General features: G+C 41.4%; 3 protein-coding genes across 5 annotated transcripts in view; 2 read left to right on the top strand and 1 right to left on the bottom strand.

Moving 5' to 3' along the window:
• Window positions 1-15,821: 15,821 nt before the first annotated feature.
• LOC121005300 (cornifin alpha-like) lies at window positions 15,822-19,640 on the top strand. The gene is made up of 3 exons (XM_040437952.1): window positions 15,822-16,076; window positions 17,041-17,079; window positions 19,453-19,640. The coding sequence occupies exons 1-3, from the start codon at window positions 15,899-15,901 to the stop codon at window positions 19,503-19,505; spliced, it is 270 nt and encodes an 89-aa protein (XP_040293886.1). The 5' UTR covers window positions 15,822-15,898; the 3' UTR covers window positions 19,506-19,640.
• Window positions 19,641-33,109: 13,469 nt separating this feature from the next.
• Window positions 33,110-61,640, top strand: LOC121005299 (cornifin alpha-like). 3 transcript variants are annotated; one of them, XM_040437950.1, is made up of 3 exons: window positions 33,110-33,368; window positions 60,198-60,236; window positions 61,456-61,640. In XM_040437950.1, exons 1-3 carry the CDS (start codon window positions 33,191-33,193, stop codon window positions 61,509-61,511), a joined length of 273 nt encoding a protein of 90 aa, XP_040293884.1. In that variant the 5' UTR covers window positions 33,110-33,190; the 3' UTR covers window positions 61,512-61,640. The 3 variants fall into 3 exon arrangements, with proteins under 3 accessions (XP_040293884.1, XP_040293885.1, XP_040293883.1); XM_040437951.1 differs by lacking the exons at window positions 60,198-60,236; window positions 61,456-61,640 and adding exons at window positions 35,695-35,733; window positions 37,376-37,563 and having other exon boundaries at window positions 33,113-33,368; XM_040437949.1 differs by lacking the exon at window positions 33,110-33,368 and adding an exon at window positions 55,370-55,665.
• A 7,733-nt stretch (window positions 61,641-69,373) lies between these two features.
• LOC121005963 (alpha carbonic anhydrase 8-like) overlaps window positions 69,374-72,089 on the bottom strand; it is a 5,019-nt gene continuing 2,303 nt past the window's right edge. The window contains exon 2 of the mRNA XM_040438830.1: window positions 69,374-69,727. Within this exon, the coding sequence (XP_040294764.1) occupies window positions 69,495-69,727 (233 nt within the window). The 3' untranslated portion in view covers window positions 69,374-69,494. The remainder of the gene's footprint in view (window positions 69,728-72,089) is intronic.

Genomic DNA, 72,089 nt, shown 5'->3' with positions numbered 1-72,089 from the left:
CTTTGCAGCCTTTCAAAAAGCGCCAAGAATGCGCCGAACACCGAACTCGAACCCGGACTTTTACGAAAATGTTCGGGTTCGGGTCCGTGTCACCCCAAAATTCGGTACGAACCCGAACTATACAGTTCGGGTTCGCTCATCCCTATTACTGACTATTTTCCCTATATTTTTTTTTTTTTTTTCTTTATTATTTTTTTTTATTTTTTTTATTTATGGGTACAGGCATATTTATATTTACGTACCCTCCCGCATAAGTTCTTCCACTCTTCGATATTTGGTGGTGTGTCCGCCCCCCACTCTCTAGCCACTACAACCCGCGCCAGCATTAATCCTTTGGCCCATTTCATTTCTATTTCTCTGTCGAGACCTATTTTCCTGATATATCCAAGCACCGCTATAGAGAGCTCCAGTGGAGCGGAACACCCAGTCGATCTGGTCAGCTCCCGAAAAACCTGAGTCCAATAATCCTGAATTAAGGGGCAGTACCAGATCAAGTGGGTGAAATCCGCGTTATCCGTCCTGCATTTCCAGCATCTAGCGTCCCTTGTTTTATACATCCTACTCAACACCCATGGGGTGATGTAGGTACGATGGACGATAAAGAACTGTATCAGTCGAAAATTACTCTATACTGTACTTCTTTTTATACTTTTATAGATACATCTCCAGTCTAGAGCGTTAGGTTCCACTTCTAGTGCCCATTTTTGTTCACTATTAAACTTTATCACTCCCCCTAAACCCCTTTTAATTTTTTTTATATATCTGTGATATTGATATTTTGGTCCCCTTATTGAGACAACAAAATTCTACAAATTCTGATTGTTTGGTGATAAAATACTCTTTATTCTCGGTGGTGTCAAATGCGTGTTTTAACCGAAAGTATCTAAAACGTGTGAGGGTGTCTAGTTTTATGCTAAGCACAAATTCTTCTAATGTCCTGAGCTTTCCTTTTATCTCAATCTGTGAAATAAACTTAATACCATTTTTTTCCCAAAATACGTAATCATCAAACCTCTGAAACTCGCCTAAGTTTATGTTCCCCCATAAAGGGGTAATCTTTAATGAATAATTTATCCCCAATAATTTTTTAACATTCACCCATATCAAGTGCATCATATTACTAATAGGGCACTTCTTACCCTTTAATTTTAATATCCCGGCTTCCAAGACACTAAAAATATTGTATTGGAGACCTACAAACTCACCCACTAGATAATGCCGTAATCTGTCATCCTCTGTCATTAACCACTGTAGCTGGGATGCGTAATAGAAGCCTCTGAAGCAGGGCACAGACAAACCACCATCTTCTTCATCAAGCCATAAATATTTTTGTTTGAGCCTGACCCTTTTTTTTCCCCATATGAGATCATTTATCAATCCTTCCAATACGTTAAAAAGGTGGTCACCTATCCAGACAGGACATGAGGATATAACATAAAGGATCTGCGGCAGCAAAATCATCTTAATGATAGCGATGCAATCTGCCTGTCTTATCAGAATTTTTTGCCAGATACTTATTTTATTTTTAACCCTTTTGAGCAAAGGGGCAAAATTCAATTCTATATATTCCTGAATCCTCGCACAAATTTTTATTCCAAGATATTCCAGTGCGTCTGTGGGTTTTAATATTTTAACATTAATATCCGTTCTCCTGGTTTCATAACCAATTGGGAGTAGCACCGATTTCATCCAATTCACCCTAAAGCAAGAAATTTGGCCGAATTGATTTACAATTCGCATCAGGTATGGAACCGTCGTCGCCCCCCCTTTCAAGAAAAACAAGACATCATCCGCGTATAAACACATTTTGTCTGAAGCGCCCCTACTCCCAAACCCCCTAATGTTATCATCTGATCGTACCTTACATGCTAACGGTTTGACGAATATAGCGAACAATAATGGGGAAAGGGGGCACCCCTGCCTAGTACCCCTTTGCAGTGTTATCGATTCAGATGTCTCTCCATTGATTTTAATCCTTACTTTCGGATGTTGGTAAAGTAGTTGCACCCAACTAATAAATTTTTCCCCCAGATTTAGCTCACGCATTATATTCCAGAGGTATGCCCACTCCACCCTGTCAAACGCTTTTTCTGCGTCCAGTGACAGGATGGAGTGGGCGCCCTCTCCGCTCATCTGGATATTAAGGAGGGCCCGGCGGATATTCATTTGAGCCTGACGTTTCGGTATAAACCCCGATTGATCTGGGTGTATTATTTTGCCTATAACTTTTTTTAGGCGATTTGCCAACAATTTGGCGCATATTTTAAAATCCGTGTTGATAAGAGAGATGGGGCGATACGAGTCCACCTTACTCTCGTCTTTCCCCTTTTTCCCTATCAGGGTTATTACAGCCTCTGAAAGGGAGGCAGGGAGTTCACCCCTGTCCATAGATTCGTTGAGGACCCGCAGGAGTACTGGGAGGATAACCTCCCCATATCTTCTATATATCTCGAAGGGGAGACCATCCAGCCCGGGGCTAGAGTTACCCTTTATCGATTTCAGAGTGTCACGTAATTCCTCCAATTCTATTGGTCCATTCAAGTGCTCCCTGTCCTCCTTGGAGAGGGTAGGGAGAGAGACCCCCTCCAAAAAGAGTTTTATGTCTCCACCATCCCCCACTCCCTCCGAGGAGTAGAGGTCCTTGTAATATTTAACAAATTCCTGCTCTATTTCTCCCTGGCTGGATGTTATCACCCCATCTCTCCTCTCAACACACTTAATTCTGCCGTCCCCCCTTTGATTCTGTATAAGGGTGGAAAGCAGTCTACCTGGTTTCCCAGATTCCCTAAAATATCGGGCCCCCTCAAAGAACACTCTTTGTTGTGCCTTATTCTCCAGATAATTATTTAAAGAGATTTTAGACTCTTCTAACTGAGCCGTCGTTTCAGGGGAATTGTTAACCAGGAGATCCTCCTCTAATTTCTTTATTTTATCGCCCAGCTCCCTCTCCTTTTTAGCGAATTCAGTTTAAGCCCTGAATTCTACCAGCGAGGATGCCCCGTAGATATGCTTTAAATGCATCCCATACATACCCTATTTGTGCAGATCCTAGATTAATTTTCCAGTACTCCGCTATATCAGCGCTAATACTTTCATCTTTATTTATCAGATTTAGCCAATGTGGATTTAGCCGGAACACTCTACATTTTGGTTTAACCGTTGTTTTAAATATCAGGCAGATTGGGGAGTGGTCTGAAATACTATTAACCTCATACCTCATTTTTTATATCTGCTCTACCAGTTCTGGGCTAGCTAATGCCATATCTATTCTTGACATTATTTTACTTCCATGGCCAAACCAGGAGTAGGCTCGCTTGTCATCATACAAATACCTCCACACATATATTAACCGCAGTTCTTGTGATATTCTGTTGAGAAGTAATGATTCACATGTCCCATATTTATGATTTGATATCACCGAGTATCTATCTAGAGAACTATTCATAACGCTGTTAAAGTCTCCCATTACCAGTATGGGGCATTTACCTCGTGACTCTACAAACTCCACTAAGCTATTAATAACACATAGTGAAAATGGTGGGGGTATATACACAAAGGCTAAAACACACAATATCCCATTCCACTGGCAGTGGAGGAAAGCATATCTACCCCTATCATCAATCTTCTGATCTAGTGGGAGGTAGTCAACTTTGTGGTGGATGTATACGCTAACTCCACATGAGTAGGTAGAGAAACATGAATGATACTGGTACTTGGCCCATTTCCGCATTAATAAGTATGTCTTATCCTTAGTGTTATGTGTCTCCGTTAATCCCATAATAGCTGGGAGGTGTCTAATAATAGTATGAAAAACCATAACCCTCTTAACCTTATCCCCTAGTCCTCGTACATTCCATGTTAGAATCCTACTCATGTGTACCTTCCACCAGTGTTTTCATTCTTATCTTCATTAATAATCCCATCAAGACAACCATCCCACCCATTACCCATCCTCGCACCCTCCCTTTCCCTCCCTTATCCCCCCCCTTGTCCCCCTTCTGGTCGGCGAAATGAAACATCTCCCCTACCTCTTACACTATGCCCATTCCCACCCCCCCACATCTCACAGCCTATATCACGGTCATATTCCCTTGGCATCCATCCACTCCACTGCTTCCCCTGGGGAGCCAAAAAAGCTAACTTGGTCGCGGTATATTACCCGTAGTCTAGTGGGGAATATCAAAGAGTATTGAATCTGGGCACTAGCTAACCTCCTCTTTACTTCCCTAAACTCCTGTCTTTTAACCTGTGTCGCTCTTGAATAGTCTGGATATACAGTATTTCTATGCTACTACCGTTATACTCTATTGTCTGCATTTTCCTTTTTGCCCTCATTATTATGTCCCTATCTCTAGAGCTTAAGATTTTGGCTAAAATTGCCCTGGGTGGGCTACCCTTTGGGGGTGGTCTGCCCAGGATCCTGTGTGCTCTATCAACTGTAAACCAATTAGACAGGGTCTTTTTATCAAAACTATCTTCGAGCCAATTCTGAATGAACCCCGTTGCATCCTCTCCTTTTACTCCCTCAGGAAATCCCAGTAATCTGATGTTGGATCCTCGGGACCTATCCTCCATTGTGGTCATTCTCTCAAGCAGGCTTTTCCTTTCCCCATCTATAACTTCTACCTTTTTCTTTATTCCCTCAATATCTCTCTTCATTCCCCCTGAGGATATTTGCAGCTCTTTGACCTTTTCCCTCACTTTGTTCATCTCCTCCTTAATAAGGGAAAGGTCCACCTGAGCAGAGGCGATCTTAATAGTCAGATCCTCCAAGCTCTGATTAGACTGCTGCACTGCCCCCAAAATTTACAGAGTACAGATATTCTAAATTCCCTACTGGGATTATCTCTACAGCAAGTAGTTGAGGAGCCAATCCGGATGGAGGCCATTTTAGATTTAGTATCCACAAATGGGAATTTGGTATATGATATTACTGTAGGGGAAAGCTTGGGATCTAGTGATCACCAGTCAGTGTGGTTTACTATAAGTACAGTGACTGAGTCACACCACACAAAAACAAAAGTTTTAGATTTTAGAAAAACTGACTTTCCTAAAATTAGATTAGTGGTATACGAGTCCCTATCAGATTGGAACAGTTTCATTGGAGTCCAGGAGAAATGGGACTACTTTAAAGTGGCACTATTGAAGGCAACAGAAAATTGCATTAGGCTTGTTAGTAAAAGCAAAAAAAGGAAGAGACCACTGTGGTACTAAGCAGAAGTGGCCAAAATCATTAAAAACAAAAATATAGCATTTAGGAATTATAAAAAAAAAGAAAAAAAACGAGGATGACAGGCAAATTTATAAGATTAGGCAGAGAGAGGCCAAACAAGTTATAAGAGCTTCTAAAGCACAGGCAGAAGAGAAATTAGCTCAGTCAGGGGAAAAAGGCGAGAAGGCATTCTTCAGATACATAAATGAAAAAAGGAAACTAAAACAAGGAATTACCAAATTAAAAACAAAAGAAGGAAGGTATATGGAAGAAGATAAAGAACTAGCTGACTGCCTCAATGAATACTTCTGTTCAGTTTTTATGAAGGAAAATGAAGGAAAAGGACCTCAGTTAGGAAAGAAGACTAATGAATCTTTTGATGCATGTGTCTTTACAGAGGAAGAGGTTCTAAGCCTGATGGGATACACCCAAAGCTATTAAAAGAGCTCAGCGGTGAACTAGCAAAACCATTAACAGATTTATTTAACCAATCACTGGCAACAGGAGTCGTCCCAGAAGATTGGAAATGAGCAAATGTTGTGCCTATTCACAAGAAAGGTAGTAGGGAGGAATCAGGCAACTATAAGCTAGAGATGTCCCGAACTATTCGCCGGCGATCAGTTCCCGGCGAACATCGCTTGTTCGCGTTCGCCGCAGCGGGCGAACATATGCAATGTTCGGTCCGCCCCCTATACGTCATCATTGAGCAAACTTTGACCCTGTACCTCACAGTCAGCAGACACATTCCAGCCAATCAGCATACCCTCCCTCCCAGACCCTCCCACCTCCTGTCAAAAAGCAAGGACAGCATCTATCTTAGATTCATTCTGAAGCTGCAGTGTTAGTGAGAGCAGGGAGAGTGCAGCTGCTGCTGATTTAATAGGGAAATCGTTAGCTAGGCCAGTGTTCTGTGTCCACTCCAGTCCTCAAAGAATCATCTGATCTGCTGTAAGGACAGCGTCCTGACAGCACCCCAAAAAGCACTTTTTAGGGCTAGTACATCAGTCAGCTTTTTTTTTTTTTTTTTCTCTGTAATATAATTGCAGTTGCCTGCCAGTGTGTGTCAGGCCCACAGAGTGTACTGTGCCCACTGCCAGTGCCCACCACTCATATCTGGTGGCACAGTAGCTTGCAGTTAAAACAGTAAAACAATTTTTTCTCTGTAATATAATTGCAGTTGCCTGCCAGTGTGTGTCAGGCCCACAGAGTGTACTGTGCCCACTGCCAGTGCCCACCACTCATATCTGGTGGCACAGTAGCTTGCATTTAAAACAGTAAAACCATTTTTTCTCTGTAATATAATTGCAGTTGCCTGCCAGTGTGTGTCAGGCCCACAGAGTGTACTGTGCCCACTGTCAGTGCCCACCACTCATATCTGGTGGCACAGTAGCTTGCATTTAAAAAAGTAAAACAATTTTTTCTCTGTAATATAATTGCAGTTGCCTGCCAGTGTGTGTCAGGCCCACAGAGTGTACTGTGCCCACTGCCAGTGCCCACCACTCATATCTGGTGGCACAGTAGCTTGCATTTAAAACAGTAAAACATTTTTTTCTCTGTAACATAATTGCAGTTGCCTGCCAGTGTGTGTCAGGCCTACAGAGTGTACTGTGCCCACTGCCAGTGCCCACCACTCATATCTGGTGGCACAGTAGCTTGCAGTTAAAACAGTAAAACAATTTTTTCTCTGTAATATAATTGCAGTTGCCTGCCAGTGTGTGTCAGGCCCACAGAGTGTACTGTGCCCACTGCCAGTGCCCACCACTCATATCTGGTGGCACAGTAGCTTGCATTTAAAACAGTAAAACCATTTTTTCTCTGTAATATAATTGCAGTTGCCTGCCAGTGTGTGTCAGGCCCACAGAGTGTACTGTGCCCACTGTCAGTGCCCACCACTTATATCTGGTGGCACAGTAGCTTGCATTTAAAAAAGTAAAACAATTTTTTCTCTGTAATATAATTGCAGCTGCCTGCCAGTGTGTGTCAGGCCCACAAAGTGTACTGTGCCCACTGCCAGTGCCCACCACTCATATCTGGTGGCACAGTAACTTGCATTTAAAACAGTAAAACATTTTTTTCTCTGTAACATAATTGCAGTTGCCTGCCAGTGTGTGTCAGGCCCACAGAGTGTACTGTGCCCACTGTCAGTGCCCACCACTCATATCTGGTGGCACAGTAGCTTGCAGTTAAAACAGTAAAACAATTTTTTCTCTGTAATATAATTTCAGTTGCCTGCCAGTGTGTGTCAGGCCCACAGAGTGTACTGTGCCCACTGCCAGTGCCCACCACTCATATCTGGTGGCACAGTAGCTTGCATTTAAAACAGTAAAACTATTTTTTCTCTGTAATATAATTGCAGCTGCCTGCCAGTGTGTGTCAGGCCCACAGAGTGTACTGTGCCCACTGCCCACCACTCATATCGGGTGGCACAGTACCTTGCACGCATAGTACCACTAATCTAAAAAAAAATGACAGGCAGAGGCAGGCCACCCCGCAGGGGCCGTCGTGGTCGTGGTGCTGTGATTTCCTTTGGCCCTAGAATAATGCCCAGTGTTCAGAGGCCATGTACCCTGAACTCAAAAAGTTCTGAGGACATAGTTGACTGGCTAACACAGGACACCCAATCTTCTACAGCTTCCGCTCGGAACCTTGACGCACCATCCTCCTCCAGCTCAGCTTCGGGCACCTCTCAAGTTACCACTTGCCCGCCTGCCGCCACCACCAACACTATCACCACAGCCGCTTCACTTGATCTGTCAGAGAAGTTATTTACACATCAGTTGGAAGAAATGAGTGATGCGCAACCATTATTGCCAGAGGATGTAGATAACAGGGATATGTCTCAGTCAGGCAACATTACACACATGGACGTACGGTGTGATAATGATGATGTTGTACCCGCTGCTGCTTCCTTTCCTGAGTTGTCAGATACAAGTGAAGTTGGTGACACCACCACGACTTGCAGGCAGGCCTGCTGCCACCTCCTCTACTCCTCCTACTCCATCCTCTTCGCTAACCTCCTTGGCTGAGTCCTCTTCTGTTGCTGCGTCTCGCTCAGCTCCCCAGGGGCTATTCCACATCCCGGATACAACAAAGTCACGCCGTCTTGGGGTTGACTTGCCTGAAAGCAGAGAGTCACACCGGACCAGCACTTCTGTCCGCCCTGAACGCACAGGTGGATCAGTGGCTAACCCCGCACCAACTGGAGATCGGCAAAGTGGTGTGTGACAATGGAAGCAATTTGTTGGCGGCATTGAATTTGGGCAAGTTGACACATGTGCCGTGCATGGCACATGTGTTGAATCTGATCGTACAACGCTTTGTGCATAAGTACCCAGGCTTACAGGACGTCCTCAAGCAGGCCAGGAAGGTGTGTGGCCATTTCAGGCGTTCCTACACGGCCATGGCGCACTTTTCAGATATTCAGCGGCGAAACAACATGCCAGTGAGGCGCTTGATTTGCGACAGCCCGACACGTTGGAATTCAACACTCCTAATGTTCGACCGCCTGCTCCAACAAGAAAAAGTCGTCAACGAGTATTTGTATGACCGGGGTTCTAGGACAGCATCTGCGGAGCTGGATATTTTTTTGCCACGTTAGTGGACGCTCATGCGCAATGCCTGTAGGCTCATGCGTCCTTTTGAGAAGGTGAAAAACCTAGTCAGTCGCACCGAAGGCACCATCAGCGACATCATCCCATTTGTTTTCTTCCTGGAGCATGCCCTGCAAAGAGTGCTGGATCAGGCCGTAGATGAGCGTGAAGAGGAAGAGGAAGAGTTGTGGTCACCATCACCACCAGAAACAGCCTTATCAGCATCGCTTGCTGGACCTGCGGGAACGAGGAGTCAGAGGAGGAATGTGGCTTTGAGGAGGAGGAAGGCCAACCACAGCAGGCATCCCAGGGTGCTCATTGTCACCTATCTGGTACCCGTGGTGTTGTACGTGGCTGGGGGGAAGAACAGACCTTCAATGAGATCAGTGAGGACGAGGAACGGGACATGAGTAGCTCGGCATCCAACCTTGTGCAAATGGGGTCTTTCATGCTGTCATGCCTGTTGAGGGACCCTCGTTTAAAAAGGCTGAAGGAGAACGACCTGTACTGGGTGGCCACGCTACTAGACCCCCGGTATAAGCAGAAAGTGGCTGAAATGTTACCGAATTACCGGAAGTCGGAAAGAATGCAGCAGTTACAAAACAAGTTAAAAAGCATGCTTTACACAGCGTATAAGGGTGATGTCACAGCACAACGGGAATCTAACAGGGGAAAAGGTGAAAGTAATCCTCCTCCTACCACGACTATGCCGGCAAGGACAGGACAATTTACAGACGTGTTGTTGATGGAGGACATGAGGAGCTTTTTAAGTCCTACGCATCGCCACAGCCCTTCGGGGTCCACCCTCAGAGAACGACTCGACCGACAGGTAGCAGACTACCTCACCTTAACTGCAGATATCGACACTCTGAGGAGCGATGAACCCCTTGACTACCGGGTGTGCAGGCTTGACCTGTGGCCTGAGCTATCCCAATTTGCGATAGAACTTTTGGCCTGCCCCGCTTCAAGTGTCCTGTCAGAAAGGACCTTCAGCGCAGCAGGAGGTATTGTCACTGAGAAGAGAAGTCGCCTAGGTCAAAAAAGTCTAGATTACCTCACCTTTATTAAGATGAATGAGGCATGGATCCGGAAGGGACTGACAGTGGGGGATGCATTTGACAAAAAAGGCCTGATGAGATGCCTTGGGCTAAAAATGGTCCACACGCTGCAGTATTTAATCTCTGCAAGCCGGATGACTTGCGTGACTTCTCCGCCACCAACTAGGGTTTAAGCCGTAATGTTTTACTGCACTTTCTGCCTGGGAACAGCTGCTGCAACAATACCTAATTTTTCAGGCATGTGTACATGCCTAATCTTTCTGGCGTCTGGTGCTGCACTGTGGCTGCAAAAACAAAACAAAAAAAAGGCACATACATGTGTCAATTCCCCTTTGTGATCGTTACCTTGTTGTGGTGAAGGGGCTTGCGTATCACAATGAAGCGATCATTTCTATGAGTGTGTTGGCAATGGCAATGTTGGCACACCCCAGATGATAAGGTCGTTGCTTCATTGTGAACAGACCAAAAGCGATCGGCTGGATAATTTTGCATAGAAAAAACATTAATTTTCTTTGTGATCATCTAAGGTGATCATTAAACACTACTAGGCCAACAATGGGCCCACACTGCTAAATCATTGTTTTCTGGGTCACTTAACTGTCACTGAACTACCTCAGCACGACCATAGGCTTTGAAAAACCGCCATCGCCTGCAATCTCCCAAACGTGCGCACGAGCACAGTCATCACTACATCAAGATTGACGCATAAAGGAATAAAATTTATGTCATGAGTGTGTCAACTATTGACAACTCTTTGCGGTTGTCTAAACTCTATTCAATACACGTCCCCTGATAGGGGACGTAACAGGGATTAAACTGATAAGAATAGTACTACTTAACACACCACTCATATAGGGTGGCACAGTACATTGCACGGCGCATGCGCAGTGCCCCAAATTGGAAGTAAGAGGACCGACCAAGCATCTTTTTCCATCTCCCGGTTCCTAAAATCTATTACATACACCGGCCCCTGATAGCGGACGTAACAGGGATTAAACTGATAGGAATAGTACTACTTAACATACCACTTATATTGGGTGGCACAGTACATTGCACGGTGCACGCGTAGTGCCCCAAATTGGAAATAAGAGGACCAACCAAGCATCTTTTTCCATCTCCCGGTTCCTAAAATCTATTTCATACACCGGCCCCTGATAAAGGATGTAACAGGGAATAAACTGATAGAAATAGTACTACTTAACATACCACTCATATAGGGTAGCACAGTACATTGCACGGCGCACGCGCAGTGCCCCAAATTGGAAGTAAGAGGACCGACCAAGCATCTTTTTCCATCTCCCGAGTTCCTAAAATCTATTCCATACACCGGCCCCTGATAGGGGACAAAACAGAGATTAAACTGGTAAGAACAGATTTTTTAAATTTAAATAAAAGAGGACAGCCTCTGCGGAGCTGGGTATTTTTTGGCCGCGTTACTGAATGCTCATGCACAATGGCTGTAGGCTCATGCGTCCTTTTGCGGAGGTGACAAACCTGGTCAGTCAAACCCAAGGCAACATCATCGACCTCATCCCATATGCGTTTTTTTTGGAGCGTGCCCTGCGAAGAGTGCTGGATCAGGCCGTAGATGAGCATGAAGAGGAAGAGTTGTGGACCTTGTGCAAATGGGGAGTTTGCGGTTGTGCAAATGGACTGTTTGCGGTTGTTTGCGGTGCGTTAAACGGGGAGTTTGGTCTGTCAGAGTTTGCTCTGTCACTGTGAAGCGGGCGTAACCATTACACTACCTGATCGATACAACATCATACCTGATCGTATACACACACTGGATGTTTTAAAGCACGTTATTCCAAACAATTTAGGAATGCTAAGTGATTTATGCCCTTTATGGATTAAAACCCGACTCTGCGTCAACTACGTATTTTTCCATGGGAGTTTTGCCATGGACCCCCCTCCGGCATGCCACAGTCCAGGTGTTAGTTCCCTTGAAACAACTTTTCAATCACTATTGTGGCCAGAAAGAGTCCCTGTGGGTTTTCAAATTCGCCTGCCTATTGAAGTCAATGGCGGTTCGCCCAGTTCGCCCGTTCGCGAACATTTGCGGAAATTCGTCTTCGCCGTTCACGAACGGAAAATTTTATGCTCGCGACATCTCTACTATAGGCCAGTAAGCCTGACATCAATAGTGGGGAAATTAATGGAAACCATACTTAAGGAGAGGATTGTGGAACATCTAAAATCCCATGGATTGAAAGATAAAAAAACAGCATGGGTTTACTTCAGGGAGATCATGTCAAACTAATCTTATTGATTTTTTGGATTGGGTGACTAAAATAATAGATGGAGGAGGTGCAGTAGACATCGCTTATCTAGACTTTAGTAAGGCTTTTGATACTGTCCCACATAGAAGGCTTATCAATAAATTGCAGTCTTTGGGCTTGGACTCCCATATTGTTGAATGGATTAGGTAGTGGCTGAGGGACAGGCAACAGAGGGTTGTAGTCAATGGAGTATATTCAGACCAAGGTCTTGTTACCAGTGGGGTACCTCAGGGATCTGTTCTGTGACCCATATTGTTTAATATCTTTATCAGCGAAATTGCAGAAGGCCTCGATGGTAAGGTGTGTCTTTTTGCTGATGACACAAAGATTTGTAACAGGGTTGATGTTCCTGGAGGAATACACCAAATGGAAAAGTATTTAGGAAAACTAGAGGAATGGTCAAAAATCTGGCAACTAAAATTTAATGTTGATAAGTGCAAGATAATGCACCTGGGGCGTAAAAACCCAAGAGCAGAATATAAAATCAGTGATACAGTCCTAACCTCAGTATCTGAGGAAAGGGATTTAGGGGTCATTATTTCAGAAGACTTAAAGGTAGGCAGACAATGTCATAGAGCAGCAGGAAATGCTAGCAGAATGCTTGGGTGTATAGGGAGAGGAATTAGCAGTAGAAAGAGGGAGGTGCTCACGCCGCTCTACAGAGCACTAGTGAGACCCCATTTGGAGTATTTTGCTCAGTACTGGAGACCATATCTCCAGAAGGATATTGATACTTTGGAGAGTGTTCAGAGAAGAGCTACTAAACTGGTACATGGATTGCAGGATAAAACTTACCAGGAAAGATTAAAGGACCTTAACATGTATAGCTTGGAAGAAAGACGAGACAGAGGGGATATGATAGAAACTTTAAAATACATAAAGGGAATCAACAAGGTAAAAGAGGAGAGAATATTTAAAAGAAGAAAAACTGCTACAAGAGGACATAGTTTTAAATTAGAGGGGCAAAGGTTTAAAAGTAATATCAGGAAGTATTACTTTACTGAGAGAGTAGTGGATGCATGGAATAGCCTTCCTGCAGAAGTGGTAGCTGCAAATACAGTGAAGGAGTTTAAGCATGCATGGGATAGGCATAAGGCCATCCTTCATATAAGATAGGGCCAGGGGCTATCCATAGTATTCAGTATATTGTGCAGACTAGATGGGCCAAATGGTTCTTATCTGCCGACACATTCTATGTTTCTATGTTTCTATGTATTTGAATGTCTCAAAAGCACATATTTAGTGCTGGTGCACTAAGCTTGCATAAGATGGCCGCGGCCGCCCACCTAACTAACAGACGGATAAAATTATTTTTCTCTGTCACTGGGCTCAGAGCAAGGTAAAAAGATTGTGCACTGCACCCACACAACAAAATCTATGTAGATCGCTGGGTTCAATTGCAGTTCTGATTAAAGTTTCTTTCCTATTCTCTCCCTCACAGGCTCAGCATCCTCTCCCTACAGTACTAAGAGCAGAGTGACGTGTAGCGCTACATGACTCCAGCTTATATAGAGGCTGGGTCACATGCTTCACTGGCCAATCACAGCCATGCCATAAGTAGGCATGGCTGTGATGGCTTCTAAGGGCACAGAGTTAATCGCTTTTTAATTGGCTGCTCTGCAGCCTTTCAAAAAGTGCCATTAACTCGCTGAACACCGAACCCAAACCCAAACTTTTACTGAAATGTTCTTGTTCGGGTTCGGGGTCCAAAAATCCTAAAGTTTGGTACGAACCCGAAGTTTACAGTTCATGTTTACTTAACCCTAGTTCTTACCTCTCATGTAGAGCAAATAACTTCTGTATAGGACGTTCTAACTTGAGTGGAGTAGTGAGACATGTTCTTTTTTTGTCAAGTTTTGAGTCTCGTATTTGTAACAACACTATTCTTACTAGTGTGTCTTCATCCTTTTGAACTTCTAGAACTTTGGCCAATTTCCATTGACTTCTAGGTAAATCTTCTTATTTTACTAACACTATGTCACCAACTTGGAAATTTCTTCTGTGTGTTTGCCATTTACTTCTTAGCATAAGATTGGCTAAGTACTCTTTCCTCCATCTATTCCAAAACTGTTCTGATAGATATTGAACTCTTCACCATCTCCCTCTGGCATATAAATCCTTTTTGGTGAACTTGCCAGGCGGTGGCTGTATGAAATCAGACTTAAGGTGAAGTAGATGGTTGGGAGTTAAAGGGTCCAAACTTGTTGGGTCGTTGATATTATCAACTGTAAGTGGACGACTGTTAACAATAGACATTATTTCATACAATAGGGTCCTAAGTGAAGCATCATCTATTCTTCTGGTGTTCTTTTTCAACACTGAACTTAAAACATTTCTCACAGTTCTGATTTGTCTTTCCCAAATTCCAAGCCGCATGAGGAGCATTCATATGAAAATCACTAACAAATATTCTGTTACTTTTTCTCTACCAATCTCTTTAGAGCTTTCTTCAATTCATTCTTTGCTCCGACAAAATTAGATCCTTGGTCAGATCTAAGCTCTCTGACGGTACCTCTAATGGCTATGAAACATCTTAAGTTGTTGATAAATGCATCAGTAGACATATCTTCGAACATTTCCAGGTGAATCGCTCTGGAACTCAGACATGTAAATATTAGTATCTCTAGTACTCCTTGCAGTTCTGTTTGGTGATGAATGGGCTAAAACAATCCATTCCACTATAAAGAAATGGTGGTGATGGGTTTACACGATCTGCCGGTAAATCTGCATTCTTTTTTCTTTTGTAGGTCTACGTGCCTTTCTGCAGACTACACATTTACTTATATACTTTGCTATAACTTTGCTCCTTTTCACAATTCAGTAACCACCTTCTCTCAAACAGCTTTGGGTAAAGCTTCTTCTTTGATGCAAGGATATGTTGTGGTAGTGATCAATAATCAATCTTGTGTAGGTCGGATTTTTGGGTAGAATTGCTGGATGCTTCACTCTGTTAGGTAACGATGCATTTCCCAGTCTCCCTCCCACCTTCAGTATACCATCCTGCAGAACAAGATTAAGCTTGTACAATGGGTGGTTATTTGGAACCCTTTTAGGTTCTTCTCAAAGTCTCTTCAACTCTTCACTGTAGAATCTCTGTTGAATGAGTCTTATGACTGTTTCTTCAGATTTCATTTTTTCTTCTACATTCAATTCCTTTTTTCTGATTCCCTTTGCCAAACGTTGAATTCGAGCTACTACATTTAAGCAACTGTCCATTTTGATATAATTTGATAATTTCAGTGATTTCTTGTCTTTAATAAATATGTTTTGAAACACAAAACTGATACTAATGACAAACCTTGTTGATTTTTAAATAGCTTAGGATGGAATTTGCTATATGTGTCAGCAAAATACAATCACATCTCCCTAACCTATTATTTATCTAGGCTCTTCCTTCATTTACTCATCCTAAAACTGGATCTTATTCATACAGTATTTAGGCACATTATTCAAGAGGTGTATTCAAAATACCAGGATTTCTAAATCATTAGCCATAAAAGCACATTATTCTAGGATGTATATGACATGAGCTGTTCTCTTAGAAACATCCAACTTCAAGGTTATAATTATATGACAATAAACATTCTCTCAATAATATCCTGATTTTCCATCTTGTAAAAACTAAAGGCGGTTTTGTTTATGCATGCCACACAGCATACCAAATTGTGTATATAAAAGGAAACTTTGCAAAGGATCACTACAATCAACTGCAAATCTTCATATCTTGTGCTGTCCTAGGCAAAGATCACAAAAGCAAACATGTCTGGAGTTAAAGGAGGACATCAGAAAGCCCAATGCAAGGACCCGTGCCAGAAGCAGACAATCTGCCAGGATCCATGCCAGAAGCAAACCATCTGCCAGGATCCTTGCCAGAAGCAGACTTTCTACCAGGATCCATGCCAGAAGCAGACCATCTGCCAAGACTCATGCCAAGATCGTAAGTAATACCAATATAAATTGAAGTACTAATTTAAAGACAAGAATCATAGTAGAGTCTTCTTGTAGCTTATCAAAATATAGAAGGCTACATATTATGGACATTTCAACGCATAAATGGTGAATCTTTTTATTTATTACTCATGCACATGAATGTATTTTGCATCCGTGTCCATTACCTTTTTTTTTCTTTTGCGGTTCATATGCAGAACCATTCCCTTCAGTGGGGCTGCAAAAATTTTTTACACCACTCACTCTAATTTTGAAAAGTGGGTGTGAATGTAGGTGTGCTTAGCTATGTTATTTGGTTTTCTTACATATGTATCTCTGCAAATTTGAAGTCCAGTTTAGCGTGGCATAAAAATCTGGGTAGCTTTTCTAGGCAAAAGTTTAAAGATGGGTCAAATTTAACAGACAATTTACAACTTTTATTATATTTAGCACAAAGTACGACGTACCAAAAAACTGTAAAATACACAATTTGCCATTTTTTGTCACCTCGTCCCCCTCCCTGAAAAAAATTGAATAACAGTGATCAAAATGTTGTATGCTCTAGACCCAAATATAAAAAAGTTAGGGCTGTCAGAAAATGGTGATGCAAAGAAATGTAGATTTTTTTCAAAGGTTTTTATTTCTTTAAAAGTAGTAAAAAAAATATATTGAGCTGCAGAATAAGGACATCATGTAATTTTTAGCACACAGTTAACCCTGTAATATCAAAACCCAAAATATCTTGGCGGCATTGTGTGTTTTTTTTTCCTAGCTAACCACACAAAGAATTTCTTTCCCCCTTTTACATTACAAGACATGATAAACTAAAGGGAAAACCAAAAAAGGGCCCAGTACTTAAGAGGTTAAATATGAAAAATAATGTGAAAGGATACTATATTCTATTAGAATTAGCCATTCGGTTATTTAACAAGGCATATTACATAACAGCTACTAACATGTATTGTTTCTTTCAGCCTGCAAGCCTATACAGCAGTGCCAAGGATATCAAAAAGGTATATACACTATAGATCATATTTAAAATCATATAAAATGATTAATTCTACTCTAAAAGGTGATATTTTACTGAGAAAATGTTTTATTTTAGGATGTTTCCGTTATGTTGATTTTACTATTTGTACTATATATTTAAAGACCAAATACCACAGCAGTTATTTATAGGATAAGAATAGCATGAGTATTTCAATTACAATAGTAAAGCATTTTACAACAGTAAAAAAAAATTCAAGCTTAGATTTTTTATATCTTTTTTATATTTTTAATTAACATTTTTTGAGAAACTTAGTAAAATGCTGAGGGATGAGTACACTTTCTCCTAATGTATTTACTGCAATTAAAGCTACCACATACAGGTGAAACTCGAAAAATTAGAATATCGTGCAAAAGTTAATTTATTTCAGGGCTCTTTCACACCTGCGTTATTGTCTTCCGGCATAGAGTTCCGTCGTCGGGGCTCTATGCCGGAAGAATCCTGATCAGGATTATCCTAATGCATTCTGAATGGAGAGTAATCCGTTCAGGATGCATCAGGATGTCTTCAGTTCCGGTACGGAACGTTTGTTGGCCGGAGAAAATACTGCAGCATGCTGCGCTTTTTGCTCCGGCCAAAAATCCGGAACACTTGCCGCAAGGCCGGATCCGGAATTAATGCCCATTGGAAGGCATTGATCCGGATCCGGCCTTAAGCTAAACGTCGTTTCGGCGCTTTGCCGGAGCCGACATTTAGCTTTTTCAGAGTGGTTACCATGGCTGCCGGGACGCTAAAGTCCTGGCAGCCATGGTAAAGTGTAGCGGGGAGCGGGGGAGCAGTGTACTTACCTTCCGTGCGGCTCCCCGGGCGCTCCAGAGTGACGTCAGGGCGCCCCAAGTGCATGGATCACGTGATCGCATGGATCACGTCATCCATGCGCATGGGGCGCTCTGACGTCATTCTGGAGCGCCCCGGGAGCCGCACGGACTGTAAGTATACCGCTCCCCCGCTCCCCGCTCCTACTATGGCAACCAGGACTTTAATAGCGTCCTGGGTGCCATAGTAACACTGAAAGCATTTGGAAGACGGTTCCGTCTTCAAATGCTTTCAGTACACTTGCGTTTTTCCGGATCCGGCAGGCACCTCCGGCAACTGAAGTGCATGCCGGATCCCAACAACGCAAGTGTGAAAGAGGCCTCAGTAATGCAAATTAAAAGGAATTGCATTAATGCAGCTTAAAACGTGAATTTTGTGAAAAGGTTCAATATTGTAGGCTCAAAGTGTCACACTATAGTCAGCTAATTAGTCCATACCACTTGAGCAAAGGGTACCTCAAAATTTTGACTTTGCTGTTTCATAGGCTGTAAGCCATAATCATCCAAATTATAACAAATAAAGGATTGAAATTTCTCACTTTGCATGTAATGAGTCTATCTCATATGTTAGTTTCACATTTTAAGTTGCATTACTTAAATAAATGAACTTTGCACAATATTCTAATTTTGCGAGTTTCACCTATAAAATCCATAATCTCACGGAGACTCAAAGTGCAGTTTCTTTTGGCTGCATAACTAGGACCCTACATTTTGTGATGAAGGGCTTGTTCCCATGAACGTTATTTGTGTTCCTTATATGGGCCGTTTTTTGAGTTCTGTATAAGGTCCGTATACGGAACCATTAATTTCAATGGTTCCGCAAAAAAAATAAAACAATGTACTCCGTATGCATTCCGTTTCCGTATTTCCATTTTTTCGTTCCATTCAAAGATAGAACATGTCTTATTATTGCCCGCAAATCACGTTCCGTGGCTCCATTCAAGTCAATGGGTCCGCAAAAAAACAAACAAACAATGTACTCGGCATGCATTCCATTTCCGTATTTCTGTTTTTCCGTTCCATTCAAAGATAGAACATGTCCTATTATTGCCCGCAAATCACGTTCCATGGCTCCATTCAAGTCAATGGGTCCGCAAAAAAAACCCTGAACACATAAAGAATGTACCATATGTCTTCCTTATCCGTTCCGTTTTTGCAGAGCCATCTATTGAAAATTTTATGCCCAACCTAATTTTTTATATGTAATTACTTGATACTGTATATGCCATATAGAAAAACGGAATGGAACCGGAAACACTGAAGCAAAAAATGGAAGAACGGATCCGTTAAAAACGGGCCGCAAAACACTGAAAAAGCCATACGGTCATGTGAACAAGCCCGAAACTAGAGCAGCCAAAGAAAACCCACTTAAACCCAGAATCCATCCATTCTATATACTCAAGTAGCGTCCTGGTTGGAATAAAATATGAATATTTATAGTTGTTTTATATCACTACAATTAAAACAGTGTATAGGAATGGAGTAGATTAAAAAGTAATATAAATGTTTATTTTCCTTCACAGATCCTTGCAACCCCTGTGTTCCTGATCCTTGCCAGTCTCAAGGAAAATATTAATCAAAGGACAAACCTGAGGCCATAGAGGAAGCAATGTTGCCTTTGATGTTAATAAGAACTTATATGCCTTAAATGATAAATGTAACTGAAATATTTTGCTTGCTCATCAATAAATGTTTTCTGTTGCAAAATGTATTCTCAGTTTTTTTTTTACAATCATATTTTATAAAGACAATACCTTTTTATATTCCTTGGCAGAGCAAATGGATGTTAAAGGGAGGGGTCCCCAACTCCATAAGAGCACATTTCATTCTGGTGAACTTGAACTGTTCATGTATTAAATTGGTGGCCATTAGAGATGAGCAAATTGATTAGTTCATCAGAGTCCTTAAGCAGCGAGTGACAGTCCCCACTCATGAGGCTCTCCCCTACCACTTGATTCACAGGATTAGACAATGGTCCAAGCCCAACAGCCTCGCGACCATCTAACATATTCTAGAAAAATATACTACAATTGTGGCTACAGAAAAATTCCATGATTTAAAAAATGGAGTAATAGTGATCAAAATGACATATGTACTACAAAAATGGTAACAATAAAAACTACAGTTCATATTGCCAAAAACAAAGCTTTCACACAGCTCTGTAAACTGAAATATAAAAAGTTATTTCTGTCAGAAAATAGCGATGCAATGAAAAGTATGATTTTTATAAATTTTTTTTTTTTTTTTTTAAACAAAAAAATCTAGACAAGTTTGGTATTGCTGGATTCATATTGAGCCACAGAATCATGTCCTTATCATTTTTAGTGCACAGTGAATGCCGGGATGTTAAAACCCAACACATTGGTAGAATTATGTTTTTTTCAATTTAACCTCACAAAGAATATATTTCCCGTTTGCCAATAAAAGACATGTTAAATTAAATGGTACCATTAAAAAAGACATCTTGTCCCATAAAAAAATAAGCCCACATATGGCTATGCAAATAGGAAAATAAAAAGGTATGGCTATTGGAACGTGGGGTGGAAAAAACAAAAATGCAAAAACAAAAATGGGCCCGGTACTTAGCAGCGCTGATGTGTGTAGGAGCATGTTGTCAGGAAAGTAGGATAGGGAACTTCGGGGCAAAGGGGGCCAAAACTCTGTGAGGTGGCACAAAAGTGTGCATAACTACACTGAGAGGGAACATATCTGCACATATCTGGTCATAACTACAATGAGGCGGCAGTGGGAACATATCTGGTATAACTACTGTGAGGGGCACAAAGGTGGGCATAATTACTGCGAGGGAGAAAACATATGGGTATATCTACTGTGAGGGGCACAAAGGTGGGCATAACTACTGTGAAGAGGCACACAGATGAGCATAACTACCGTGACAGGCACAAAGGTGGGCATAATTACTGTAAGGGAGAAAAAATATGGGCATATCTACTGTGAGGGGCACAAAGGTGGGCATAACTACTGTGAAGGGTCACAAAGGTGGGCATAACTACTGTGAAGGGTCTCAAATATGGGCATAACTAGTACTACTATAGTGGGCACAATGATGGGATAAATACTGTGACAGGCACAAAAGTGGCATAACTACTGTGAAGAGACACACAGATGGGCATAACTATTGTGACAGGCACAAAGGTTGGCATAACTACAGTGAGCGGCCGCAAGGAGGACATAACTACTGTGAAGGGTCCACAATGTGGGCATAACTACTGTGAGAAGGGCACATTTTAGGCATTTATGCTGTAAAGTAGGCACAATGTGGGCATAATTATTGTGAAGGAGCACAATGTGGGTATTAGTACTGTGTGGTAGCACTAAGGGAAAATCCCTAGATTACCTGGTTATACATTGGGATGGCTCGGTCTTACAGGGCCAGCACAGTGCCCCCTCGTAGGTATTTCCCAGGTAGAGTCACCATCCTTTCCTGATGCGATTATTATTTTCTCTCTATCACCACAGGGACCTAGTTCCGAATCCAGAGGACATTGCAGCAACGCCAGTGATACCTTGCATGAGGTAGGACCAGTTGGGTCTTTTGTTTATTGCAAGAAGTATTGGTGCCACCATGTACCCTATGATAGATTTTATTTGGTGGGTGAGTATAGTTATGCATTGGGCAGAGTTAGAGCAGTGGCTTAACTACCCCCTCTTTATGTAAATTTGAGTTGCGGGGAAAGGGGGGGGCAAATCTAAATCTTTGCGCTGGGTGCAGAAAAGCTTAGCTACACCCAACAGTGGCAAGACGAGGTCTATTCATGGGAATCACATGGAGGAGTGTGAAAATCCTCCAGAATTCAGGTTTTGGACACTAGTGGAGGACAACTTGGTCTGTGTGGGAGTCAACACTCCCTGTGCGGTGCTGAAAACCCTCTCTTAGATGCTACTGGAGCCTGGGCATGAAGGAAGATAGAGAGCGTGCTGTACCAGTCTGCCTGCCCAGAAATCCATAAGGTCAGGGAAATAGGTATGTGACAGAAACTTACAATAGTTTAGGTAGGGGTGAACCTGGGCGTTGAAGCGGGAGCTATTGGCTAGCTGCCTGACCTCAGTATGGTGTGGCACATGGAAAAACTGCTCCATCATGTTGAGGAGACTGCAGTGGCTCCTGTTGCTGCTACTGCTGCTGCAGCTTCTGCTGCTCTTGACTGTGGGAAGGGGGTGAATCTGCCAGGTGTGGAGAGGGGCTTCCCTTTCAGACACACCGGCGACAGGCGTCTGCTAACCATAAGCTGCGACAAGCTGCATGTACAGAGTTTCCAGGTAATGTTATTTGTCCTCCCTTTCTGCGAGAAGAAAACATTCCCCCAATTTGCCCTGGTAGTAAGGGTCTAGAAGCATGGCTATCCAGTAATTATCAGACTGGTTGATATCGACGATATGCCTGGCACTGTGTAAGCAAGCACGTCTAAAGATCGCCATTCTGGCCCGCGTGCCCCAGGAGCTAGTTCTTTCCACCTCTGCTCTCCACTCAGACATTTGGGTGTCGTGGCCAGTGTCACCGTCCTCATCATCATCCTCTTAGTCCTCCAACTTCCAATCCTCTTCCTCCTCTTCAAGTGGCAGCATCTCCTCTTCCTCCTCCCTCATGGGAGTTTCTCATTGTGGGTCCCTAACAGCTACAGGGTCACCTGTTGCATGAATGTCAGCATCTCGTCAAAAATACATATGAGTAATATGAGGGAAAATTGCAGCATTAATGAGATGAGCTGCTACTGCCCAACTACTACAGCGACTGAACCACCAGCAACTTGGCTAGGTAGACATGCAAATTGCTGATGGAGAAAAGTTTTTTCATGGACAAACTTTCTGTTATAGATGTCTTACAATGGATCCGAGGACAAGGAGGAGTCTTAGCAGGAGAAGAAGAAAGTAATGATTAGAGATGAGTACATTTTTAAAAAATTTGATTTGGATGGTTCACCGAATTTTCCAAAAAGATTTGATTTGATCCAAATTTATTATTGACGAATCGCATTACAGAAAAGCTATTTCCCGGGTGCAGAGAACCTATACATTGGTGTACAGCACTGTGCATTGCAGAAACATGCATAGGTAGTCCGTTGTTGTAGTGAAACAGTTACTTTGCATCTATATGACAGGCAGTAGTCACAAACCAGTGGTGTGAACCCACTGTGTCACGTATCCTACCTTCTCTAAGGGCGTTGTCTAAGTGAACCCCTTGATTCTTCACAGTGCCCCAGATGGTGGGGATAGACTTTCCCAAAGGAATCACCAGGTTGTTACATCTTGAGGAGGATAGGCACACGAGGCAGCTGGTCGAAGCGGACCAGGAGATACCTCTGGCAGGCTCAGCACTATGAAGTGCCTTTTGCGCTGTGGCATTAGAAGATTTTTGATATCTCTGACTTTTTTGTCTAATCAGACTGTCTATTACTCTGTAATTCCTCTAGCGCCATTCTATGGAAACAGTAGGTTTAAATAGCACACCAAATGCTTGAAATAACTTCTTTATTAACTTCCACTTTTCTTCATATATAAAACTGCCGCCTCCGCAGCAGATAGTCCATGTACAAAACACATGTTGAAAAGATATCACAAAATGGCGGTATGCATAAGATGGTGGTTCAACTGTTTAATCTTGGCATTCAACATAAAATGGTGGATATATTTCTCTCTTCGGTATCTGTACTCTCACTTTGTTATTTAAGTATTTTTTGATCTCTCTGAGAGGTATATCTGAGGTCTAACTAATAGTTCTGCTTGCTCAACTTGGTTTGCAGTATGCAATTGCTTATGATCTGGCATGAGCAGTTTGAAGTTTGTATGCAATTTGTATGGAATCTGGTTTATATGCTTGTAATTTGTAGCTTGCAATTTGCATTTGCAATTGTTTGGTTGCAATTGAATTTGGTGGAACTGTAAGTAAACACACATATAACAGGTTCAGTATATAGTTCTAATCACAATATTAACAATATGAACATTATATAACTGGTTTATCTACCTATTTTGGCCTCTTGTTCCCATAGAACTCAGCTTTCAGTGGAATGAATGTCTCTTCAGCTCCTATCTCCAGTGAATAATGATTCTAGCAGCAGGAACTGGGGGAATTCCCAGACAGGCTGGGATTGGTAAAAACTCTTGCTGTGTGAGAAGCTGGCTGTGATTGGTCTATACTTCTGCCCAGCAACAACAGATTAACACTATACTTTCTGTTGTTTCTGCTGTGTCACTGAGCTTACCTTACAATACCAAATGAATCTTAAAGACATATTATCTTTTTTTCTCCTTCTGTGAACACAAAATATAACATTTGTATGGCATCCAAAACATGAAGTCACAGTAAATAGCTCTACCTTTGTCTTTAACACATAAACATAGGAACTGTATTAAGGTTATTGGCAGGTCTACCTGTATACACATATAAGCTATACTAGAAACCTAGGACAGGTCTTAGCTGGCCAGCTACACTCCCACTAAAATTACCTATAATTCTATGTTCTTAGTGGTAGGACTTGAACATGAATTTGAGGAATTTTCCATCAGGTTCTCACTAGAGTTGAGCGGACACGTGGATGTTCGGGTTCCATGGGTTCGGCCGAACTTCACAAAAAAGTTCGAGTTCGGAACCCGAACTTGACCCCGAACCCCATTGAAGTCAATGGGGACCCGAACTTTTGAGCACTAAAATGGCTCTTAAATTGTCATGGAAAGGGCTAGAGGGCTGCAAATGCCAGCAAAATGTGGTAAAGAGCATGGCAAGTGCTCTGCAAACAAATGTGGATAGGGAAATGACTTTAAATAACATAAAATACGTAAAAATAAAAAAATAATAATCTTGATCTAGGAGGACTAGGTCCATATGGAGTAGGAGGTTGAGGAGGCAATGGATGTGGCGGTGTAGGTGGAAGCGGAGGTGGAGGAGGAACAGGTAGCCAACACTGGTTTTTGGTTTTAATTAATTTTTTTTATTTCTTTTTTTGTTTAAATTAGGGTGCACCCCAAAAGATTGGGAAATATACCTTGTGATAACCCCCTCCAACCGTGCTAAACAAACATTCAGACAATACACTGGCTGCAGGGCAGGCCAGCACCTCCAAGGCGTAAAGGGCAAGCTCAGGCCATGTGCCCAATTTGGAGACCCAGAAGTTGCAGGGGGCAGACTCTTCAGTCAGTTCGTGTAGGCGTGTGCAAACATATTGCCCCACCATGTTGCACGTCCTCGTGATGTTCACAATCCAATTGGATATCTGCTCTATCAACTTTCGATGTTCTTTTCTGCGCCTTCCATGTTGATCACAGTTAGCGGTGAATCAGGGTTCCACGCTGGAGAGGGAGCGTGAGAAAGAGAGACCACATCCAAGATCAATGGATGTAATTTTATTGTGATCGAGCAGAAATGTGGGAGAAGCTATTGAAAATGAAGAATTGAAGGAAAGGAGGGGGTGCGCAGCAATTACCCACTCCTGACTCGGGGAGGTAGTGACGATAAATATCAATACAGGACTCTTAAGATGCCCTGTTATTGGAATGATTAATAAAAAATTATAGGGAAGGTCACTGGGGTATTTTGGATTTGGAAACTTTAGACAGGAGAAGCCCTGTTGCCTCTTTGTTGACTCTAGATAACTTCTGCCTGATCGCACATCCCCGTGACGTCCAACATCCGTTTGGATATCTTCTCTATCAACTTTCGATGTTCATTATTGAGCTTACCATGTTGATCATGGTTATCAGCGAATCAGGGTTGTACGCCAGAGAGGGAGCGTGAGAATGGGAGACCACATCCAATGGAGGTCAATGGCTGCAATGTGATCGAGCTGAAATGTGGGACAAATTATTAAAGCAGAAGGATCGAATGAAAGGGCCAATTAAAGACGAATTTTACAAATTTTATTCCCTGCCACCTATGCAGAGCAGAGGTTTTTCATCAGCAGAAATGGGTTAATGTCACCCACTAATGGAACAGATGATTTTTTAAAATTTTATTCCCTGTCACCTATGCAGAGCAGGGGTTAATTCACGGCACGAATGGTAAAATGTCATCCAAGAATGTAACAGAAAAACTAATGATTTTTTTTTACCTGTCTACTAGGTATAGCAGAGGTATTTTACACCCAAACATTGGTGAATTACACCCGAATATGTAACAGACAAATTAATGTTTTGTTTTTTTTCCTGTCTACTAGGTATAGCAGTGGTATATCACACCCAAAAATTGGTAAATTTCTAACAAAAATGTAACAAATTATTACTTTATTACCTGTCTACTAGGTATAGCAGTGGTATATCACACCCAAATATTGGTGAATTTCACCCAAAAATGTAACAGACAAATTAGTGAATTTCTTTTACCTGTCTACTAGGTAGAGCAGTGGTGTATCACACCCAAAAATTGGTGAATTCCACCCAAAAATATAACAGACAAATTAGTGTTTTTTTTTTTTCTGTCTACTAGGTATAGCAGTGGTATATCACACCCAAAAATTGGTAAATTTCTAACAAAAATGTAACAAATTATTTTTTTACCTGTCTACTAGGTAGAGCAGTGGTATATCACACCCAAATATTGGTGAATTTCACCCAAAAATGTAACAGACAAATTAGTGAAATTACATAAAATAAAATAGAATAAGTACAGATAAGAAAAAAAAACTTGATTTATGAGGTGGAGGTCCATATGGAGTAGGAGTTTGAGGAGGCGGTGGATGTAGCGGTGTAGGTGGAAGCGGCGGTGTAGGAGTACGAGGTAGCCAATACTGGTTTTCGGTTTTAATTTTTTATTATTTTTTTAATTAGGGTACACTCCAAAAAAGTGTGAAATATCCAAAATACAAGAATGAGAAATTGCACTGTAGTATAACAATGGCTGGTATACATGTTTATTCTGCTCAAGGTGCGGACAAGTCCTGTGGGATCCATGCCTGGTTCATTTTAATGAACGTGAGCTTGTCCAAATTGGCTGTGACAGGCGGCTGCGCTTGTCTGTGATAACACCCCCTGCCGTGCTAAACACACGTTCAGACAATACACTGGCTGCAGGGCAGCCCAGCACCTCCAAGGCGTAAAGGGCAAGCTCAGGCCATGTGCCCAATTTGGAGACCCAGAAGTTAAAGGGGGCAGACCCGTCATTCAGAAAGTGTAGGCGTGAGCACACATACTGCTCTACCATGTTGGTGAAATGCTGCCTCCTGCTAAGACGTTCCATATCAGCTGGTGGTGCTGGTTGTTGTGGCGTGCTGACAAAGCTTTTCCATATTTCGGCCATGCTAACCCTGCCTTCTGAGGTGCTGGCGGTGCCCCAGCTGCGTTGGCCACCTCTTCCTCCTCCTCTGCCTTCGCCTTGTGCTTCCAATGTGCCCCCGATGTCAGGTGGGAATGCCACCAGCAGCGCGTCTACCAGCGTGCGCTTGTAATCGCGCATCTTGCGATCACGCTCCAGTGACAGATTTAAGGACGGTACATTGTCCTTGTAAAGGGAATGCAGCAGCGTGGCTACCCAGTAATCAGCACAAGTTAGAATGTGGGCAACTCGGCGGTCGTTGCAGAGACACTGCAGCATGTAATCGTTCATGTGTGCCAGGCTGCCCAGAGGCAACGAAAAGCTGTCCTCTGTGGGAGGTGCATCGTCTGTGTCCTCTGTATCCCCCAGCCATGCACAGCTGATGGTCATGAACTGGCCTGGGTGCCACCTTGTGGTGAACATTATTCCTCCTCCTCCATCTCTTCCTCCTTATCCTCCACCTCGTCATCCTACAGAACTGTGCCCTGGCTGGACAATTGTGTACCTGGCATTTGTGGGTGCAGGAACCCACCCTCTGAGCCACTTGTGAATGATTTGCCGGAAACCCTATGAAATGATCCCTCCTACTCTTCCTCCTCCTATGCCACATCCTCTTCCATCATCACCAGCAGTGTTTTTTCAAGAAGGCATAGAAGTGGGATAGTAACGCTGAGAATGGCGTTATCGGCACTGGCCATGTTGGTGGAGTACTCAAAACATCGCAACAAGGAACACAGGTCTCGCATAGAGGCCCACTCATTGGTGGTGAAGTGGTGCTGTTCCGCAGAAGCTACCTACAGTGCTGCAGATGAAACTCCACTATCATCTGCTGCTGCTCGCACAGTCTGGCCAGCATGTGCAAGGTGGAGTTCCACCTTGTGGGCACGTCGCATATGAGGTGGTTGAGCGAGAAGGCCGAAGTTACTCTGCAGCGCTGACAGGCGAGCAGCAGCAGGATGAGAACGCAGAAAGCGCACACAGACGGCCCGCACTTTATGCAGCAGCTCTGACATATTGGGGTAATTTTAAAGGAATCTCTGCACCACCAAATTCAGCACATGCGCCAGGCAAGGGATGTGCATCAAACCGGCTAGTCACAGAGCTGCTACGAGATTTCGCCCACTATCGCACACCACCAGGCCGGGCTGTTGTTCAAGGCCCGTCCACAGCTCCTGCGCGGTGTGGGGTTTGTCCCCCAAAACAGATACATTTTAAAACTGCCTGCTGTCGTTTACCCCTGGCTGTGCTGAAGTTGGTGGTGAAGGTGTTATGCTGACCGGATGAGGAGCTGGTAGAGGATGAGGAAGTGGAGTAGGAGGAGGAAGCAACAGGAGGCAAACTGAAGCGCCCTGCAATCCTCGGTGGTGGAAGGACATGCGCCAAACTGCTATCCGCCTCAGGCCCAGCCGCCACTGCATTTATACAGTGTGCTGTTATGGAGATATAACGTCTCTGACCGTGCTTAATGGTCCACGTATCCGTAGTGAGGTGCACATTGCCACAGATGGCTTTTGCAGTGCACACCTAATTGTGTCCCCCACTTGGTTGCTCAGGGAAGGGATGGCACGCCTGGAAAAGTAGTGGTGGCTGGGCACGACGTGCTGTGGGACAGCCACCGCCATAAGGCTTTTAAAACTCTCCGTCTACACCATACGGAATTACAGCATTTCAAAGGACAGTAATTTTGAAATGCTGGCATTCAGGGCCAGGGATCGCGGGTGGGTAGGGGGGTACTTCCTTTTCCACTCCAGTGTTTGGGAGATGAAGAGCGTTGATGGTGTTGCTGGCAGATCCTCGGTTTGCGGGGTGGCAAGTGGGACTGTCACTTCAGAGGTGGATGATGAGGCCGAGACTGCAGCAGAAGAGGAAGCAGGAGGAGCCAGAGACGTTTCTTGGTTTTTAAGGTGTCTACTCCACTGCAGCTCGTGCTTTGCACTTAGATGCCTTTTCATGCAGGTGGTGCTTAGGTTGAGAACGTTTATGCCTCGCTTCAGGCTCTGATTGCACAGCGTGCAAACCACCACTACCACAAAGGCTGCAAAATTATGATTTTTGCCCTAAATGGGTGTTTTTTAAATAGCAGAATATAACACCAGTATCTAAAGGGTGTATCTCACTCATACAGATGCAGACAAGGCCGCAAATTAAGATCTTTGTCAAAAATGGGTGTTTTTTTAATACCAGAATATCACAGCAGTATCTAAAGCGTGTATCTCACACGTACAAATGCAGACAAGGCCGCAAATTAAGATTTTTGCCCAAAATGGGTGTTTTTTTAATACCAGAATAGCACAGCAGTATCTAAAGCGTGTTTCTCACACGGACAGATGCAGACAAGGTCGCAAAAAGCTGTATTTCTAGCTTAAATTGCACACTGACTAATGCGGCAGAGGCCCCAGATGGAGGGTATTGCAAAAAATTGGTGTTTTTTAAACCTAGAAAATTATTGAAGTATTTAAAGCTTGTTTTAACAATAACATATGCAACAAAGGCTGCAATATTAAGTACTTTGCCCAAAAAGTGTTTTTTTAATAACAGAATATGACAGCAGTATATAATGCTTGAATTTCACACGTACAGATGCAGACAAGGCTGCAAATTAAGTATTTTGCCATAAATTGGTGTTTTTTCAATAACAGAATATGACAGCAGTATATAACGCTTGAATTTCACACGTACAGATGCAGCAAGGGCTGTAAAATTGAGTATTTTGCCCAAAAAGGGTGTTTTTTAAAACCCAGAAAATTATAGCTGGATTTCTAGCTTAAATTGCACACTGACTAATGTGGCAGAGGCCCCAGATGGAGGGTATTGCCAAAAATGGGTGTTTTTTAAAACCCAGAAAATTATTGAAGTATTTCAAGCTTGTTTTAACAAAAACAGATACAGCAAAGACTGCAATATTAAGTACTTTGCTCAAAATTTGTGTTTTTTTAATAACAGAATATGACAACAGTATATAATGCTTGAATTTCACACGTACAGATGCAGACAAGGTCGCAAATTAAGTATTTTGCCCTAAATGGATGTTTTTTAAAACCCAGAAAATTATAGTTGTATTTCTAGCTTAAATTGCACACTGAATAATGTGGCAGAGGCCCAAGATGGAGGATATTGTCAAAAATGGGTGTTTTTTAAAAGCCAGAAAAGTATTGAAGTATTTCAAGCTTGTTTTTACCAACCACAGATGCAGCAAAATCTGCAATATTAAATATTTTGCCAAAATGGGTGTTTTTTTAATAACTGAATATGACAGGAGTATATAACGCTTGAATTTCACACATACAGATGAGGCAAGGGCTGTAAAATTCAGTATTTTGCCCAATATACTTAATTATAGCTGTATTTCTAGCTTAAATTGCACACTGACTATGCTGCAAAGGCACCAGATGTAGGATACTGACAAAAATGGGTGTTTTTTTAAACACAGATTATTATTGCAGTATTTCAAGCTTGTATTTGAATGTCTCAAAAGCACATATTCAGTGCTGGTGCACTGAGCTTGCATTAAATGGCCGCCGCCGCCCACCTAACTGACAGACGGATAAAAGTTATTTTTCTCTGTCACTGGGCTCAGAGCAGGGTAAAAAGATTGTGCACTGCACCCACACAACAAAATCTATGTAGATCACTGCGGTCAATTGCTGTTCTGATTAAAGTTTATTTCCTATTCTCTCCCTCACAGCATCAGCATCCTCTCCCTACACTACTAAGAGCAGAGTGACGTGCAGCGCTACATGACTCCAGCTTATATAGAGGCTGGGTCACATCCTACACTGGCCAATCACAGCCATGCCATTAGTAGGCATGGGTGTGATGGCTTCTAAGGGTACAGAGTTAATCGCTTGTTGATTGGCTGCTCTGTAGCCTTTCAAAAAGCGCCATTAACTCGCTGAACACCGAATCTGAACTTTTACTGAAATGTTTGGGTTCGGGGTCCAAAAATCCTAAAGTTCGGTACGAACCCGAAGTTTACAGTTCGTGTTCACTCAACCGTAGTACTTACCTCTCAAGTTGAGCAAATAACTTTAGTATAGGACGTTCCAACTTGAGTGGAGTAGTGAGACATGTTCTTTTTTTGTCAAGTTTTGAGTCTCGTATTTGTAACAACACTATTCTTATTAGTTTGTCTTCATCTTTTTGAATTTCTAGAACTTTGGCCAATTTCCATTGACTTCTAGGAAAATCTTCTTATTTTACTAACACTATGTCACTAACTTGGAAATTTCTTCTGGGTGTTTGCCATTTACTTCTTAGCATAAGATTGGCTAAGTACTCTTTCCTCCATCTATTCCAAAACTGTTTTGATAGATATTGAACTCTTCACTATCTCCCTCTGGCATATAAATCCTTTTTGGTGAACTTGCCAGGCAGTGGCTGTATGTAATCAGACTTAAGGTGAAGTAGATGGTTGGGAGTTAAAGGGTCCAAACTTGTTGGGTCGTTGATATTATCAACTGTAAGTGGACGACTGTTAACAATAGACATTATTTCATAGAATAGGGTCCTAAGTGAAGCATCATCAGTTCTTCTGGTGTTCTTTTTCAACACTGAATTTAACACATTTCTCACAGTTCTGATTTGTCTTTCCCAAATTCCAAGCCGCATGAGGAGCATTCATATGAAAATAACTATCAAATACTCAGTTACTTTTTCTCTACCAATCTCTTTTGGAGCTTTCTTCAATTCATTCTTTGCTCCAACAAAATTAGATCCATGGTCAGATCTAAGCTCTCTGACGGTACCTCTAATGGCTATGAAGCATCTTAAGGCGTTGATAAATGCGTCAGTAGACATATCTTCTAACATTTCCAGGTGTATCGCTCTGGAACTCAGACATGTAAATATTAGTCCATATCTCTTGTACTCCTTGCGGTTCTGTTTGGTGATGAATGGGCCAAAACAATCCATTCCGCTATAAAGAAATTTTGGCGATGGGTTTACATGATCTGCCGGTAAATCTGCCATTCTTTGTTCTTCTGTAGGTCTATGTTCCTTTCTGTAAACTACACCGTTACTTATATACTTTGCTATAACTTTGCTTCCTTTCACAATCCAGTAACCACCTTCTCTCAAACAGCCTTGGGTAAAGCTTCTTCCTTATTGCAAGGATATGTTTGGGTAGTGATCAATAATCATTCTTGCGAAGGTCGGATTTTTGGGTAGAATTGCTGGATGCTTCACTCTGCTAGGTAACGATGCATTTTCCAGTCTCCCTCCCACCTTCAGTATACCATCCTGCAGAAAAGGATTAAGCTTGTACAATAGGTGGTTGTTTGGAAGCCTTTTAGGTTCTTTTCTAAGTCTCTTCAACTCTTCACTGTGGAATCTCTGTTGAATGAGTCTTATGACTGTTTCTTTAGCTTTCATTTTTACTTCTACATTTAATTCCTTTTTTCTGATTCCCTGTGCCAAACGTTGAATTCGAGCTACTACATTTATGCAACTGTCCATTTTGATATAACTTGATAATTTCAGTGATTTGTTGTCTTCAATAAATATATTTTGAAGCACAAAACTGATACTAATGACAAACCTTGTTGATTTTTAAATAGCTTAGGATGGAATTTGCTATATGTGTCAGCAAAATACAATCACATCTCCCTAACCTATTATTTATCTAGGCTCTTCCTTCATTTACTCACCCTAAAACTGGATCTTATTCATACAGTATTTAGGCACATTATTCAACAGGTGTATTCAAAATACCAGTATTTTTAAATTATTAGCCATAAAAGCACATTATTCTAGGATGTATATGACATGAGCTGTTCTCTTAGAAACACCCAAGTACAAGAATATAATTATATGACAATAAACATTCTCTCAGTAATATCCTGATTTTCCATCTTGTAAAAACTAAAGCCGGTTTTGTTTACGCATGCCACACAGCATACCAAATTGTGTATATAAAAGGAAACTTTGCAAAGGATCCCTACAATCAACTGCAAATCTTCCTATCTTGTGCTGTCCTAGGAAAAGATCACAAAGCAAACATGTCTGGAGTTAAAGGAGGACATCAGAAAGCCCAATGTAAGGACCCGTGCCAGAAGCAGACAATCTGCCAGGATCCATGCCAGAAGCAGACCATCTGCCAGGATCCATGCCAGAAGCAGACTTTCTACCAGGATCCATGCCAGAAGCAGACCATCTGCCAAGACTCATGCCAAGATCGTAAGTAATACCAATATAAATTGAAGCACTAATTAAAAGACAAGAATCATAGTAGAGTCTTCTTGTAGCTTTTCAAAATATAGAAGCTTACCTATTATGGACATTGCAATGCATAAATGGTGAATCTTTTTATTTAGGACTCATGCACATGAATGTATTTTGCGTCAGTGTCCATTCACTTTTTTTTCTTCTTGCGGTTCATAGGCAGAACCATTCCCTTCAGTGGGGCTGCAAAAAATTGAAAAACTACATTTGAATTCGGTGTCCATGTTCCACAAAAAAAAAAATCCTATTATTGTCCACATTATGGATAAAGATAGGACTGTTCTATTATGGACCACTGTTATATTACAATTTCCTCTATTTTAAGGGGTTTTCCAAGACTTTTTAACTGATGATTTATTTAACTGATGATTTATTTCTGGAGCTCCGTGGCCTTCTCAAACAGCTGATTGGCAGGGGTCCTGGGAGTTGGACCCCTATCAATCAGAAACTGATGACAGCACATGTATGTCTATGTATCGAGCTGGTTATGATATTCTACAAACAAAATGCAACTTAATGCCTCAGTATATATGGGAAAGATTTATCAAACTCTGCATTTAAAAATTATGGTTCTAAAAAAAACTAAATAATAGGTACAGTACAGACCAAATGTTTGGCACACCTTCACATTCAAAGAGTTTTCTTTATTTTCATGACTATGAAAATTGTAGATTCACACTGAAGGCATCAAAACTATGAATTAACACATGTGGAATTATATACATAACAAACAAGTGTGAAACAACTGAAAATATGTCATATTCTAGGTTCTTCAAAGTAGCCACCTTTTGCTTTGATTACTGCTTTGCACACTCTTGGCATTCTCTTGATGAGCTTCAAGAGGTAGTCCCCTGAAATGGTTTATTACTTCACTTGTGTGCCCTGTCAGGTTTAATAAGTGGGATTTCTTGCCTTATAAATGGGGTTGGGACCATCAGTTTCGTTGAGGAGAAGTCAGGTGGATACACAGCTGATAGTCCTACTGAATAGACTGTTAGAATTTGTATTATGGCAAGAAAAAAGCAGCTAAGTAAAGAAAAACGAGTGGCCATCATTACTTTAAGAGATGAAGGTCAGTCAGTCAGCCGAAAAATTGGGAAAACTTTGAAAGTAAGGGCTATTTGACCATGAAGGAGAGTGATGGGGTGCTGCGCCAGATGACCTGGCCTCCACAGTCACCGGACCTGAACCCAATCGAGATGGTTTGGGGTGAGCTGGACCGCAGAGTGAAGGCAAAAGGGCCAACAAGTGCTAAGCATCTCTGGGAACTCCTTCAAGACTGTTGGAAGACCATTTCAGGTGACTACCTCTTGAAGCTCATCAAGAGAATGCCAAGAGTGTGCAAAGCAGTAATCAAAGCAAAAGGTGGCTACTTAGAAGAACCTACAATATTACATATTTTCAGTTGTTTCACACTTGTTTGTTATGTATATAATTCCACATATGTTAATTCATAGTTTTGATGCCTTCATAGTCATGAAAATAAAGAAAACTCTTTGAATGAGAAGGTCTGTCCAAACTTTTGGTCTGTACTGTACATTTTTTTTAGGGTTTTTTGCAAAACAAATGTTTTGCATTTTCACACCACTTACTCTAATTTTGAAAAGTGGATGTTAATGTAGGTGTGCTTAGCTATGTTAGTTAGTTTTCTTACAGATGTATCTCTGCAAATTTGAAGTCACAAATTCCAGTTTAGCGTGGCATAAAAATCTGGGTAGCTTTTCTAGACAAAAGTTTAAAGACGGGTCAAATTTAACAGACAATTTACAACTTTTAATACATTTTGCACAAAGTACGACGTACCAAAAAACAGTAAAACACACAATTTGCCATTTTTCGTCACCTTGTCCCCCTCCCTGAAAAAAATGGAATAACAGTGATCAAAATGTTGTATGCTCTAGACCCAAATATAAAAAAGTTAGGGCTGTCAGAAAATGGTGATGAAGAAATTTAGATTTAAATTAGATAAATTTAAAATATATTGAGCTGCAGAATAAGGACATCATGTAATTTTTAGCACACAGTTAACCCCGTAATATCAAAACCCAAAATATCTTGAATTGTGTTTTTTTTTTCAAGCTAACCACACAAAGAATTTCTTTCCCCTTTTTACAGTACAAGACATGATAAACTAAAGGGAAAACCAAAAAGGGGCCCAGTAGTTAAGGGGTTAAATATGGGAAATAATGTGAAAGGATACTATAATCTATTAGAAGTAGCCATTCGGTTATTTAACAAGGCATATTACATAACAGCTACTAACATGCATTGTTTCTTTCAGCCTGCAAGACTATACAGCAGTGCCAAGGATATCAAAAAGGTATGTACACTATAGATCATATTTTAATTTATATTAAATGATTAATTCTACTCTAAAAGGTGATATTTTACTGAGAAAATGTTTTATTTCAGGATGTTTCCGTTACGTTGATTTTACTATTTGTTCTATATATTTAAAGACCAAATACCACAGCAGTTATTCATAGGATAAGAATAGCATGAGTATTTCAATTACAATAGTAAAACAATTCTAAGCTCAAATGTTTTAAGATTTTAAATATTTGTTTTTAAAACTACTCATTTAGTTCATTCTACTACATAGTCTTCAACATTTGTGCTGAACAAGATATCTATTTTATTTTGTACTGTTGGCATATTACTTTATACGTCTGTATAGAGTCAGAGCTAGTTCTTTGATTTAGGACTACAGTTTAATATGTTACCATTTCAAGCTTAGCTTTTTGATATCTTTTTAAATATTTTTAATTAACTCTTTTTGAGCAACTTAGCAAAATGCTGAGGGATGAGTACACATTCTCCTAATGTATTTACTACAATTAAAGCTACCACATACAGGTGAAACTCGAAAAATTAGAATATTGTGCAAAAGTTCATTTATTTCAGTAATGCAAATTAAAAGGAATTGCATTAATGCAGCTTAAAACTTGAATTTTGTCAAAAGGTTCAATATTGTAGGCTCAAAGTGTCACACTATAGTCAGCTAAATAGTCCATACCACCTGAGCAAAGGGTACCTCAAAATTGTGACTTTGGGGTTTCATAGGCTGTAAGCCATAATCATCCAAATTATAACAAATAAAGGCTTGAAATATCTTACTTTGCATGTAATGAGTCTATCTCATATGTTAGTTTCACATTTTAAGTTGCATTACTTAAATAAATGAATTTTGCACGATATTCAAATTTTTCGAGTTTCACCTGTAAATTCCATACTCTCACAGAGACTCAAAGTGCAGTTTCTTTTGGCTGCATAACTACGACCCTACATTTTGTGATGAAGAGCTCAAACCCATGAACGTTATTTGTCTTCCGTATATGGGCCCGTTTTTTGAGTTCCGTATAAGGTCCGTATACGGAACCATTCATTTCAATGGTTCCGCAAAAAAAAATAATGTACTCTGTATGCATTCCATTTCCGTATTTCCGTTTTTCCGTTCCATTCAAAGATAGAACATGTCCTATTATTGCCCGCAAATCATGTTCCGTGGCTCCATTCAAGTCAATGGCAAAAAAAAAAAAAGGAACACATGAAGAATGTACCGTATCCGTTCCGTTTTTCAAGAGCCATCTATTGAAAATGTTATGCCCAGCCCAATTTTTTCTATGTAATTACTTGATACTGTATATGCCATATGGAAAAACAGAACAGAAAAACGGAATGGAACCGGAAACACTACTGAAGCAAAAAATAGAAGAATGGATCCGTTAAAAACGGGCCGCAAAACACTGAAAAAGCCATACGGTCATGTGAACAAGCCCGAAACTAGAGCAGCCAAAGAAAACCCACTTAAACCCAGAATCCATCCATTCTATATACTCAAGTAACGTCCTGGTTGGAATAAAATATGAATATTTACAGTTGTTTTATATCACTACAATTAAAACAGTGTATAGGAATGGAGTAGATTAAAAAGTAATATAAATGTTTATTTTCCTTCACAGATCCTTGCAACCCCTGTGTTCCTGATCCTTGCCAGTCTCAAGGAAAATATTAATGAAAGGACAAACCTGAGGCCATAGAGGAAGCAATGTTGCCTTTGATGTTAATAAGAACTTATATGCCTTAAATTATAAATGCAACTGAAATATTTTGCTTGCTTATCAATAAAAGTTTTCTGTTGCAAAATGTATTCTTTGTTTTTTTTTACAATCATGTTTCATAAAGACAATACCTTTTTATATTCCTTGGCAGAGCAAATGGATGTTAAAGGGAGGGGTCCCCAACTCCATAAGAGCACATTTCATTCTGGTGAACTTGAACTATTCATGTATTATATTGGTGGCCATTAGAGATGAGCAAATTGATTAGTTCATCAGAGTCCTTAAGCAGCAAGTGAGAGTCCCCACTCATGAGACTCTCCCCTACCACTTGATTCACAGGATTAGACAATGGTCCAAGCCCAACAGCCTCCCGTTCATCTAACAAATTCTAGAAAAATATACTACAATTGTGGCTACAGAAAAATTCCATGATTTAAAAAATTGAGTAATAGTGATCAAAAAGACATATTTACCACAAAAATAGTAACAATAAAAACTACAGTTCATATTGCCATAAACAAAGCTTTCACATAGCTCAAGTAAACTGAAATATAAAAAAGTTATTTCTGTCAGAAAATAGCGATGCCAAGAAAAGTATGATTTTTATAAAGGTTTTTTATTTTTAAACAAAAAAATCTAGACAAGTTTGGTATTGCTGGATTCATATTGAGCCATCATGTCCTCATATCATTTTTAGTGCACAGTGAATGCCGGGATGCTAAAACCCAAAAACATTGGTAGAATATTATTTTTTTTTTTTTCAATTTAACCTCACAAAGAATATATTTCCCGTTTGCCAATAAAATACATGTTAAAATAAATGGTACCATTAAAAAAGACATCTTGTCCCATAAAAAAAATAAGCCCACATATGGCTATGCAAATAGGAAAATAAAAAGTTATGGCTATTGGAACGTGGGGTGGAAAAAACGAAAATGCAAAAACAACAATGGGCCTGGTACTTAGCAGCGCTGATGTGTGTAGGAGCATGTTGTCAGGAAAGTAGGATAGGGAACTTCGGGGCAAAGGGGGCCAAAACTCTGTGAGGTGGCACAAAAGTGTGCATAACTACACTGAGAGGGAACATATCTGCACATATCTGGTCATAACTACAATGAGGCGGCAGTGGGAACATATATGGTATAATTACTGTGAGGGGCACAAAGGTGGGCATAATTACTGCGAGGGAGAAAAAATATGGGCATATCTACTGTGAGGGGGACAAGGTGGGCATAACTACTGTGAAGGGTCATAGAGGTGGGCATAACTACTGTAAAGGGTCTCAAATATGGGCATAACTACTGTGAGGGGCACAATGATGGGATAACGACTGTGAAGAGGCACACAGGTGGACATAACTACTGTGACAGGCACAAAGGTTGGCATAACTACAGTGAGGGGCCGCAAGGAGGACATAACTACTGTGAAGGGTCCACATTGTGGGCATAACTACTGTGAGAAGAGCACATTTTGGGCATTTATGCTGTAAAGGAGGCACAATGTGGGCATAATTATTGTGAGGGGGCACAATGTCGGTATTAGTACTGTGTGGTAGCACTAAGGGAAAATCCCTAGATTACCTGGTTATACATTGGGATGGTTCAGTCTTACAGGGCCAGCACAGTGCCCCCTCGTAGGTATTTCCCAGGTACAGTCACCATCCCTTCCTGATGCGATAATTTTCTCTCTATTACCACAGGGACCTAGTTCTGGATCCAGAGGACATTGCACCAACGCCAGTGATACCTTGCATGAGGTAGGACCAATTGGGTCTTTTGTTTATTGCAAGGAGTATTGGTGTCACCATGTACCCTATGATAGATTTTATTTGGTGGGTGAGTATAGTTATGCATTGGGCAGAGTTAGAGCAGTGGCTTAACTACCCCCTCTGTAACAGGGTTCCGAAGGTGCACTCGGTCCCACATTAGCCGCAGACCTGCTGCTTAGTTTCGGGAACGAGGAACTGTGTTTTACCTCGTTCCCAGGGCGGCTTTACTAGCTGGGTGGCTCCCTGCTCCTAAGTCTGCCTTGAGCGCCGAGCTGATCACTCGGTGCTCGACTGGTTGGTCTGTCGGTCATGTGACGCTGGCCACGTCACATGAGCCTCACTCCCCACTATAAATACAGGCAGCCTGCTGGCCACAGGTTGTCTGTTAATTTAGTTCCACCTGTGATTTGGTCTTTCCTGGCGTACTTACCTCCTGCTGAATTCCTGACGATCCTCTGCCTGCTCCTTGTGTACTTTTCTTCTCTCCTGGTATTCAGACCCTGGCCTCCTCCTGACAATCCTCTGCTGACTCCTTTTGTACTTCACGTCTCTCCTGGTATTTATGACCCCGGCTTCTCCTGACAATTCTCTGCTTGCTCCATTTGTACTTTGTAGCTTTCCTGGTATTGACTCGGTCCGTTCAGGTCCTGTTGTTTGTCTGTCTGTCATCCCTGCACTTATTCCAAGTTAGGGATTGCCGTCCAGTTGTCCCCTGTCATTAGGACTCGCGAGGCAAGTAGGCAGGGCCAGGGGTAAGGGTGGAGCGCAGTGGTCACTTCCCTCCCCCTGTGTGTGTGTGTATGCGACCGTTACACCCTCTTTATGTAAATTTGAGTTGCGGGGAAAGGGGGGGCAAATCTAAATCCTTGCGCCGGGTGCAGAAAAGCTTAGCTATAGGGTTGAGCGAACTCGAACTGTAAAGTTCTGGTTCGTACCGAACTTTAGGGTTTTTGGACCCGGGACCCGAACCCGAACATTTCAGTAAAAGTTTGGGTTCGGGTTCGGTGTTCGGCGCTTTCTTGGCGCTTTTTAAAAGGCTGCAGAGCAGGCAATCAGCAAGCGGTTAACTGTCTGACCTTAGAAGGCATCACAGCCATGCCTACTAATGGCATGGCTGTGATTGGCCAGTGTAGCATGTGACCCAGCCTCTATATAAGCTGGAGTCACGTAGCGCTGCACGTCACTCTGCTGTGCTTAGTGTAGGGAAAGGATGCTGCTGGTGATTTCAGGGAGAGAATAGGAGAGACTCTTTGCTCAAAGTCTGAATCTAACTCAGCGATCTACATATATTGTGTTTTGTGGGTCCAGGGCACAATATTTTTATCCTGCCCTGAGTCCAGTGACTGAAAAAAATAATAAATTAATAAGTCAGTTAGGTGGGCGGCGGCGGCCATTTTATGCAAGCTCAGTGCACCAGCACTGCATCTGAGCTTTTGGGACATTAAATCTAAGCTTGAAATACTGCAATAATAATCAGGTTTTTTTGGCAATCTACAACATCTGGATTAGTCAGTGTGCAATTTAAGGTAGAAATACACCCATCATTTTCTTGGGTTTTAAAAACACACTTTTTTGCCAAAAAACTGTATTTTCCTGATCTGCAAGTGTTAAATTCAAGTTTAATATATACAGCTTTCATATTCTGATACCAAAAAAACTCTTTTTTGGAAATATACAACATCTGGATTAGAGATGTCCCGAACTATTCGCCGGCGAATAGTTCCCGGCGAACATCGCTTGTTCGCGTTCGCTGCCGCACCCTATTCATCATCATTGTGTAAACTTTGACCCTGTACCTCACAGTCAGCAGACACATTCCAGCCAATCAGCATCATGCCCTCCCTCCCAGACCCTCCCACCTCCTGGACAGCATCCATTTTAGATTCATTCGGAAGCTGCAGTGTCACATATTTGACTAAGTTGTAATCGCAATGCGATTAATACAGGTTATATTAATTGCATTGCGAATTCAACTTAGAGCTGGGTTCCTAATGGTTGGCGTTGCTATGGCTGGTGTCACCCGGTGAGGTAGAAAATGGTGTCACCCCTGCCTCCCCCATCCCCAAAGCCATAATAAAGAGATAAAGAGAAAAAAAAAGAAGTCACTAAGTCAGCTCCAATCAGATATCTGCATAGACCCAGAGTCTTGGTCTATGTGCAGATATCTGATTGGAGTTGACTTCTTATTTTCTCTATTGCACATAAACGTTTAAACTATATTCCTAAGTAAAAATGACCAGTCCACACCATGTGGGTTTATATTTATGAGGGCCTCCCTGAGCAAAGATTAGTAAATGTGGCTGGGTGGCCCCAGCCCACAGATCAACCCAACCCCTTATGTCTCCTGGCCTGGGGCCGTCTCTATAATAATCCACCAGTAATTTATGACCAGTAATTTAATGGTTATTAACTTATTATTATTGGGGTATTATTAAAATAATTTGGTCTATAAAGTCAGAGCCGCTCTAGTTACCTCCTCCTCCCGGCACCAGAGACTCCTGCAGGGCAGCAGCCGCGGCGCCCCACCACTCACCAGGCTGCAGTGAGTCACACCCCCGTCCCCCTTTACCATGTGACGGCGCAACGTGCTTGCTTGCTTGCGAAGTTTAGAAGTTAACTTGTGAGTGAGAACTCCTGCGCCGGCGGGCCGCGGGTGACACCCCATCAGATTGGTGTCACCCGGTGCGGCCCGTACCCACCGCACCCCCCTCGCAACGCCACTGGATCTAAGTTGTAATTGCAATGCGATTAATACAGGTTATATTAATCGCATTGCGATTACAACTTAGATCTGAGTTCCTAATGGTTGTATTGCTAGAATATAAAGAAGATTGAGAATATAGTGCTATATTCGTCAATTCTTGCAATACAACCATTAGGAACTCAGATCTAAGTTGCAATCGCAATGCGATTAATACAGGTTATATTAATCGCATTGCGATTACAACTTAGATCTGAGTTCCTAATGGTTGTATTGCTAGAATTGACGAATATTAGCACTATATTCTCAATCTTCGTTATATTCTAGCAATACAACCATTAGGAACTCATATCTAAGTTGTAATCGCAATGCGATTAATATAACCTGTATTAATCGCATTGCGATTACAACTTAGATCTGAGTTCCTAATGGTTGTATTGCTAGAATAAAACGAAGATTGAGAATATAGTACTATATTCGTCAATTCTAGCAATGCAACCATTAGGAACTCAGATCTAAGTTGTAATCGCAATGCGATTAATACAGATTATATTAATCGCATTGCGAATTTATTTTACCACACTCTGCGTCAACTACGTAATTTTCCATGGGAGTTTTGCCATGGATCCCCCTCCGGCATGCCACAGTCCAGGTGTTAGTCCCCTTGAAACAACTTTTTCATCACTATTGTGGTCAGAAAGAGTCCCTGTGGGTTTTAAAATTCGCCTGTCTATTGAAGTCTATGGCGGTTCGCCTGTTCGTGAACATTTGCGGAAATTCGCGTTCGCCACTCGCGAACAGAAATTTTTATGTTCGCGACATCTCTAATCTGGATTAGTCAGTGTGCAATTTAAGCTAGAAATACAGCCATCATTTTCAGGGGTTTTAAAAACACACTTTTTTGCCAAAAAACACTATTTTCCTGATCTGCAAGTGTTAAATTCAAGTTTAATATATACATCTTTCATATTCTGTTTCCAAAAAAAACACTTTTTTGGCAATATACAACATCTGGATTAGTCAGTGTGCAATTTGTGCTAGAAATACAGCCATCATTTTCTGGGGTTTTAAAAACACACTTTTTTTTTCCAAAAACCACTATTTTCCTGATCTGCAAGTGTTAAATTCAAGTTTAATATATACAGATTTCATATTCTGTTACTAAAAAAACACTTTTTTGGCAATATACAACATCTGGATTAGTCAGTGTGCAATTTAAGCTAGAAGTACAGCCCTCGTTTTCTGGGGTTTTAAAAACACACTTTTTTGCCAAAAAACACTATTTTCCTGATCTGCAAGTGTTAAATTAAAGTTTAATATATACAGCTTTCATATTCTGTTACAAAAAACAACAACACTTTTTTGGCAATATACATCTGGATTAGTCAGTGTGCAATTTAAGCTAGAAATACACCCATCATTTTCTGGGGTTTTAAAAACACACTTTTTTGCCAAAAAACACTATTTTCAGGCCTTGCAGCATCAGCACGTGTGAAATTACAGGCTTATATACTGCTGTCAAATTCAGTTGTTAAACAAACACTCGTTTGGGCAAAAAAAAAATTGTTGGCAGCCTTTGATGCAGATGTCATTGTGAGATACACCCTTAATACATTTGGGTTTGATTCAGAGATTTGAAATACCGCCATTTGGTGCACCAATCTTTAATTCAGGCCTACTGTGGTTCAGGCCATGTGAGATACACCCTTTACATACAGGGGTTTGATTCAGGCATTTGAAATACAGCCATTTTGGGCAAAGTAATCTTTAATTCAGGCCTACAGTGGGTCAGGCCGTGTGAGATACACCCTGTATATACAGGGCTTATATTCTTTCATTAATAAAACACCCTTTTTTGGGCAAAATACCCAATATTTCAGGCCTTGCAGCATAAGCACATTTGAAATTCCTGGGTTATATACTGCTGCCATATTGAGTTATTAAACAAACACCCGTTTGGGCAAAAAAAGTTTTTGGGCAGCCTTTGCTGCATATGTCATTTGAGATACACCCTTAATACATTTGGGTTAGATTTAGAGATTTGAAATACCGCCATTTGGTGCACCAATATTTAATTCAGGCCTACAGTGGTTCAGGCCATGCGAGATACACCCTTTGCATACAGGGGTTTGATTCAGGCATTTGAAATACAGCCATTTTGGGCAAAGAAATCTTTAATTCAGGCCTACAGTGGGTCAGGCCGTGTGAGATACACCTTGTCTATACAGGGCTTATATTCTTTCATTAATAATACACCCTTTTTGGGGCAAAATACACAATATTTCAGGCCTTGCAGCATAAGCGCGTTTGAAATTCCTGGGTTATATACTGCTGCCATATTGTTATTAAACAAACACCGGTTTGGGCAAGAAAAGTTTATTTGGCAGCCTTTTCTGCATATGTGCTTGTGAGATACACCCTTAATACATTTGGGTTAGATTCAGAGATTTGAAATACCGCCATTTGGTGCACCAATCTTTAATTCAGGCCCACTGTGGGTCAGGCCGTGTGAGATACACCCTTTACATACAAGGGTTTGATTCAGGCATTTGAAATACAGCCATTTTGGGGAAAGAAATCTTTAATTAAGGCCTACAGTGGGTCAGGCCATGTGAGATACACCCTTTAGATACAGTGGTTTGATTCAGGCATTTGAAATACTGCCATTTTGGGCAAAGAAATCTTTAATTGAGGCCTACAGTGGGTCAGGCCGCGTGAGATACACCCTTTACATACAGTGGTTTGATTCAGGCATTTGAAATACAGCCATTTTGGGCAAAGAAATCTTTAATTGAGGCCTACAGTGGGTCAGACCGTGTGAGATACATGCTTTAGATACAGTGGTTTGATTCAGGCATTTGAAATACTGCCATTTTGGGCAAATAAATCTTTAATTGAGGGCTACAGTGGGTCAGGCCATGTGAGATACACCCTTTACATACAGGGGTTTGATACAGGCATTTGAAATAAAGCCATTTTGGGCAAAGAAATCTTTAATTGAGGCCTACAGTGGGTCAGGCCGTGTGAGATACACCCTTTACATACAGGGGTTTGATTCAGGCATTTGAAATACAACCATTTTGAGCAAAGAAATCTTTAATTCAGGCGTAGTCTGGTTCAGGCCGTGTGAGATGCACCCTTTACATACAGGGGTTTGATTCAAGCATTTGAAATACAGCCATTTTGGGCAAAGAAATCTTTAATTGAGGCCTACAGTGGGTTTGGCCATGTGAGATACACCCTTTACATACAGGGGTTTGATTCAGGCATTTGAAATACAGCCATTTTGGGCAAAGAAAACTATAATTGAGGCGTAGTCTGGTTCAGGCCGTGTGAGATACACCCTTTACATACTGTCGTTCTATTCTACTATTAATTAAACACCCATTTAGGGCAAGATCCTAAATTCGAAAAATATGAGGAGAGGGACGTCAAATAAGGGACGTGGCCCAGGTCGTGGTGCTGCTGTTGGAGCTCCTGTTTCAGGGAGAGGACATGGTCGATCTGTGCCAGCTACACACACAAGTGACATCCCTTCCTCAGGTGTGAGTAGGCGACAGAACCTGCAGCGGTATTTGGTCGGGCCTAATGCGGCTCTACGAATGGTGAGGCCTGAACAATTACAGGCGATATTAGATTGGTTTGCTGACAGTGGATCCAGTTCCTTCATATTGTCACCCAGTCTCCTGCTGAAAGACCACAGTTGGCACCTGCAGCCGATGTCCATCAGTCTTTCACCTCACCCCCTTGCAAATCAGCCAAGCAGTCTGAGCCCCAAGTCATGCAGCAGTCTCTTCTGCTTTTTGATGACTCTGTTAGCAGGGTTTCCCAGGACCATACACCTAGCCCTGCCCCAGAAGTGGAAGAGATTGAGTGCACCGATGCCAAACCACTTATTTTTCAAGTACATGGGAGGACCATCGCAGCACATCTCGGATGATGACGAAACACAGGTGCCAACTGCTGGGGCTTTCGAAAGTGTGCAGACCGACAAGGAAGGCAGGAGTGAAGACTGGGTGGAAGATGATGTGGAGGACGATGGGGTCCTTGACCCCACATGGAATCAAGGTCATGCGAGTGACCTATGTAATTCGGAGGAAGAGGTGGTGGTCGCACAGGGCCACCAGCACAGCAGAAGAGCGAGCAGGGTGCAAAAGCGGAGCGGCCGTCCTCTAGACAGTACGCCTGCTACTGCCCACCGCAGCAAGGGACCGAGCACATCAAAGCCAGCTCCAAAGAGTTCCCTGGCGTGGCAGTTCTTCAGACAATGTGCTGATAACAAGACACGAGTAGTTTGCACGCTGTGCAATCAGAGCCTGAAGCGAGGCATAAACGTTCTCAACCTGAGCACAACCTGCATGACCAGGCATTTAAGTGCAAAGCACGAGCTGCAGTGGAGTAGACACCTCAAAAACCAAGAAAGGTCTCTGGCTCCTCCTGCTTCCTCTTCTGCTGCAGTCTCAGCCTCTTCATCCATCTCTGGAGTGACAGTGCCACCTGCCACCCCGCAAACAGAGGATCTGCCAGCAACACCACCACCTGGGTCACCAAGTATCTCCACAATGTCCCACAGAAGCGTTCAGCTCTCCATCTCCCAAACGCTGGAAAGGAAGAGGAAGTACCCCCCTACCCACCCGCAATCCCTATCCCTGAATGCTAGCTTTTCTAAATTACTGGCCTTTGAAATGCTGTCATTCCGTATGGTGGAGACGGATAGTTTTAAAGGCCTTATGGCGGTAACTGTCCCACAGTACGTCGTGCCCAGCCACTACTTTTCAAGGCGAGCCATCTCTTCCCTGCACAACCAAGTAGGGGACAAAATCAGGTGTGCACTGCGCACCGCCATCTGTGGCAAGGTGCACCTGACTACGGATACTTTGACCAGTAAGCACGGTCAGGGCCATTATATCTCCATAACAACACACTGGGTAAATGTAGTGGCGGCTGGGCCTAAGGCGGATAGCAGTTTGGCGCATGTCTTTCCACCACCGAGGATTGCAGGGCGCTTCAGTTTGCCTTCTGTTGCTTCCTCCTCCTACTCTGCTTCCTCATCCTCTACCAGCTCCTCATCCGGTCAGTGTAACACCTTCACCACCAACTTCAGCACAGCCAGGAGTAAACGACAGCAGGCAGTTTTAAAACTTATCTGTTTGGGGGACAAACCCCACACGGCGCATGAGCTGTGGACGAGCCTTGAACAACAGACCGATGAGTGGTTTGTTCCAGTGAGCCTCAAGCCCGGCCTGGTAGTGTGCGAAAATGGGAGAAATCTCGTAGCAGCTCTGGGACAAGCCGGTTTGACGCACATCCCTTGCCTGGCGCATGTGCTGAATTTGGTGGTGCAGAGATTCCTTAAAAATTATCCCGATATGTTAGAGCTGCTGCATAAAGTGCGGGCCGTCTGTGCAGGCTTTCGGCGTTCTCACCCTGCTGCTGCTCGCCTGTCAGCATTGCAGCGTAACTTCGGCCTTCCCACTCACTGTCTCATATGCAATGTGCCCACAAGGTGTAACGCCATCTTGCACATGATGGCCAAACTGTGCGAGCAGCAGCAGGCGATAGTGGAGTTTCAGCTGCAGCACCCACGGGTGAGTTGCTCGGCGGAACAGAACCACTTCACCACCAATGACTGGGCCTCCATTCGAGACCTGTGTTCCTTGTTGCGCTGTTTCGAGTACTCCACCAAAATGGCCAGTGCCGATAACACCGTTCTCAGCGTTACTATCCCACTTCTATGCCTCCTTGAAAAAACACTCCTGGCAATGATGGAAGAGGATGTGGCACAGGAGGAGGAGGAGGAAGAGGGATCATTTCGTAGGGTTTCTGGCCAGTCATTCCCAAGTGGCTCCGAGAGTGGGTTCCTGCACCCACAAACCCAAGGTAAACAATTGTCCAGCCAGGGCACAGTACTGGAGGATGACGAGATGGAGGATGAGGAGGAGGAGATGGAGGAGGAGGATCCGTGTTCACAGCAGGGTGGCACCCAGGCCAGCTCATGGCCATCACTGGTGCGTGGATGTGGGGATACAGAGGACACAGACGATACACCTCCCACAGAGGACAGCTTTTCGTTGCCTCTGGGCAGCCTGGCACACATGAACGATTACATGCTGCAGTGTCTCCGCAACGACCGCCGAGTTGCCCACATTCTAACTTGTGCTGATTACTGGGTGGCAACGCTGCTGGAACCCCGTTACAAGGACAACATACTGTCCTTAATTCCGTCACTGGAGCGTGATCGTAAGATGCGCGAGTACAAGCGCACCCTGGTAGAAGCGCTGCTGGTGGCATTCCCACCTGACAGCGGGGGCACAGTGGAAGCACAAGGCAAAGGCAGAGGACGAGGTCGCCAAAGCAGCTGGGGCACCGCCAGCACCTAAGAAGGCAGGGTTAGCATGGCAGAAATGTGGAAAAGCTTTGTCAGCACGCCACAACAACCAGCACCACCAGCTGTTATGGAACGTCTAAGCAGGGGGCAGCATTTCACTAACATAGTGGAGCAGTATGTGTGCACACGCCTACACGTACAGAATGACGGGTCTGCCCCCTTCAACTTCTGGGTCTCCAAATTGGGCACATGGCCTGAGCTTGCCCTTTACGCCTTGGAGGTGCTGGCCTGCCCTGCAGCCAGTGTATTATCTAAACGTGTGTTTAGCACGGCAGGGGGCGTCATCACAGACAAGCGCAGCCGTCTGTCCACAGCCATTGTGGACAAGCTCACGTTCATTAAAATGAAACAGGCATGGATCCCTCAGGACTTGTCCATACCTTGTGCAGAATAGACATGTATACCGGCACTAACCAGCTATTGTTATACTGCAGCGCAATTGCTCATTCTTTTATTTTAGAAATTTTCACACTCTTTTAGAGTGTACCCTAATTTAAACAAAAAAAATGCAAACCAAAAACCTGTGTTGGCTACCTCGTCCTTCTCCACCGCCGCTTCCACCTACACCACTACATCCACCGCCTCCTCAAACTCCTACTCCATATGGAACTCCACCTCATAAATCAAAATTTTTACTTTATTTGTACGTATTTGACGTATTTGTAATTTTTTGGGTGAAATTCACCAATTTTTGGTTGTATAGTACCACTGCTATACCTAGTAGGCCGGTTAAAAAAAATAGAAAATTGTCAGTTACATTTTCGGGTGAAATTCACCAATTTTTGTTTGTGAATTACCACTGCTATACCTAGTAGACAGGTTAAACAATAAAAAAAATTGTCTGTTACATTGTATGGTGAAATTCACCAATTTTTGGGTGTGATATACCACTGCTATACCTAGTAGGCCGTTTAAAAAAAAATGGCAGTTGCATTTTCTGGTGAAATTCAGTATTTTTTTGGTGTGATGTACCACTGATATACCTATTAGACCAGTAAAAAAAAATAACATTTGTCAGTTACATTTTAGGGTCAAATTCACCAATTTTTGGGTGTAATATACCCCTCCTAGTTGACAGCTTAATAAATTTCAATAATTTTTATTTTACATTTTTGGGTGACACAATAAACAATTGTTTTCTGTCATAAACCCCAGCTCTACCAAGTAGGTTAATACATTTCTGCAATTTTTCTGTTACATTCATGGGTTCACATTATACAATTTTAGACGTGAATAAACCCCTGCTCTGCATAGGTGACAGGGAATAAAATTTCTGAAAGGCTTCTTTAATTGATGCACGCCACCTCCTTTGATTCAATGCTTAAACTTAAACAAGTTGTACCACATTTGCACTTCAATAATTTGTCCCACATTTCTGCTATACTCTTTTGGCCAACATTTGCGCCTCAATAGCTTTTCCCTATTTTACGTTATTTTAAGTAATTTCCCTATCCACATTTGTTTGCAGAGCACTTACCATGCTCTTAACCACATTTTGACGACATTTGCAGCCCTCTAGACCTTTCCATGACATTTTTACAGCCATATTAGTGCTCAAAAGTTCGGGTCCCCTTTTACTTCAATGGGGTTCTGGTTCAGGGTCAATTCGAGTCAAGTTCGGGTCCCGAACTCGAACTTTTTTCCGAAGTTCGGCCAAACCCGTCAAACCCAAACATTCAGGTGTCCGCTCAACTCTACTTAGCTACACCCAACAGTGGCAAGACGAGGTCTATTAATGGGAATCACATGGAGGAATGTCAAAATCCTCCAGAATCCAGGCTTCATTCATTTTGACCAAATTATGTTCTGGCCACTAGTGGAGGACAACTTTGTCCGTGTGGGTGTCACCACTCCCCGTGCGGTGCTGAAAACCCTCTCTGAGATGCTACTGGAGCCTGGGCATGAAGGAAGATAGAGAGCGTACTGTACCAGTTTGTGCCACTGTTCCAGTCTGCCTGCCCAGAAATCCATAAGTTCAGGGAAATGGGTATGTGACAGAGACTTACAATAGTTTAGGTAGGGCTAAACCTGGGCGTTGAGGCGGGAGCTTTTGGCTAGCTGACTGACCTTTAGTATGGTGTGGCACATGGAAAAACTGCTCCATCATGTTGAGGAAACTGCAATGGCTGCTGGTGACTCTGCCAGGTGTGGAGAGGGGCTTCCCTTACAGACACACCGGCGACAGGTGTCTGCTAACCAGAAGCTGCGACAAGCTGCATGTACAGAGTTTCCAAGTAATAATGTTATTTGTCCTCCCTTTCTGCGAGAGGAAAACATTCCCCCAATTTGCCCTGGTAGTGAGAGTCTAGAAGAATGGCTATCCAGTAATTGTCAGACTGGTTGATGTCGACGATATGCTTGGCACTGTGTAAGCAAGCAAGTCTAAAGGTCGCCATTCTGGCCGCGTGCCCCATGAGCCAGTTCTTTCCACCTCTGTTCTCCACTTAGACATTTGGGTGTCATGGCCAATGTCACCGTCTTCATCATCATCCTCTTAGTCCTCCAACTCCCACTCCTCTTCTCCCTATTCCCTGCGAGCAGTCCTGTAAGTACAGATTCCAAATACAAGGAAAAGATAAGTACCTCCATAGCTAGTCAGGCCCAAACCAAGCAGAACTCAAGACAGAGCAGAAGATAGATACCTGCCAGATCTATAGGCGTATGTTCAGATGCAGAATATATATAGAATTCCTGCCACATATTGCCAACACCTGCTGGGATCCTAGACTATTGCTGTAATATTGTATGGATCTAAAGCTGCATAATATAATAACATCAAGTAAAGACAAGTTGGCTCCTCTTTTCTGTGTGGAATTCCATCATTCCTCAGTTACTCCTATTTACAGCACTCAAATTTGTTGCATGTGAGCCAGGATACAGGAGTCCAGCCGTACTACAGGTAGGAGACACCGTTGACACAATACAGAGACAATATCCCCCTCTGGCATTCCTAACCTGGTACGTGTGCTCATACCATCTTAAAGGGCCCTTTTACAGTACCTGCGCAAGCTGCAACTGGCGTCACGAACTTAGTTACAACCAAATCTGACCCACTGCATAGCATGCCCAAATGACCCAGTGTCCGGCTCGTTGCACATGTACTGTCCCTGTCCATAACATCGGCTCCGTTATAGATGTCTTACAATGGAGCCAAGGACAAGGAGGAGTCTTAGCAGGAGAAGAAGAAGGTAATAAATAGAGATGAGCAAATTTTTTAAAAATTCGATTCGGATAGATTACCGAATTTCCCCAAAAGATTTGATTTGATCCGAATTTATTTGTGACGAATCGCAGCTATTTCCCGAGTGCAGAGAACCTATACATTGGTGTACAACACTGGCCATTGCAGAAACATGCATAGGTAGTCCGCTGTTGTAGTGAAACAGTTACTTTGTATCTGTATGACAGGCAGTTGTCACGAACCAGCGGGTGTGAACCCACTGTGTCACGTATCCTACCTCCTCTAAGGGCGTTGTCTAAGTGAACTCCTCGATTCTTCACAGTACCCCAGATGGTGGGGAAGACTTTCCAGAGGGGAACACAAGGTCGCTACTTCTTGAGGAGGATAGGCACGCGAGGCAGCTGGTCCAGGCGGACCAGGAGATACCTATGGCAGGCGCAGCGCTATGTACTGCCTTTTGCGCTGTGGCATTAGAAGAATTTTGATATCTCTGACTTTTTAGTCTAACCTGACTGTCTATTACTCTGTAATTCCTCTAGAGCCGTTCTATGGAAACAGTAGGTTTAAATAGCACACCAAATGCTTGTAATAACTTCTTTATTAACTTCAACTTTTCTTCATATATAACACTACCACCTCTGTAGCAGATAGTCCATGTACAAAACACGTGTTGAAAAGATTTCACAAAATAGCGGTATGCATAGGATGGTGGTTTAACTGTTCAATCTTGTCATTCAACATAAAATGGTGGATATATTTCTCTCTTCAGTATCTGTACTCTCACTTTAAGTTATTTAAGCACTTTATGATCTCTCTGAGAGGTATATCTGAGGTCTAACTAATAGTTCTGCTTGCTCAACTTGGTTTGGCAGTATGCAAGTGCTTATGATCTGGTTGGAGCAGTTCGCAGTTTGTATGCAATTTGTAGGGAATCTGGTTTGTATGCTTGCAATTTGTAGCTTGCAATTTTTATTTGTAATTGTATGGTTGCAATTGAATTTGGTAGAACTGTAAGTAAACACACATATAACTAGTTCAGTATACAGTTCTAATCACAATACTAACAATATGAACATTATATAACGGTTTCATCTACCTATTTTGGCCTCTTGTTCCCATAGAACTCAGCTCTCAGTGGAGTAAATGTTTCTTCAGCTCCTGTCTCTGGTGAATAATGATTCTAGCAGCAGGAGCTGGGGGAATTCCCAGACAGGCTGTGTGTGAGGCTGGCTGTGATTGGTGAAAACGTTTGCTGTGTGAGAAGCTGGCTATGATTGGTCTAGAATTCTGCCTATCAACAACAGATTAACAGTTTACTTTCTGTTGTTTCTACTGTGAAAAATAGATGGTGGTCGTGCTGCCCAATGCACAGGAGTCCATCCAGCCAGAGATATATTGGGTTATTAAGCTTCTCACAATGCAGCCACACAATGAATACAGGGGTCGATACACCAATTGGCATCCAAAAACTGCTGTAATGAAATTGTGGCGCACAATAGTGAAGTTCAGACAGGATTGGTTTCCCAAAAGTACTGTATTTATTATACTTACAAAATCGTATATGTGAAAAGGCATAAAACATATAATAGTTCCTTGTGTAGCACCCGAGCTAGGTTTCACCAGTCAGCTTCGTCAGGGCCAATGATGTTTCTACTGTGTCACTGAGCTTACCTTACATTACCAAATGAATCTTAAAGGCAAATTATCTTTTCTGCTTATGTGAACACAAAATATAACAGTTATATGGCATCCAAAACATGATGTCACAGTAAATAACTATGCTTTTATCTTTAACACATAAACATAGGAACTGTATTAAGGCTATAGGCCGGTCTAGCTGTATACACATACAAGGTATACTAGCAACCTAGGACAGGTCTTAGCTGGCCAGCTACACTCCCACCAAAATTACCTATAATTCTATGTTCTTAGTGGTAGGACTTGAACATGAATTTGAGGAATTTTCCATCAGGTTCTCACCTCTCAAGTGTCTTTTATCACCTTCAAGTAGAACAACTAACTTCTGTATAGGACGTTCCAACTTAAGTGGGGTAGTGAGACGTTTTCCTTTTTTGTCAAGTTTTGAGTCTCCTATTTGTAACAACACTATTCTTACTAGTTTGTCTTCATCCTTTTGAACTTCTAGAACTTTGGCCAATTTCCATTGACTTTTACTAACACTATGTCACCAACTTGGACATTTCTTCTGGGTGTTTGCCATTTACTTCTTAGCATAAGATTGGCTAAGTACTGTTTCCTCCATCTAGTCCAAAACTGTTCTTATAGATATTGAACTCTTCGTCATCTCCCTCTGGCATATAAATCCTCTTTGGTGAACTTGCCAGGCGGTGGCTGTATGTAATCAGACTTAAGGTGAAGTAGATGGTTGGGAGTTAAAGGGTCCAAGCTTGTTGGGTCGTTGATATTAACAACTGTAAGTGGACGACTGTTAACAATAGACATTATTTCATAGAATAGGGTCCTAAGTGAAGCATCATCTATTCTTCCGGCGTTCTTTTTAAACACTGAACTTAACACATTTCTCACATTTCTGATTTGTCTTTCCGAAACTCCTCCTGTATGGCTTGCAAGTGGAGCATTCATATGAAAATTACACTGTTTCTCTAACAAATACTCAGTTACTTTTTCTTTATCGATCTCTTTTAGAGCTTTCTTCAATTTATTCTTTGCTCCGACAAAATTAGATCCTTGGTCAGATCTAAGCTCTCTGACGGTACCTCTAATGGCTATGAAACATCTTAAGGCGTTGATAAATGCATCAGTAGACATATCTTCTAACATTTCCAGGTGAATCGCTCTGGAACTCAGACATGTAAATATTAGTCCATATCTCTTGTACTCCTTGCGGTTCTGTTTGGTGATGAATGGGCCAAACAATCCATTCAACTATAAAGAAATGGTGGTGATGGGTTTACACGATCTGCCGGTAAATCTGCCATTCTTTGTTCTTCTGTAGGTCTACCTGCCTTTCTGCAGACTACACATTTACTTATATACTTTGCTATAACTTTGCTTCCTTTCACAATCCAGTAACCACCTTCTCTCAAACAGCTTTGGGTAAAGCTTCTTCCTTGATGCAAGGATATGTTGTGGTAGTGATCAATAATCAATCTTGTGAAGGTCGGATTTTTGGGTCGAATTGCTGGATGCTTCACTCTGCTAGGTAACGATGCATTTTCCAGTCTCCCTCCCACCTTCAGTATACATCCTTTAGAACAAGATTAAGCTTGTACAATAGGTGGTTGTTTGGAAGCCTTTTAGGTTCTTTTCTTAGTCTTTTCATCTTTAACTCTTCACTGTAGAATCTCTGTTGAATGAGTCTTATGACTGTTTCTTCAGCTTTCATTTTTTCTTCTACATTCAATTCCTTTTTTCTGATTCCCTTCGAGCTACTACATTTATGCAACTGTCCATTTTGACATAATTTGATAATTTCAGTGATTTGTTGTCTTCAATAAATATGTTTTGAAACACAAAACTGATACTAATGACAAACCTTGTTGATTTTTAAATAGCTTAGGATGGAATTTGCTATATGTGTCAGCAAAATACAATCACATCTCCCTAACCTATTATTTATCTAAGCTCTTCCTTCGTTTTCTCACCCTAAAACTGGATCTTATTCATACAGTATTTAGGCACATTATTCAACAGGTGTATTCAAAATACCAGGATTTCTAAATCATTAGCCATAAAAGCACAATTTTCTAGGATGTATATGACATGAGCTGTTCTCTTAGAAACACCCAACTACAAGGATATAATTATATGACAATAAACATTCTCTCAGTAATATCCTGATTTTCAATCTTGTAAAAACTAAAGCGGTTTTGTTTACGCATGCCACACAGCATACCAAATTGTGTATATAAAAGAAAACTTGCAAAGGATCCCTACAATCAACTGAAAATCTTCCTATCTTGTGCTGTCCTAGGCAAAGATCACAAAGTAAAAATGTCTGGAGTTAAAGGAGGACATCAGAAAACCCAATGCAAGGACCCTTGCCAGAAGCAGACAATCTGCCAGGATCCATGCCAGAAGCAGACCATCAGCCAGGATCCATGCCAGAAGCAGACTATCTACCAGGATCCATGCCAGAAGCAGACCATATGCCAAGACTCATGCCAAGATCGTAAGTAATACCAATATAAATTGAAGTACTAATTAAATGACAAGAATAATAGTAGAGTCTTCTTTTTATTTAGGACTCATGCACATGAATGTATTTTGCGTCCGTGTCCATTCCCTTTTTTTTTTTTTTGCGGTTCATATGCAGAACTATTCCCTTCAGTGGGGCTGCAAAAAATTGAAAAACTCCATTTGCATTCGGTGTCCATATTCTGTTCCACAAAAAAAATGTCCTATTATTGTCCACATTATGGATATAGAGAGGACTGTTCTATTATGGACCACTGTTATATTACAATTTTCTCTATTTGAAGGGGTTTTCCAAGACTTTTTAACTGATGATTTATTCTCTGGAGCTCCGTGGCCTTCTCAAACATCTGATCAGCAGGGGTCCTGGGAGTTGGACTCCTATTAATCAGAAACTGATGACAGCACATTTATGTCCATGTATCGAGCTGGTTATGATATTCTACTAACAAAAGGAAACTTAATGCCTCAGTATATATGGGAAGGATTTATCAAGCTCTGCACTCAAAAATGATGGCTGTAAAAAAAAAAAAAAAGTTTTTTTTTTTAGGGTTTTGCATTTTTCACCACTCACTCTAATCTTGAAAAGTGGGTGTGAATGTAGGTGTGCTTAGCTATGTTAGTTTTCTTACAGATTTATCTCTGCAAATTTTAAGTCACAAATTCCATTTGAGCGTGGCATAAAAGTCTGGGTAGCTTTTCTAGACAAAATTTTAAAGATGAGTCAAATTTAACAGACAATTTACAACTTTTAATACAATTAGCACAAAGTATGACATACCAAAATAAAGCAAAACACACAATTCACAATTTCTTGTCACCTTGTCCACCACCCTGACAAAAATTGAATAACAGTGATCAAAATGTTGTATGCTCTAGAACCAAATATAAAAAAGTTAGGGCTTTTAGAAAATGGTGATGCAAAGAAATTTAGATTTTTTAAAAAGGTTTTTATTTTTTTAAATTTGTAAAAAAAATATATTGAGCTGCAGAATAAGGACATCATGTAATTTTTTGCATGCATTTACCCAGTAATATCAAAACCCAAAATTTCTTGGGGGAAGTGTGTTTTTTTTTTTTTCAAGTTAACCACACAAAATTTTTTTCCCCTCTGTTTAACAGTTTAAGACATGATAAACGAAAGGGAAAAACCAAAACGGGGCCCAGTACTTAAGGGGTTAATTATGGGAAATAATGTGAAAGGATACTATATTCTATTAGAAGTAGCCATTCGGTTATTTAACACGTTAAGGACCCAGGACGAGAATGCTCGTCCTAAAGGGCCGGTATTTAGTGCCCCAGGACGAGCATTCTCGTCCTGAGGACCTTCCTCCCCCCGCGTACGGTGACGCAATCAGCGTCAGAGATCTTGCTGTTACTGACAGCCGGATCCCTGCTGCATCCACCAGAATCGGTGATAACGCCGATGCCGGTAGATTAACCCCTCCCATGCTGCGGTCAGCGCTGGCCGTGGCATATGGGAGGTTTGCGCTCCATCACCTAATCCATCGGGTCCCCGCGCTGCTGTGGCAGGGACTCGAAGGTTGCCATGGCAACCCCAAGCCATTCCAACGATTGGGGCCCGGCATGTACGGAGGCCTAAGAGGCCTAGCCCCCAGGCTGGGTCTCCTAGGCAACTGTTAGCTTCTTACAGTGTAAGATACTAACAGTTCAATACAGCACAATACAGATGTATTGTGCTGCATTGAAACAGGGATCAGACCCAGTAATGTTGAAGTCCCAGAGTGGGACAAATAATAAAATGAAAAAAAGTTTTAAAAAAGCGTCCTTTTCCCAAAATAAAGGAAAAAAAAAGATTTATTAGGTATAGCCGCATCCGTATCGACCAGCTCTATAAAAATATCACATGTTCTAACCCCTCAGATGAACACCGTCAATTTTTTTAATAAAAACTATGTTAAAAAAAATCATTTTTTTTGTCACCTAACATCACTGAAAGTGCAACACCAAGCAATCAAAAAGGCGTATGCCCCCCAAAATAGTACCAATATAACTGTCAGCCGATCCCACAAAAAATGAGTCCCTACCTAAGACAATCGCCCAAAAAAAAACAAAACTATGGCTCATAATATGGAGACACTAAAACATAATGTTTTGTTTGTTTTAAAAATGCTGTTATTGTGTAAAACTTAAGTAAATAAATACATATTAGGTATCGCCTCATGCGTAAGAACCTGCTCTATAAAAATATCACATGACCTAACCCCTCAGACGAACACCGTAATATTTTTTAAATAAAAACCATTTAAAAAAAGCTATTTTTGTCACCTTACATCACAAAAAGTGTAATAGCAAGCGATCAAAAAGTCATATGCACCCCAAAATAGTTCCAAAGTTCCAATCAAACCGACATTTCATCCCGCAAAAATGGTACCCTACCTAAGATAATTGCCCAAAAACTGAAAAAACTATGGCTTTCAGAAAATGGAGACACTAAAATAAGATTTTATTTTTTTTCAAAAATGATATCATTGTGTAAAACTTAAATAAATAGAAAATAGTATACATATTAGGTAGTGCCACGTCCGTAATGACCGAATCTATAAAAATATCACATGACCTAACCCCTCAGGTGAATACCGTAAAAAAAAAAAAATTGTAAATAAAGCCTTTTTTTGTCACCTTACATCACAAAAAGTGTATTAGAAAGTGATCAAAAAGTCATATGGACCCCAAAATAGTGGAAATCAAACCATCATCTCATCCCGCAAAAATCATACCCAATCTAAGATAATCGCCCAAAAACTGCAAAAAACTATGGCTCTCAGACTATAGAGACACTAAAACATGATTTTTTTTGGTTTAAAAAATAAAATCATTGTGTAAAACTTACATAAATAAAAAAAAGTAGACATATTAGGTATCGCCGCGTCTGTAATAACCTGCTCTATAAAAATATCACATGACCTAACCCCTCAGGTGAATACCATAAAAAAATAAAATTAATACGGTGTAAAAAAAGCCTTTTTTTTTTCACCTTTCATCACAAAAAGTGTAATAGCAAGCGATCAAAAAGTCATACGCACCACAAAATAGTACCAATCAAACAGTCATCTCATCCCAAAAAAAATTAGCCCCTACACAAGACAGTCGCCCAAAAAATAAATAAAACTACGGCTTTTAGAATGTGGAAACACTAAAAAAATTTTTTTTTTTTCAAAAATGCTTTGTTATTAGTCATATTTGGTATTGTCGCGTCCATGACAACCTGCTCTTTAAAAATACCACATAATCTAACCTGTCAGATGAATGTTGTAAATAACAAAAAATAAAAACAGCTATTTCTTGTTACCTTGCCTCACAAAAAGTGTAATATAGAGCAACCAAAAATCATATGTACCCTAAAATAGTATCAACAGTACTGCCACCTTATCCTATAGTTTCCAAAATGGGGTCGCTTTTTTGCAGTTTCTACTCTAGGGGTGCATCAGGGGGGCTTCAAATTGGTCATGGTGTCAAAAAACCAGTCCAGCAAAATCTGCCTTTCAAAAACCGTATGGAGTACCTTTCTTTCTGCGCCTTGCCGTGTGCCCGTACAGCAGTTTACGAACTACAGAATCAAGGCCATAAATATTGAGTTTTGTTTAGCTGTTAACCCTTGCTTTGTAACTGAAAAAAGTGTATTAAAATGGAAAATCTGCCAAAAAAGTGAAATTTTGAAGATTTATCTCTATTTTTCATTAATTCTTGCGAAACACCTAAAGGGTTAACGAAGTTTGTAAAATCAGTTTTGAATACCTTGAGGGTGTAGTTTGTAAAATGTTTTTTTTTTGGGGTCGTTTCTATTATGCACGCCTCACAAAGTGACTTCAGACCTGAACTGGTCCTGAAAAAGTGGGTTTTAGAAGATATGCTTCTAAAATTCTAAGCCTTGTAACGTCCCCAAAAATAAAATGGCATTCACAAAATGAACATGAAGTAGACATATGGGGAATGTAAAGTAATAACTATTTTTGAAGGTATTGCTATCTATTATAAAAGTAGAGAAATTGAAATGTGGAAATTTGCTAATTTTTCTACATTTTTGGTAAATATGCCTTGTTAACTCCTTAAGGACCCTGCCATATTTCACCTTAAGGACCCGACCATTTTTTGCAAATCTGACATGTGCCACTTTATGTGGTGATGACTTTAAAACGCTTTTACTTATCCAGGACATTCTGAGATTATTTTCTTGTCATATATTGTACTTCATGACAGTGGTAAAATTAAGTTAAAAAAAATAATTTTTATTTATAAAAAAATATATAAAATTTTATTTTATTTTTTACTAAATTTTATCACTGTCATGAAGTACAATATATGACGAGAAAAGAATCTCAGAATGTCCTGGATAAGTAAAAGCATTTTAAAGTCATCACCACATAAAGTGACACATGTCAGAGTTGCAAAAAATGGCCGGGTCCTTAAGGTGAAATATGGTAGGGTCCTTAAGGGGTTAAAAAGGCATATTACATAACAGCTACTGACATGTATTGTTTATTTCAGCCTGCAAGCCTATACAGCAGTGCCAAGGATATCAAAAAGGTATGTACACTATAGATCATATTTTAATTTATATAAAATGATTAATTCTACTCTAAAAGGTGATATTTTACTGATAAAATGTTTTATTTCAGGATGTATCCGTTATGTTGATTTTACTATTTGTACTATATATTTAAAAACCAAATACCACAGCAGTTATTCATAGGATAAGACTAGCATGTGTATTATAATTGTAAAACAGTTCTAAGCTCAAATGTTTTAAGATATTAAATATTAGCTTTTAAAACTACCCATTTAGTTCATTCTACTACATAGTCTTCAACATTTGTGCTTAACAAGATATCTATTTTATTTTGTAATGTTGGTGTATTACTTTATACGTCTGTATAGAGTCAGAGCTAGTTCTTTGATTTAGGACTACAGTTTACTATCTTAACAATTCAAGCTTAGATTTATAATATCTTTTTAAATATTTTTAATTAACTCTTTTTGAGCAACTTAGCAAAATGCTGAGTTATGAGTACACTTTCTCATAATGTCTTTATTACCACATACAGGAAATTCCATACTCTCACGGAGACTCAAAGTGCATTAATTTTTGGCTGCATAACTAGAACCCTACATTTTGTGATGAAGGGCTCGTTCACATGAAAGTTTTTTTTAGTTCCGTATATGGGTCGTTTTTTGAGTTCCGTATATGGTCCATATACAGAACCATTCATTTCAATGGTTCTGTAAAAAAAGGTACTCTGTATGCATTCCGTTTCCGTATTTCCGTTTTTCCGTTCCGTTCAAAGATAGAACATGTCCTATTATTGCCCGCAAATCACGTTCTGTGGCTCCATTCAAGTCAATGGGTCCGCAAAAAAAAAAGGAACACATACAGAATATACTCCGTATGTCTTCCATATCCATTCTGTTTTTGCAGAGCCATCTATTGAAAATTTTATGCCCAGTCCAATTTTTTCTATATAATTACTTTACGTAAAAACGCAATGGAACCGTAAACACTACTGGATCCGTTAAAAACGGCCTGCATAACACTGAAAAAGCCATACGGTCATGTGAACAAGCCCGAAACTAGAGCAGCCAAAGAAAACCCACTTAAACACAGAAACCATCCATTCTCTATACTTAAGTAACGTCCTGGTTGGAATAAAATATGAACACTTATAGTTGTTTTATATCACTACAATTAAAACAGGGTAAAGGAATGGAGTAAATAAAAAGTAATATAAATGTTTATTTTCCTTGACAGATCCTTGCAACCCCTGTGTTCCTGATCCTTGCCAGTCTCAAGGAAAATATTACTGAAATGACAAACCTGAGGGCATAGAAGAAGCAATGTTGCCTTTGATGTTAATAAGAACTTATATGCCTTAAATTATAAATGTAACTGAAATATTTTGCTTGCTTATCAATAAAGGTTTTCTGTTGCAATTCTTCTCTGTTTTTTTTTTACAATCATGTTTCATAAAGACAATACCTTTTCATATTCCTTGGCAGAGCAAATGGATGGTCCCCAACTCCATAAGAGCACATTTCATTCTGGTGAACTTGAACTGTTCATGTATTATATTGGTGGCCATTAGAGATGAGCAAATTGACTAGTTCATCAGAGTCCTTAAGCAGGGAGTGACTGTCCCCACTCATGAGGCTTTCCTCTACCACTTGATTCACAGGATCAGACAATGGTCCAAGCCCAACAGCCTTGCGACCATCTAACATATTCTAGAAAAATATACTAAAATTGTGGCTACAGAAAAAATCCATGATTAAAAAAATGGAATAACGGTGATCAAAAATACATATGTGCCACAAAAATGGTACCAATAAAAACTACAGTTCATATTGCCAAAAACAAAGCCCTCACACAGCTCTGAAAACAGAAATATAAAAAAGTTAATTCTGTCAGAAAATAGCAATGCAAAGAAAAGTTTGATTTTTGCAAAGGTTTTTATTTTTTTTAAAGTAGTAAAACTAAAAAATATAGACCAGTTTGGTATTGTTGGATTCATATTGAGCCACAGAACCATGTCCTCATATCATTTTTAGTGCACAGTGAATTCCGGGATGTTAAAACCCAAAAACATTGGTAGAATTATGTTTTTTTTCATATTAACCTCACAAAGAATATATTTCCCGTTTTCCAACAAAAGACATGTTAAATTAAATGGTACCATTAAAAAAGACATCTTGTCCCAAAAAAAATAAGCTCACATATGGCTATGCAAATAGGAAAATAAAAAGTTATAGCTATTGGAACGTGGGGTGGAAAAAATAAAAATGGGCCCGGTACTTAAGGGGTTAAACACACACGGTGTTATGAGATAAAAAAATAAATTAAAAAGTGGCTTTAGGGAACATGATGGTTGGCAATTGGCATTAATGGCATAATGCAATCCGCAGCATTCAGCGATACAGAACGTGATGGTAGTTAGGCAGACAGACAGACGGCAACAGTAGCAAGATGGGGAACTGTAAGCAATGCGAAGTGTAATCATTGTAATCAGCCTGAGATGTGAGAAAATTTTGAGATTGATTCAGTAATGACATATGCATGTTGCTTAATGAATTTTTATATTTTTTAATTTTATTTGTTTATAAAAACATTATTTTATTTTTACACGTTGCTGGTGGTTCATTCGCTGCAGTAGTGGACACTTGGAGCCGATGTTATGGACAGGGACAGAACATGTCTTTCACGGCGCACTGGGTTAATGTGTTTTGCGGCAGTGGAGATGCAGTACCCCAGCAACATGGCCAGGTCCTTTGACCCCATCCCACCATATAATGGGGCTGGCTCCCACAGCAGGCACTCATATGCCTCCTCTCCCTCCTCCTCCATGTCCCATCCCCAACGGCAGCAGGGGACAGAATCGCTCACACTACCTCTATTTCCTATAAGATGTGCCAAGTCAAGCGTTGCCATGACATTTTGTAGCCGATCGGTCTGGGAGAGAGTAGCCACACTGTCCAACTACAATTTCAGTCTGAAGGATCGTCCGGGCACACAGAATGGAGATGCTGATGGTCTATCCCGTAGACCTCATGAAGATTTACACCCTGATAATGAATGGGTAGAAATACCTGCATCAGGAGTGAGAGCTATGTGCAAATTTTCAACAGTCCAGTCGAGAAGTGAGTCTTGTGCCCAGAGCCTAGTTCTACCAGCCGAAAGTCTACCTTCATCCTTTTGCAATCCAGTCACTCTGCAGGCTTCTTCATTACCAGTTTTGAGCCACAGTGATCTCAGAAGAGATCAGAAGGAAGATCCTTTAGGAAAACTAGCAGTGGCAGCCTTAGAGAAGAACCAAGTTGACATTCTTCGTACAGATGCCCACCCAATGGCGAGGCTGTTGGTCAAAGAGTGGGACCGGTTGCAAATACGAAGTGGACTTGTATACAGGAGGGCCCCAAGTACCGTCAATAGTGAAAAATGGCAGTTATTACTCCCCCAGAAGTACAAGGAGACAGTACTTTGTGCGTTACATGATGAACATGGCCATCTGGGTTATGACAGAACTTTGTGGCTCGTGAGAGACAGATTTTACTGGCCATGTATGAAGCAAGACATAGAAGACTATTGCCGTTCCTGATTGTGTTGTATTCAAAGAAAGACGTTGCCCACAAGAGCTGCTCCCTTGGGACAGTTAGAGAGTGGAGGACCATTAGAACTTGTATGCATAGACTTTCTCAGTATTGAACCTGACGAAGGGGGAATTAGCAACGTGTTGGTTGTGACAGACCATTATACCAGATACGCTCAGGCATTCCCTGCTCGTGATCAGAAAGCTCTCACAGTGGCTAAACTGCTTGTTGAAAAGTTCTTTGTCCATTATGGTCTACCAAAGAGAATTCATTCTGACCAGGGGCGTGATTTTGAGAGCAAACTTGTAAAAGAACTACTGACACTTTTGGGGGTGCAGAAGAGTCGCACCACCCCATATCATCCGCAAGGGGATGCCCAGCCTGAACGCTTCAACAGGACTTTACTTGACATCCTGGGGACTTTGTCTATTGAAAAAAAGAGTCATTGGAGTAGACATGTGGCAACAGTGGTGCATGCCTATAACAGTACAAAAAATGATGCCACGGGGTTCTCGCCTTACTTTTTAATGTTTGGGCGAGAGGCTCGTCTCCCTGTCGATCTGACATTTGGAGTCTCTGCTGATGACACTCCGGTGAACTCTCACACTAGCTATGTGGAGAGACTCAAGAAAGGTCTTAAGCAAGCGTATGAGTTGGATGAAATCTCTTCAGGACTGCGACATCAACAGAATAAGGCTCGCTATGACAAGAAAGTGAAAGCACATGATCTTCAGCCAGGGGACCGAGTTCTTTTGAGGAATGTGGGCCTACAAGGCAAGCACAAATTAGCAAATCGATGGGGTTCTGATCTCTACATGATCTGCTCCCAACTACCAAACATTCCAGTCTACCAGGTTCGCCCTGAAGGAAAGAAAGGACCAATTAAGACTTGGCATCGCAACAACCTGATGCCCCTAGCAGAAACTGTGAGGATAATAAATTCTGAACCCGTGTACAAGGAAAATCAAATTCAAGGCGGTCCAGCAGACTGCAGAGAAAAGGAGAGACTACTCCGTCAGCTGAAGAACCAGTGACCCCCCTTGATGGGGAAGAAGACAGTGATAGTGAGTGGGGTATAGATGGACTTTTCTATGATAGTATGTACAACCCCATTGAAAGCGATCTGAATGCTAATGCTCTAGAGTTCGTCCCTTGTCAAGTTGACCAATCCAAAACAGGCATTCGTCTGGAGGGTTCTTTGGCCCTGAATGAGCAACAAAATGAGAGTTTTCCCCTGCCTACTATGGACAATGACCTTTTGTTTGCTGTCAATTCAAGTGTGGGTGACTCCCAGGTTACTCCAGAAATAGAGGACGTGACTACTGCAGAATCAAAGTGTGAGTGTGTCAATGATGCACCACCTGTTGAAGCATGCTCCCCAGTCAACACCTCTGAACTAAGGCCACCCAGACAGATAAGGCCTCCACAGAGACTCACATATGACACTATGGGAAATAGTACTCAAGAACCTGTGAGCACTGCACATCGAGGAGTCTACGCTCATGTTCCCTTTGCTTTTTGCTCCAAAGGTGACCCTCTCCCCACAATAATGTGTACTAATGACACTCCATGGTGGAATGTCCCATTTGACTACAGTGGCAATGTTCAGTTAGTTGTACACTAAACGCAAAAAAAAAAACAAAAAAAAAAAAACGTTAGATTTGAGCCATTCTTTGGGAGGACCCAAGACATTTTAAGTGGGGGGAGAGTGTAACACCCCATAGCTTTTTGTGCAATGATGATGTTTAATGCTAAACCTTTTCTTTTCTTTCCCTCATTAGTTGCAGTGCACAGTTATGCCCACTAGGGGTGTACTTAGAAAAGATTGCTGTGTCACACTAGGAACCAAGTTTGGAGAGGACAGTTCCTGAGGGGGAGGGTTTTGTTGGATGTGCGAGGAAGGTTGGAAAAGGATGCTGTGGATGCGGTTCAAGAGAGAGTTACTGGATTGTCTGGCCAGACAGAAGATCAAGCAGTTTACTGCACTGGGACCAGAGAGAGAGTGGATTGTTTCTTGGAAGGAGAAAGACTAAATGGTAGTGAGTTGCTGGCATTTTCTGCTCTCAGAGGTAACAGATCTGCACATCCATACTAAAGTATTATGAACATTGCATCCAGGAGAGTGTGAGATCAACACAAACTAATACCCTGCATTCACCTCCAGCTGCATTGATATAAGCTGTTTGTCTGGAAGACACTGTGTGGACTCTCCTAATGTATATTTCTCATGCTGATATTGAAATTTTCACAAGACAAATGCTTAGAGCCTAAGGACCCCGTTCGGAATCATATAGCTTAGTAAAGTGCAGGGAATCATAGGTTCTGGACTTGGACACCAGTTAAGGATTTTCCTACACAAGTGAGCTACACTGTCCACCATTGCTATAAATATTTAACCGAGAAGACGGGCCCCAACGCATGCAGCTGCCAACTATTTTCCCTTTTCTTTTCTGCTAACGCTGGGACTATATTTGTGTTTCCTTTGGGTATATTTAAGAGTTGGAAGCCTTCTACAGGGTTTAATATACTCAGCTGTTGTATTTTCATTTGATTAGAGTCAATATCTAACATTTGTTTTACTCTCATCATAGTTTATCTTTGCAGTGAAACTTGTTATAGAGACACCCTGTGGAGAAAAGTGTAATTGATTGAGATTTTTGTGTAAGAAGCTGTTTGACCGCGCATTGCATGTAATACTGCAGTAATTTTATAACTAGTAATATTCTGTGCAAGTTTGACTGCTTACCATTATTTTGTTTAGGGTCACATTGTTGAAAATAAACGGGCCCATTGTTCATATAAACTGTGTGAGTATTGGGGAAGAAAAAGGGAGTTCACCAGAGCAAAGAGAGATCTGAACCTACTATTCCACTTCTAAGGTACACCCACGGGTGCGCTACATAAATGTCCCCCAGAGGTCTTGTATGACCTTATGGGGGAGGCAAAGTGTAAAACAAAAAATAAAAAAATAAAGTGTTAAAAATAAAAATAAACAAAAGGTTTCACATGTAAAAAAAAAAATCCCCAAGTAAGGAATAAAAAAAAGTAAAAAAATAAATGAAATAGACATATTTGGTATTGCCGCGTCCGTGATGGTCGGCTCTATAAATATATCACATGATCGATCCAGTCCAATAAACACCATTAAAAAAAACTATGTCAAAAAAAGCTATTTTTGTCACCTTACATCACAAAAAGTGCAACACCAAGTGATCAAAAAGGCCGTGTCCGTAACAACCAGCTCTATAAAAATATCACATGGAGACACTAAAACATCTTTTTTTTTTTGTTTCAAAAATGCTATTATTGTGTTAAAGTGAAATAAATAAAAGTATACATATTAGATATTTCCGCATACTTAACAACCAGCTCTATAAAAATATCACATGACCTAACCCCTCGGGTGAACACCGTAAAAAAAAAATAACTGTTTAAAAAAAAGCAATTTTGGTCACCTTACAGCACAAAAAGTGCAACACCAAGTGGTCAAAAAGGCGTATGTCCCACAAAATAGTACCAATAAAACCGTCACCTCATCCCGGAAAAACTGAGCCCCTACATAAGAAAATCGCTCAAAAAATAAAAAAAATATAGCTCTCAGAACATGGACACATTAAAACATAATTTTTTTGTTTCAAAAATGCTATTATTGTGTAAAACTTAAATAAATAAGAAAAAGTATACATATTAGGTATTGCCACGTCCGTAACGATCTGCTCTATAAAAATGTCACTTGACCGAACCCCTCAGGTGAATGCTGTAAAAATAAATAAATAAAAACTAAAACAACCAATTTTTTTGGTCACCTTGCCCCATAAAGTGTTATAATGAATGATCAAAAAATCATATGTACCCAAAAATAGTACCAATAAAACTGGCACCTTATCCCCTAGTTTCCAAAATGGGGTCATTTCTTGGGAGTTTCTACTGTAAGGGTGCATCAGGGGGGCTTCAAATGGGACATGGCATCTAAAAACCATGTGGCGCTCCTTTTCTTCTGCGCCCTGCCGTGTGCCCATACAGCAGTTTATGACCACATGTGGGGTGTTTCTGTAAACCGCACAATCTGGGTAATAAATATTAAGTTTTGTTCGGCTGTTAACCATCATCGGATGTGTTAAAGAAAAAATTGGATTAAAATGGAAAATCTGCCAAAAAAGACTAGCATGAAGTACAATGTGTCACGAGAAAACAATCTCTGAATGTCTTGGATATGTAAAAGCATTCCAAAGTTATTACCACATAAAGTGAGATAAGTCAGATTTGCAAAATTAGGCCTGGTCAGGAAGGGGACAAAAGGCCCAGATATGAAGTGGTTAAAAGGACTTTTAAGCCTCTAGCACCTTTCAACAATAAACCCTGCCTAAAAAAAGAAATCAATACCTGTCCCTATACTATCTGTCCCTTCTACTGCAGTTCTCCCTGACTAAGACTGAGCCGAACCACTTGTCATCGGGTGCTAGATAGCACCCAATGACGCGTTCCGGCCAGCCAATCACTGTAATGCCAGTAACCAACATGGCTACAGCATTACAGTGAGTGCCAGTACTTTCCCGCATGTTTATTGGCTGCGTAGCAGCCAACAAACGCGCGGGAAGGAGACACGAGTCAAAATTTAGTTCGGGCGAGCATGCTCGCCCAACACTAGTATGGATTTAGAATGGGATATCATAATAACTCCTGCAGGTATGTGTATGTGTCCCAATACTTTGGTAGTTGTTTACTATTGGAAGGATTTTTTCTTTTTGTTACTGATTTGTGCTTAATTATTTTTGCAATGTTTCAACTTTATTTTGCTTGCGGAAAAATCATATCCAGACAGTTGCAAATTCGTTGTCTACGCGTTTCGGGAAACGTGTAGACAACGACTTTGTAACTGTCTGGATGTGATTTTACCGCAAGCAAAATAAATTTTCCTTTACCGAAATGGAGCTGGATTTTCTTGAACCATATTGCAATAATAACTGTATTGGCCCAACTACTGTATGAGGGAGCAGTGCTGGCACATGCCCATCCGCTCCCAGCACACCCTATCTCCCTAATACAGCACTGTGCTGTTAAGAAAACCCTTAGCATTGGCTAGTAGGATTCACCATGGAGATTAAAATGATCCTTTTTTCTATGCAATCGGTATTACTGATATAAAGAAACACTTACTTTTAGGTATATGTAAATGAGGTACTCGGAGCACCGAGGGGCTGGCTAAGTTCCTTGGAGCACAGCTTAACCTCCATCTCTCCGTTGTCATTCTCCTCCCAGTAAGACTGATAGGGCAAGGCATCCTCACTACTACGATGTCTAGCCCTGAAATTCCGTGCATGTGTCGGCACAGTGAAGATCTCAGATCTGTCATCCTCGTTGAGATCTTCACTGCACACAAGCCGATGCTACTGTCGCCTGTACATGCACAAGATTTTATGTCCAGGCATTAGCTGGTCTGGTTTAATACGATTAATTATGGTGACAAATGCTCGTTTGATAGGCATACATGCATATCATCTCCATTTTCTATGTTACATTTGAATTGTGGCAATTTTTATATCCTGCAGTCAAGAATACACAGTTATGCTGCTTATGACTTTAATTTAATGTTTCAAGTCATATCTAACAGAAACAAAATAATTTTAATGAAATTAAATTAACAATTCTTTTGCAGTAGGGTGTATAGTGGTAGAGGAAACCCCATCTTCATCTGAGACATTCACTTTACTTTTTGCATCCTTTCTTCTCCTGGTTAACAGTGGGTTCAGGTGCACAAGGCTGTGGTGCCACAGGCACAGGAGCAGGAGGTTGTGGAGTGACTTGCACGGGGACACAAGGCTGTGGTGCCACAGGCACAGGAGCAGGAGGTTGTGGAGTAACTTGCACAGGTGCACAAGGCTGTGGTGTCACAGGCACAGGACAAGGAGCAGGAGGTTGTGGAGTAACTTGCGCTATGTCTGTAAAAGTAAAATATTGTAAGTAAATACTGAAAGCTCATGCATGACTTGTTGACCGTTATAGCCACCTAGAGGAGTGATTTGGGATTATACAAAACATTTGAGGAGCACTGTTAACTTTTCTTTGCTTATTCTTAGTATTTCTGCAAGAACCAAGTACGAAGGCTGAGAAGATAGGAGTAGTAGTGAAGATGGGAATTGTAGTAGTCACTACACTCCCACTGTGAGGGACATTTATTAAGCTCTTTACACCACTATTGTGGCGTAAAAAAATAATGTTGCAGGTAGTGGCGCACGCCATGTGTACATAATTTGCACCTTTTTGAGGTTGTCAGCACTTTTCTGAAGTGCATATAAAAGGGCCTTAGTGAAAGGGGCATGGCTATGTACCACCCGCCACATTTACTGTAACTTTCACCAGATAGTGGCAGAAATTATAGCTGAAGTCTATGCCAGCTACAGTTTCTGGTGCACGGCAGGGCAGAGATGCACACCTCACGCCAGTGCAAGGAGATCATGACAAGTGTATGGAATGAGCCAGTCTTGATATATCTCCCCCACTGACTCAGCAACCCCCACTAGCAAGCAGGGTGGAGTCAGAGTGGATGGATGGATGATTAACTCCCTATTCTCCATGCACAACCTTATCGGACTCACAGTGCACAGTACACAAACCCCTTTGCAGTGAGCTTTCAGGAGATTGCATTATCTATAGTGTTCTAACATACCAAAGTTTGTGAACCCCTCTGACCTTTGGCACTACTTTAGGTCCCAAATGTTCGGCTGTTGAAATTTTTAGTTACCAAATTGTATAAAGGCCGCTTGTATTACATTCTGTAGCGCCATTTATAAATGATGGGCTAAAAATGTTTGTTCCCTCTCCTATGCCCTTTTCACAGTCCCATATTTTTTTGTCTACTATTAGTGTTGCTCATTGCCTGCATAAGACGGTTAAAAAAAAAAAAAAAAATCTTTAATTGTATAAGTACCTCCATTTTCACCCAGGCAGCCCCCTTGACTTGAGCATCTGAGCAGTTCATGCTCCAATGCTCTCCTTTGCCCTGTGCTAAATCGCGCAAGGCAAAGGCATTATTTTGAGATCCGGTAACGTACCGGGCTCTCCATGGGGCTGCCAGGAAGCCTGGTGATGTCACCTACACTAATGGGCGGACTGTATCGCTGCCCTAGCCAGTAAAACAGCTAGGACAGCGCTGAAGCACGCCCATCACAGCCGGTGACGTCACCGAACACACTACCGGCAGTGTATGATTGTAAACAAAAGAGCCTCTGCCCTGCGCAATCTAGTGCAGGGAAAAGCAGAGCATCGGAGCATGAACTGCTCCGATGCTCAAGACAGGGGGGCTGTCGGGGTGAAATTATGGGTATGTCCGGGTTCAGCTCTGAACAAAGGCTTCACCCTCTAATGATAGCTCAGAGACAGGCAGATGGGACCTATGTCCTAGAAGATAATGGGGAAAATTAAATCTAATGCTTCCAATATCATAACAGGGCACAGCGGTCTGAAAAAAGGAGGGTACGTTCTATGGATATTGGCATGTTCACCCTAAATCAGACCAGAGTGGTAGAGAGGTCTGGGAGAATAAGACCTAATCCCCAAATCAAGAATCTGAGTCAACCTAGCAGTGTGGAGATTTTATTCAGCTCTTTACTAGTGATGATCGACAGGGACAATATTTAAATTCTCAATATTTCATCATATATTCGCGAATTCGCGAATTTGCGATTATATTCTTGATTGTGAAAATCGACAATGTAATATTCGCGCAATGCGCGCGAAATACAGCCGTGGGTCACTTATGCTACATTTTTCAAGCTGGTATAAGGTTCCCGAGACTGGAGAAAATGGTTGGCACAGCAGAACATTAGAATAGCTTTATATGCAGATAGAGTGCTCCAATATATTAGCGCTTGCGAATTTTCCGCAGTTAATGATGCACATTTTTTTTGCAAAACGTTTAACTTGTAATATCGCAGCAGTATGTCTGTAGCAAGTATGTATGGACAGCAGAACCTATCACACTACCTAACACCCTGCACTGGAACCTATCAGCTACACTATAGATCAATCTAACCTACACTGACTATCTCCCCCTAACTATCTGAATTATATATATATAAGTTAACTGTCTAATGTAATACAACAAAGCACAGAGCACAGCAATGACACTGCTGTCTCTTTCATAACTGCAATAAACTTTAGAAAATAGCTGCTGGGGAGGTTCTTATATAGTAAGGTGTAGGCAACTTTTCTATTGGTTGCTAGGGATGTTGCTAAGTTTAGACAAAGACATTGCAGCCTTCTCATTGGCCCACAAGCAAGAAGAAGGGAGAGATCATGGGT

Source organism: Bufo bufo, chromosome 6, assembly GCF_905171765.1.
Source record: "Bufo bufo chromosome 6, aBufBuf1.1, whole genome shotgun sequence".
NCBI classification, from domain to species: domain Eukaryota; kingdom Metazoa; phylum Chordata; class Amphibia; order Anura; family Bufonidae; genus Bufo; species Bufo bufo.
Note: the sequence above shows the minus strand (reverse complement) of the source record. Positions and strands in the feature narration are given on the sequence as shown.

Excerpts from the sequence above, each read along its gene's own strand:
- LOC121005300 (XM_040437952.1), top strand. The coding sequence starts at position 15,899 with ATGTCTGGAGTTAAAGGAGGACATCAGAAAGCCCAATGCAAGGACCCG. Across the intron at positions 16,077-17,040 it reads CCAAGACTCATGCCAAGATC|CCTGCAAGCCTATACAGCAG; the intron begins GTAAGTAATACC and ends TGTTTCTTTCAG. Across the intron at positions 17,080-19,452 it reads GTGCCAAGGATATCAAAAAG|ATCCTTGCAACCCCTGTGTT; the intron begins GTATATACACTA and ends TTTCCTTCACAG.
- LOC121005299 (XM_040437949.1), top strand. The coding sequence starts at position 55,374 with ATGCCACACAGCATACCAAATTGTGTATATAAAAGAAAACTTGCAAAG. Across the intron at positions 55,666-60,197 it reads CCAAGACTCATGCCAAGATC|CCTGCAAGCCTATACAGCAG; the intron begins GTAAGTAATACC and ends TGTTTATTTCAG. Across the intron at positions 60,237-61,455 it reads GTGCCAAGGATATCAAAAAG|ATCCTTGCAACCCCTGTGTT; the intron begins GTATGTACACTA and ends TTTCCTTGACAG.